Source organism: Pteropus medius, unplaced genomic scaffold, assembly GCF_902729225.1.
Source record: "Pteropus medius unplaced genomic scaffold, Ma_sr-lr_union100, whole genome shotgun sequence".
Classification (NCBI taxonomy): domain Eukaryota; kingdom Metazoa; phylum Chordata; class Mammalia; order Chiroptera; family Pteropodidae; genus Pteropus; species Pteropus medius.
This window is the reverse complement of record NW_024356248.1, coordinates 1-67,766: the sequence shown is the minus strand read 5'-3', so window position 1 is coordinate 67,766 and position 67,766 is coordinate 1. Positions and strand designations below refer to the sequence as shown.

The following is a 67,766-nucleotide window of genomic DNA, read 5'->3' as shown; positions in this document are numbered from 1 at the left end:
GCAGGGCTGTTTAGGACAGGACATTGTGGATGTCACTCATTCACAGGGTCAACAAGAGTTGGAGCTGAGGTGATATTGAGATCAAACTAGATGGCAGAATTGTTTAGGGGTGTGTTCAATCCTGTGACGTCGTCTGGCACATCAGACAGACTTGGAGCTTGCTTTAGTGAGCCACCCAGGGGGGTCGTACGGGCTGACTAGAGGTGGGACAGACACTGGCCACCACAGATAAGACAGTGGGAATGGGTGCCATCTCTGGTGACTGCCTTGTGCCTTATGATTCTGTTTCTTAAAATTGGCATTGAAAGTATTTTTTTTAATTTACATATAGTACAATTCACTGTTTTTGGTATATAGGTCTATGATTTTTAACATACACATAGATTAAAGGATAGGTTAGGATAGAGAAAAATTTCATCACTCTAAAAAATTCCCTCAAGTTGTGCCTTTGTAGTCAAACCTTTTTCCCACCTTAACTTTTTTAAAAAAAAAAAGTTTTACCTTTTCCAGAGGTCATGTAAACTGAGTCATACAGTATGTACCCTTTTGGAATTGGATTCTTTCCCTTAGCGTAATGCATTTATGTTTATCCGTGGTGCTGCATATACCAGTAGTTCATTCCTCTTTATTAGTGAATAGTGTTCTTTTACGGATAGACCACCACTTGTTTATCATTTTCCTATTAATGGATAGGAAAATGGGTTGTTTCCAATTGGAGACAATTTGAATAGCGCTTCTATGAGCATGCACATACTGTTTGTTGTGTGAACTTTGGTCTTCCTATTTCTCAAGTCGTACCTAGAAGTAAGCTTACTGAGTTATAGGGTAAGTGTATGTTTAACATTATAAGACACTACCAACCGGTTTTCTAGAGTGGCTGTACCATTTTGCATCCCCATTGGCAGCATATGAGAGTTCCACTTGCTCCGCATCCTCACCAGCACTTGGTATTTTCAGTTTTTAAACTTTTTGCCATTCTAATAGATGTTAACGGTATCTATTTGTAGATCTAATTTGCATCTCCCTAATGACTAATGATGTTGAGCATTTTTCATTTGCCCATGGGATTCTTGAGAATTAATAAACCTGTATACCCCAACTCTGAAACCAACTTACAATGCTAAAGATACTTATTTGGATTCACTCTCAGCCTGACTGGAACATTTTAACAGCAGCACTCCGCAGGTGACACCTGGATTCAAAGCACATATGCTAGATCTGTCAAACCAGCAAGCCGGCAGCAAGAGGCTCCTGGCTGCTAAGCGCTGTCTCCTCTGTTCCAGGTTTTATGTAGAGAAGAACATTTTGTGCCTTTGCTTCGGGATGTACTCCCTGTCGGAGTTGTTGTTTTGTTTCCTGGACCTCCTATTTAACATTCTCTCTTCTTTTTTTTCCTTCGGTAAATAAGTATTTATCGAAAGCCTACTGCATGGCAGTCTCTGTGCTAGGCGCTAGCATCACAAAGTTAAAGAAGGCATCTACTCACAAGAATTTCACACTCTAATGGGGAGATTAATATAAAGCAGATTTTTAAATACAGTGCAGTGAGGTCACTGATGCTTGGGAGACCTAGAAGATGATACTTAACCAGCCAGGAGTCAGGAGGGCTTCCTGGAGGAGAAAATACCTGAAATGAGCCTGAAGGATGGGTAGGCATTGGGCTAAGAGACACAGAAAGGGCATTCCAGGCAGAAGGGACAGCATGAGCACAAGCCTGGCAACAAGAAATAGCATGTTGTATGTGTGTCTATGAGAAGTTCAGTTTTACTCCAATATATGAATAAAGGTGTGGAGTGGAAAAGATGGGCTGATAAAGGAGAGAGGAACTAGATCGTAGCAAAACTTATGCCGAGGCACTTACCTTTATCCCAAAAGCAATAAGATGCTTTTAAAAGTTAGATTTTGGTTTTAGAAGAATGAAGAATGTTTCTGTTGCCTTCCTTTTCTGCTTGTTGAGTCTACCTGTCCCTTCAAAGTGTAGCTCAGAGGCCACCTCCTCTAGGAAGCCCTCTAAATCCTCCTAGCCAGAAAAACTGGCTCCTTCCTGGGGCTCTTTGTCCTACCTTGTACTTACTGGTCAGTCTGCCTGGAGGGTAAGAACTATAATTTATCTTACTCTGGGCTCCTCATGAGGCTCAACACGGGGTCTAGCACATAGAAGGTACTAATAAATGTCTGATTAATGTGAAAGAATTTATGAAAAAGGAGGTTTTCCTCTCCTGTCAGATTATAGCAGTGAGTCTCAAACTTGAGTGTGCATCAGAATTACCTAGACTGCTTATGGATCGTTGGGCTCAACTACCAAGTTTCTGATTCACAGATCTAGGGAAGAGAGGGAGCCTGAGAATTTGCATGTGGAACATGCACAGTAAGTTCCCAGGTGATGCTGCTGCTGCTAGTGGTGACCACGCTCAGAGAACCTTGGATGTGACTGTGGTTCCAATTCGGGTGCTTCTCGTGGCCAACCACCATGCTGGGCATTGTCCAGGGGCTGGCACTGCTGCAGTTTGTCACAACCATCTGACCACCTGGCCCTTCAAGGGATTTCCCTGGTGTTGACTCTTGTCTCACCGGCTTTGAGCTAGAGCTGGTAGTTCCCTTACTCTCTTCTGGTCTTTCTCCCCCAGGGACTCCCTAGGGCTTCTCAGAGGGATGCTGGCCACACAGAGTTATTAACTGGCTTCTTTCCCACTGAGTGGTTCCACCTAGGAGCCCCAGAGGGCTGGACAAATCCTGATCATGACCCGTGAAGAAGCCTAGGATGTAGAAGGAAGAGCAGGGAGTGCTGGGAAAACGGAGCCACCGACAGCTCTTAGGGCGACTTGCTGTCTCCTCAAGAGGGCCAGAATAGGGTCTCATCTCCTTTAAGAGCACTGCTCCCATCTCTCAGGCCTTGGGAAGGAGCCACTTAATCAACAGCTCCATTTCCTGCAGCACCTGGGGCTCCCCTTCCCCTGAGCCCCTACCTCCTCCCTTTGGGTTTCGTGGACCAATTTACCTGCCAGGCAACAGTCCTCAGCCCTCAGTTCAGGGAGGCTGGAGGCCAGAGACTGGCCTCGCAGGGCAGCAGGAAGAACAGACCCAGCTCAGAAAGGCAGCCCTGCAGGTGCAGGGAGCAGGAAAATCTCCTGAGGGTGGAGACTGTCATTCAGTTAGCCAATTGTCTCTCCGCCTTTGTCTGTTGGGTATCTGGGTCACGGTAAGTCTGTGAAACCTGGTGACTACCCACGTGTGAGCCTTGTAGAGTTCAGGGAGGCAATGGGGTGGGCTAGAGATGCTCAAAGAGGCTTCAGAATCCTTCTGGGCTCAGCTTAGACCTTGGAGGCCTTTGTGCATTTAGTAATGAGAGCTGATTCCTGCAGGTGGTGGCTGTCATAGCACAGAAGAGAACCCCAGGAAGGAGGTGAGAGAGACCCTAAAGAGATCCCTTCAGAAGAGCACTCTTTGGAAAGGTTTTGTGTTTGGACCTAGCTGGGAGACTGAGCCCCTCGAAGGCTCCAGAATCCACCGTGGAACCTATTCTAGACACTAAGGAGGGGTCGAAGCAGCACTCTGCATTTGTACCAAGGATCCCAACTGATTTTTGTCTTAATTTTTTTAAAAAGTATTGAGCTTTGGAGTTGATGACTATATTCACGTGCTGGGAGGGTGGTGTACCCCAACTTCATGGAGACAAGTTCCTGTGCTCAGGACTCTTCCTGACCTCTCCCTATGTATCTCTTCATCTGGCTGTTGATTTGTATCCTTTATAATAAATCGGTAGTGGTTCCATAGTGTGGCGGTTCACACGTCTACTTTACACGCAGAAGGTCCTGGGTTCACGCCCCCGTGGAGCCATAGTCCATGGTCTACGGCTATGCCACCCTGATGGGAGGAAATAAATGGAATAAACAGACACCAAATACGAGTGTGTACCAGGCACTCTACCAGGGGCTCCCCTGCAGCACCCCATCTAGCCGACACCCAGACTAGCCAGGTAAACTTTGTCACGAGTCTCGTCTGTATAGACGAGTAAACAGGCTCTGTTATGTTAAGTAATTTCTTCAAGGCCACACAGTAAGTGACAGAGTCAGAAATGAAACCTGGTATGTCTGACTCTAAGGCTAGTCCTCTCTCTTTCATGTCAGCTACCTCCCATGGTATGTGCCAGTTCCTGATAGAGACGTAGATTTTAACTAAGTCCCTGGCAGCTCCTTCTTCCCCACGCTGGGCTCTGGCCTGGGGTCCCTGCTGCTTGCTGGAGCACTGTTTGAACTGAAGGACTTTCAGAGCTCTGATGTAGTCACTGCCTATGACCGCATAGTTGTTTCCTCCTTCCCATCTCAGACTACCTTGGGTGTTGCTGTAGGTCTGAATCAGACCCCTTTGTGTTCTGGGGAGGAGGAGGCAGCCCTGCAGCTGGATGAGGCCTGGCCTACTCCATGCCCACAAGCATTCTCTCTCTGGTTCTTGGCCCTTCTGTATTCAATTTGTTCCGTCTCCCTGTCTTGTGAATCCTCCTCATCACCTATCCAGCTCCTTGTATTAATTATCTGTTGCTGTGTAATAATTTTCCCCAAAATTTCATGGCTTAAAATGGTAAACAAGTCAGAAATCTAGGAGTGGCTTAGCTGGGTAGTTTCGACCCGAGGTCTCTCACGAGGTTGCAGTCGAGGATGTAGGCTGGGGTGCAGTCACGTGAAGGCTGGATCGGACTGGAGAATCTGCTTCTGGAGCACAACAAACACGCCTGGCGAGTTGGTGCTGACTGTTGGCAGGAACCTTCAGCTTCTGGTTGCCTGCCCCTCTCCATAGGCCTCCTTGAATGAACTCACAATATGACAACCGGCTTCCCCCTTAAAAATAAACAGGCTATTTTAATTGTTTTAATTATTTTCTTGGACTTCATAATTTTCCTTCTGGAAGTCTAGCCTAAGAAAAGAATTCAAAATGTAAGTTTTGAATGAATCCACCATTTGTGCACAGAGATATTCATCACGAGCTTATTTATAGTGGTGAAAAATTGGAAGCACCCCGAGTATACAGCAAGGAATGGATGGTTAAGGAAAAGATGGCATACCCGGGAAATCAGCCTGTTACGCAGCTATTGAAATGATTGTTGTGTGGAGTAGTTAATGACACAGAGGGTTCCTATGATACTCTATTAAGAGAAAATTTCAGGATACAAAATCTATATACAATATGATCCTACCTATGTGAAGAAAATAATTAATAGGAAATATGCTAAAAGTGTTAACAGTGGAGTTTTCTAGGCTGTTAAATTTCTTTAAATTTTGACATAATTATAGATTGACAAATTGCAAAGGCCGTACAGAGAGGTCCTATACACATTATCCACTTTCTTTCAATGATTACATCTTATGTGAGTACAATATCGATACCAGAAAATCATCATTGCTGTTAAGTGTGTGTGTAGGTCTGTGTCATTTTAGTACATGTGTAGAGTTGTGTAACCACCACACACAAGAAACAGAATTATCCTATCACCTCAAGGATATGACCCTTTATTGTCACACACATTCCCTCCCACTGCCATCTCTAACTCTTTACAACCATTCATCTGTTTTCCATCTCTACAATTTTATCATTTTGAGAATGTTACATAAGTGGAATCATATAGTATGTGACCTTTTGAGATTGGTGCTTTTTTCACTCGGCATAATACCCTTGAGATCCATCCAAGTTATTACATAATCTATAGTTCATTCTTTTTTCTTGTTAAATAGTATTTAATGGTATGGATAATTTTTTCCACTGCTTTTCAAATTTCCTACTGAATATGATATATTTTAATTTTTAGAAAAAACACTGGTTGGGGGGGCAATGCAGAGAGAAGCAGTTCGTGCCTTCAAGGAACTTTCGTGTTGATTTATATAATAGAATTTTAGGCTTGGAGTGCCCTCAGCAGGCACCTAGATAAGTTCCTCATATTGCAGGAGTCCTCCTTGCAATATCCTGAAAGGTGGTTGTGCAGCCTCTGTGTGGATACCCTCAGTGACAGGGAACTTACTACCAAACAAAGCATCTTGTTAAATCGATACAAAATATGCCTTTCTTCCTGGGGCTCCGGTACAACTGAGAGAAGATCTTCTGCCATGTGTTATTTTTACCTTGCCTGGAGTCTCTTCCCTGTCCCCCTAACCAGATAATACAAGCCCAAGACAATGAGAAAAGCCTACATGAGCTTGGGCAAGCTGTAGGATATAGTAGATCTAGGACTTGCCTCTCTAGGGAGCTTTTGGCATCCACTGGCTCAGAAAAACAGGGGCTGCAGACATTTTCAAGTGGAATGAAATTCTGCATGAACACGCACAGAGAGATATCCACATTCCCCAAAGAAAAGCCTCCTTTCCGCATGGTAGTAATGCCCTTCAGAAGGCACTGAACCACTAACTTAAGAGGGAAAATCTTAGATTCTCGCCTTCTTCTGGTCCTCTGTATCAGACCTGAGATCTCTTCCTTTTCCTCCAGCCTTCCTCGAAGGCAGACTCTGATCTGTCCATGGTTCTGATTGTTAATGAATTGTACTTGGGAGCTCAGCTCGGCTTCTTTCATTCATTCCTTCGCAAAAGCTAATATTTTTTGAGCATTTACTGTGTGTCAGAGACTGTGATAGGTTCCTTACATTCACCCTCTTTATATTGAAGTATATCAGACATAACAGAAAAGAGCACGGATAATAAGAACACAACTCAGCGAATTGTCATATAGTGAATATATTTATGTAATCACTACAGAGATCAAGAAATCAAACATTATCAGAACACCAGAAGGTCCTTTGTGGCCCCTTCTAGGTGAGGTGCTGTCCTCCAATTGTAACCACAACCTTGACTTTTATTTATTTGTTTATTTATTTTAGAGTCAAAAGGAAAGTTCATTAGAAAAGGAGTAACATAACACTCCACAGACAGAGTGTGGTCTCCTCTCAGAGGCAGAGAGTGAGAAAGGCAGTGAGAAGGACCACAACCTTGACTTTTAACAGAGTAGATTAGTTGTTTTGTTTTGTTTTGTTTTGTTTTGCTTTTAAACTTTATATAAATGAATCATACAAATTGTCTCCTCTTTTGTGTCTGGTTTCTACAGCCCGATATTATGTTTGTGAAATGTATTCATATTGCTCCGGATGGTTGTCATTTGTTCATTCTCTTTGCCATGTAGCATTACCTTGTGTGACATATTCTACAATTTATTCATTTTACTATTGATGGGACATTTGGTTTGCTTCCAGTTTTCTACGTTTATAAATATTGCTGATATAAACATTCCTGTTCATGTCTTATGGTGAATATATGCCTTTCTATTAATATGTTATATATTATATATATACTATATACTGATATGTAAACACATACACACGTATACATAGGGTGGATTATGGATGGGTACATTTTTTCAATTCCTATTTTCAGAAGAGAAAACAGGCTTGAAAGTTGAGTCAGGAGATAGTGGAGCTGGGACGTGGACCCAATCCTGTCTGGCACTGGAGCTCAAACTCCCTAACCATCATGCTTTACCGCCTCCCAATGCATGGGCTGTTTAAAAGTACTCGTGATGTGCCAGACTGGCTGCTGCCATTGAGGGAAATAAGAAGGTACAGTCACAGAGGAAGGAAAATAATAGATGCTGTTGAAAAGCACACAAGTATGATGAGGAGGTCCGTTTTATCTTGAAAGATCCCTGGAGGCTTCCTGGAGGAAGAAGTATTTGAAGAGAAAAGATGGGGGCGAATTCTTGGTGTGCAGGAGTAATAGGGGAAGGAGCACCAGGCTGAGAGTTCTGGGGGTACAGGAAGAAGAAGCCTCATAGAGACACAGCTGCAAGGGGCCCTCATAGGTCATCTCGTCCAGTCCCCACTGTCCACCCACCTATATCTGCACTGCTGGTTTCCAAATTTATATACCCAGTCTTGACCATTTCCCTGATCTCCAAACTCTTTTTCATCTAGTTGGACAACAAATAGGTCTCTTAAATTTAACATGGCCAAAACAAGGTTCCTGATCTCCCCCTCCCCACCCACACACTCCAAACTGCTCTGTTCCCAATCTTTCTTGGTCTTCGGCACTGCCAACCACCAATTGCTCAGGCCCCAAATCAAGCATCATCTTTTCTTCCTCCCTTTCCCCACATCCAATCCGTGAGCACATCCCATCAGTTCTACCTGTAAAGCACACCTAGAATATGACCTCTTCTTATCGACTCCCTGTTTCCCCGCTAGTCATGGCCACCACCATCGCTCACCTGGATGACTGCAGCAACCTCCTGACTGCTCTTTCTGCTTCCATGCTCCTCCTGAGGCCACAGGAGAGGTGACTTCTTTGCCTCTTCCAGCTTCAGGTGGCTCCAGACATTGCTTGCCTTACCGCTGCCTAACTCCAATCTCTGCTTCTGTCTTCATATGGCCTCTCCTCTGTGTCTTCTCTTCCTATTATTGGTGACCTCTTTTGATGGGTGACTGGATTTAGAGCCCACCTGGATAATCCAGGCTGATCTCAGCTCGAGATCCTTAATTATATCTGCACAGATGCTTTTTCCGAAGAAGGTCCCATTCACAGGTTCTGTGTGGATCTATCTTTTAGGAAGCCACCATTCAACCCACTACGGAAGTGAATACCAGTGGGGGAAAAAAAGCTTAATGACTTGAAATTAAGTTTAAACTTTAGTCCTCCAGTGAGTGATTACTTTTTAAAGCGTGGCAGACATTTGGATTGCGCATACTGCCTATTTCAGCCCTGACTGTCTAGGCAAAGGTCACTCTGAGGAGGGAGCGTCTGCATTATGCTTGCTGCAAGGCTAGTTTGAGGCTGCGGAGTCTGTAGTCGGGAGCCTTGCTGCAGCCCCAAACCCGCCAGATCCTCTCTGCTCACTGCTGGGGGCATCCCCACTGCTGGAAAAGGGAAAAAATCGTTTCCTTCTGAAAAATGCCACCAGTCCTGAGAAAGCCAACTGCTAGTGCTGATGGCGAAAGGAAAGGGAAAAAAAAGACCCAAGAAAATGCCTCTAAGATGGATAGATGTCCCCTGACCCCGCCCTCCTGGTTTCTGTGTCCTGTGTAGTCCTCTCCCTTCAAGTATGGGCTGGATCTAGTGACTTGCCTCTACCGAATAAAATGTAGTAAAAGTGACAGGATGTCATTTCTGAAATTAGGCTACAAAAAGACTGGTTTCTGTATTGCTCACATTTTCTCGCTCCCTAGCTTACTCACTCTGCAGAAAGCCAACTGCCGTGTCCAGCTCCCCTGTGGAGAGGCCCACGTGACAAGGAACGAGCATCTCCAGCCTACAAGAACCTGAGGTCCTCAGTCCAACAGCCCTCAAGGAACAAAATCCTGCCAAAAACCTAGTGAGAAAGCTTGGAAGCGGACCTTCTGAGGCCAGCAGGTGGTCCTAGGAGTGAGCTCGGAAGCAGGTCCCCCCAGCTGAGCCCTCGGGTGCTGCAGCCCTGGCCAACACTTTGATTGGAGCTGAGAGATACCCTGAGCCTGAGACACCCAGCTGAGCCATGCCTAGATTCCTGCCCCATAGAAACAGGGGCAGGATAAATGTTTGTTGTTTAAGCCACTATGTTTTGGACTCATTTGTTATGTAGCAATGGAAACACTCAGATATAGATTGCTGGGATCTATTCGACCATGCGGAAGGCTCATGCTATAGTGGTGGCTATATTTACAAATTGGGGCTTCACAGATATTAGCATATGTCCCTTCTCAAGAATCTACGTCTCGTCCCATTTCTTTGGCTCTGTTTATACTTTTAAACAAGCAGAATATCAAACTATAGTGGACAGTTGTACATTCTAGTTTTTCTGTTTGATACGTTACAAGCAGTTTCTCACCTTATTAAATATTCTTCAAAGCATTCATCAGTAGTTGTCACATGAGTGTCACTGTGTTAATTTAGTCACTCCCCCTCTGGTTTGCTTTGAACTTAAGGTGGAGTTTTACCTTCTTGAGTGATGGCCCATCAGGGCGAGTAGGATGCAGGAGGCAGGATGGCCTGTGGCTAAGTGCTCCTGCTGTGCTATCAAGTCTACACCATTTTCTAGCTTGGGCTTGTTACTTAACACCCTGGGCCTCAGTTTCCTCTTCTGAATAGTGAGGATAATAACCATACCCACTTTACGGTGTTTAGAGGTCATTGAGTTAACTCAAGTAAAACACAGCACAGAGCTTGATGAATTTCAAGATATACAGACCATGCTATCTCATCCCGCTGTTGGGTCAGGTCTATGGTGCCTTAAATCAACTCTTAGTGCAGATTCCAACCGCCATCTAAGTGACATCTGAGCTTCCCTCCCCAAAGTCCGCTCTCCCTGAAGCTGCTGGTGACCCCAGCTGTACTGCCACCACAATCCTGTGACCAGCACACCTACTCGTGCTGTGTCCCCCTAGGCAGGTCCATGTCCTCTCTGGGCCTCTGTTTCCTTATCTGCAGTATGGGACGGGGGCGGACGGGGACGGTTAGATTAGAAGGCTCATGAGGGAGAGCCCGCCTCAAAGATTCTAGACTCTTCTGTCTTCTTTCAAAGGCCCTTTGGTTTCAACAGTACAGGGTACAAACAGCTTTAAACAACTAGCCGAAGCAAAAAGAATCGGAAAACACTTTAATTTATTTACCACAGCATGTGCGTGGAGACTTGCACTCGGCTCTTAGAGTACATCCAATACTGGCTCAGTGTCTGCTTACACGTGTGTGAAAAATCTAGGCATCTTTTCATCTTGGACCCTTTACAGTGCTTGTCCTGGGTCTGAATGACAGCCCCACACTTGGAGCAGACACTGTGGCTGAGCTCCTGCCTGGTCTCGGGCTCCTGCTCTTCCAGGCGCCATCAGACCAAAAAGTAAGGAGGGTCGCTGATCAGAGGGCCCAAGGGCAATCGGGACAGGAATAGGGGTACTGCATAGGGATTGGGGTGGCACTGGAGAAGACACTGCTGCCAGGTTCAGGTTTAGCTCTTGCTTTACCGTAACCTTGCACCTGGCTTTTCCCTCTTTCTTTCCTCTGGTCTTTCTGTGCACTAATGTGAATGGCCCTCAAGTCCCCCATGGCCGTAGGGGGAGGCAGGGTGCTATTTGGGAATAGCCCGGAGAGCTGACCCTGCAGAATCTCCCCAGGTCTTCATATGGCTATAGGCACCTCACCTATAGAAATCCCAGGGGAGACTGTTCCAGGCTTCTCCCCAGTTCCCACCCACAGGTTCAGTTCCTGGAACTGAAAACACTGCTAGGGAAAGAGTCGACTCGACTCCGGGGCTCCGGCTCAGCCTCTCCCTATCCAAGCTTGGACTCTGGACCTTCCTTAGTCAGGGTGAGGTTTCAGGAACTGCAGAGCTCTGTGGCTCTGGGAATCACAAAGCTGACGGGAGAATCTCTCCCCACGCCCAGCACTTACACCCCTCACATCAGCATTCAGTTTCTAGGACTTCAGCCCCTGAGATGCCGGGGCCAGGATCCTATCAAGAGAAGGAGGAGCAGATGGTGGCGTTTCTGGTTCCAAGAAAGGCTGTGTGACCTTGGACAAGCCCCTTGGCTTCTCTGAGCCTCTGTCTCTTTTTTCTGAAAAAGTGGAGTGATAATATGGTTTTTGCGGGATGATCATAAAGTTGAAATAAGACAATGGTGGTGACAGAGCCTGGTAGAGTGGTAGGCATACAGCGATGGCTTCTTTTCCCTGATGAAATACTGGGCCAGCTGGTCAGCCAAGAAGGGCAGCCTCTTGTGGCAATAGAGGAGATGCTTGTGTGATGAGGCTGCTTCCTGGGCCCAAGGAAGGGGCCAGCCCAGCTCCGGTGGGCTGGGTTAGAAGTCGAACAGAGAGCAGTGGGGAGGCCAGCGGTGGGTGGGAGCTGAGATCCACACCCAGCCCTTGCAGATCTGCCACTGAGAAAGCAGGTTTGTGCTCCCTGTCCTGCAGATCAGTCAGCTCCAGAGCAGCCGACAGACTGTGGGGTGAGGACGCCAGCTTCTCCCTGGTGGGGTGCTCCGACCCAAGGGGCTGTGGAGGGGAAGGTTGGGCTGAGGGGTTAGGGAGAAGGGCATTGAGCTTGGAGGACGGTCTCAGCCTCAGCAGTCTGGAGCCAGAGGGCAAGGCAGATTGGACAAGGCTGGGGGACAGTTGGGCAGGAAGTACAGTGGCTGCAGTAGGGCCAAGGGACAATGAGCACAGAGGGGACAGGAGAAGGCCAGTAGAGTCATGAGGCTGTGGATCTGAAGAGAGCTGCTGAGCTGAGGGCATGGAGACTGGGGTCTTAGACAGGCCTAGTTGTTCCTGGCAGCCATGTTGTCCGTGGGGCAAGGGTTCCAGGGGCTGCCCGGCCTGGCCCCAGCAGCCAGAGGGCAAAGGAGCCAAGCAGGAGGCATAGTCCATCAGGCAGAGGCGCTCATGCATGTGCAGAGTCTGACTCCACCAAGCCAGCTCAGCCCGCAGATCCTCGATCTCCTTCCGCAAGGCATGGTTGTGTTTCTCCAGCAACTCGTGCTGCTGGAGGAAGAAGCAGATGGGCAGGGAGGGGGGTGTCAGCCAGCACCAGAAGCTCAGCATGAGCCCTGTTCCCTCCCAACCCCACCCCACCCCTCAGGGTCCTCAATTTAGGGGAAAGATACCACCGCCGTGCGAATGTCCAAGCTGGGGGCCCTCGGCTACTTTCTTGCCAGCCACCTATGACCACTACCAAGTCTCCCCCATTCTCCTTCCTATTGGAGCTCAGATGCTCCTGCTCTCTACCCTCAATTCTCTGAGCTGGTGGTCGCTAGCGGCCTGCGATCTCCACCCACCTGGGAGCTCCACCAGCCTCCCAACGGGGTGCTCCCACCCCAAAGCACCCTGTTCTCTTGGAGGAACCTTTGGGAAACTGTGTCATTAACGGAACATTAAAGCCTTTTAAAGGCTCCCACACTCCCTGCGCGAGGTGACCCTAGTTCACACCTGCAGCGTTCTCTCTCCGACCTGTCCTGCTCCACCCACTTCCTGTCCCTCACATGGTCTCTTGAAACATTTCCTGTCTCTTCTGCCTGGACACTCTTCCAGCAACTCCCTCCCCTGGGCTAGTCTCGACATGGACTTCTCATGGCAACTTAGATGTCTTATTATCCTGGACACCTCTACGCTGCTTAGTGCCCTGCCAGACCTCCCCAGCACCCAGCACGTGCCCACTGAGGCACTGTCAGAGGAGCCCAGGTCCTGTTCTGCAGGTTGGCAACACAGGTATGCTCTTTTCAGTGTCCCTGGGTCAACATGTGTTAGATTGTCCTGCTGAACGCTGGGTTCTGGGAACTCACAGGGACAAAAATCAATGTGCAGTTCTAAACAACCGTTTATGATGACCACAGTAGTGGAAAATGCAGAAAGAACTCGATTTCCACAGTTCATGGGGCTGAATGACTTCCTTTGGTTCCCTCCTCCACCCCGCCCCTTGTGGACACTCTTTCAAAGAAGAAGCTGCAAGGGCGTTTCACATTAAAATGTTGGTTAGGCCATGGACTCGAAGTTCTAACAGACCTCAAAGCCACCAGCAACCCCAACCCAGGCTTGTGGAATGACATTTAAAACGTGTCATTAGGTCACCCTTCTCTTAAATTTTTCAAAGGCTTCAGTTCACCTCCAGAAATCGAGTCACTTGCTCACTCACTCATTCATTTGCCACCTTCAGGCTGTTTAAGCGCTGCCCACTCAGAGAGGGCCAACCTAGTTAGGTTTCCGCCAGCCCACTGGCCCCGCTCCTTTCCCTCTCCCCTGCTTTATTTTTCCCCATAGCACTAACACCATCTGACACCCCAAACACTTCACGGGTCATTTATTTGTCTGCCCAGCTACCCCATGAAAATATGAACCCCGGGGAGGGTGGCCTGGGCTTTTGTCTGCTGTGTTCACGACTGTATCTCCAAGAGTTAGAACTGTGCCTGTCCCACAGGAGACACCCAGCAGACATTTCTGAAAGAAATGAATAAACGCATGCGTGAAGCCACCCTGGCGCCAGTTCTCGCTCTCACAGTCCACAGGGTGCTGCTCTCTCACGACCGTGCCAACACCATTTCGTTTGCCTGCAATGCCTTTTCTTCATCCCTTTGGAAAACTCCTATTCATCCTTCAAGACCAGCTCAGACTTCACCTCTGGATCCCCTTGATGCCACTACCTGTTGTTGTCCCACTATTTTCCTAGGACATGTCGTGCTGACTCTATCATTCGCTCCACGGGGAATTACTGAGTCCCTTCTGTTTGTCAGGCACTATTGCCAGTGATGGAGAAACAGTGGGGACAGAATAGTTCCCTGCCCTCGTGTTGCTTACAGCCTGGCGAGGGGGACAAGCGATGAACAACATCTAAATATGTAGCAGGAGGTGAGTGCTAACAAGAAAGATGAAGCAGAGTAACGGGGAGAGAGGTCTCTTTAGATCAGAGGGTTTCGAAAGGCCCTTCTGAGGAGGTGACATTTAAACCAAACAGCCAGCAAGAAGTGAGGATCTGACTGGACTGCTGTCTCAAGGCAGAGGGGACAGCAAGGACAGAGCCCCTGAGGCCGGATGTGCCTGGCCAGAGAAGGACCAGGGAGAACGGGGTATGGGAAGTTAGGAGAAAAGGGTGGATAGGTGGGGGTGGGTGCTGCGGAGAGCGCAGAGCCTTCCGGCACGCAGGCCCACGGGGCTGGGAGTCAATCATCACCAGGATTACCATGTTTGCACTCTAGCTCTTAACTCCTCCCCCTGGGACTGAACTGATAGTGTCCTTTCTCTCTGCACAGTGGAAGGGAAGCTCCAAGGGTCAGGTTACCATTCAAGGTCAAGAGGCGAGTGCCCATGTAGCCCTCCCCTACCCCACTGGCCTCCTTCGACTTCTTTAGTCTCCACATGGGTCCTGCCAGTGGGCAGGCATTATTGTCCCATTTTTCAGGTGGGGACCGTGAAGCTCAGCAAAAGAAGTGACTCGCAGCTAATGAGTGCCACAGCTGGGACTCTAAAGCCAGCTCATCTTAACCCTGATCCAGAGTTTTTCAGTGTGGTCTTGGCCACCTACATCAGAACCCCGACAGGCAGGGTGGTTGGTCACAGTGCAGATCCCCGGGCCCCTGAGCGGGGACCTGGGGCAGGGGGAGGGGCAGAGGTCTGCATTTTCACAAGCACCTCAGCCGATTGCTGCGCCCGGGTCCTCCCAATTGACCTCCACTTCCTCTCTCCCTGGACGGGGAGCACCTAGAGAGCAGGGCAGGCTGTGGACGACGCACCTTTTGTCACTGGAACCCAGCGTGTATCTGGCACAGTCTGCACTCAACACCCAGGAATTTCCAAGTCTTAGCTCCCAAACTCAGCCACCAGGGAATACACGGCAGTGTGGGGGGAATCTCTCATAGGCAGATGGGAAAGAAGCCACTGGGCCAGTAAGTGCGGGCAGAGGCAGAAGGGCAGCGCTCCCACCTGGTGCAGGGCGTCTGCCTTGTCAGTGTGCTTCCGCCGGCTGCGCTGGGCGGAGGCCCGATTCTTCTCTTTCTTCTTCAGCTGCCTCTCATGCACCTTGGTGTCCTGCAGGACGAAAGCAGGGGGCTCAGGTCCTAGCGGGGGCTTGGGCCATGTGTCCTGGCCGTCTGCAAAGGCACGCCCTTCCCGAGTCAAGTCCCCGAAGGGCAAGTCATTCACTTCTCTGAACTCAGCACCTCACTCATTCGATGAAAGCATCACAGCACCTTCATCACAGGCCACAGAGCGGGCAGCCCAGGGCCAGCCCAGAGCCAGGAGTCAATAAGGGTCGGCTGCTGTCATTCCCATTGCGATTATTTCCATAGACAAGGTGTTGATTTCCCTAGCCATGAGCTCCATCTGTGAGGGCGGGGCCCGGATCCGACTTGGCTCCATGAGCCCATGCTTAATTCAGGCCCCAAGCTGATATTCGACTATGCAACAAATATTTATTGAGCACCTACTGTATGCCAGGCACTGAGCTAGGGGGACACAGCAGTGAACGAAAGAGGCAAAAATCCTTGCCTTCAAGTGGCTCACATCGTCGTGAGGCCGTAACCGAGAACAAATGCATGAAATCGGAGAGTGGACTCCAAGGTTGACGGCTGTGACCCTCCCTGTCCCCTGGGCCCCAGATTAGGGGACCATGATACTTAGACGGAATATTTAACCCAAACACCCAGAGCTCTGCAAGGTCAGGCAAGAGGGAATGTGGGCGGCCCCGCAGCCCAGCCTCCCCTCCCACAGATCTCTGGGAGGGGTGTTCTGAGTGTCTGGACCTCAGGTGTTCTGAGTGTCTGGACCTCAGGTGAGATCCTGGCCTCAGGTGAGAACACTATGCTCCTAAGTCCCCGGCGATAGCAGGCCCATTCCAGGTGCAGCAGGACCAAGGGACTGGAGCTTGGGGGAAATACCCCCAATGAGAGAAGGGGGTGGCCTCTGGTACCTGGGTCCTGGGAGAGGGGCAGAGCCTGCAAGGGGAAAGTGCTGGAGAATTTGGGGAGGGGAGAACAGGTGGGTTAGGAGAGGCCAAGTTCTAACCTGGAGGCTGGATCTGCAATGCGAGAGCTGGAAAGCCCTCATTCCAGTCCCTGAGAAAAATGAAGCCCAGGGCTGGGGGTGTGAGGGAGGGTGGGAGAGTAGAAACCATGGCCACACAGCCCATGTGTACAGAGCTGGGACGAGATGATCTGACCACATTCTCTCCCCGCCTGGGCACTGGGGACCCTCAGGCATATTTCCCTTCTCCTCCCATGTCCCCAGCTCCCTGTACTCACCGTCCCAGCCAGCAGCCCTTCACCCCCACTGAGGTGCATGGCTTGAGCAGTGGGGCAGAGGCTCGCACGTGGTTCAGGGTGTCCCTCGGCTGCTGTGACCTCCCAGTGCCCTCTGGAGACCCAAGGAAGTGGTGGCTCTTTAAATCCCCAGTGACCACCCCGCCCCCAGCAAGCCAAGTTTCAGTTTCTTCTAAAGCCACTGGCTGCTCAGAATCCCTGGCTTGGGTTGGCTCACGTGGCTGGAATTTCCTAACATGAGCTGGCCTTCCGGTTGGGCCCCTTCTCTGGAAGGAAGAGGGGAGACTGTGGCTGGAGGAGGGAAGACTAAAGGCCAGGTGTGGGGAGGGTGTTCCGGGGGCAGGAGGGCAGGTTGCCAGGGACAGAACCAAGAGAAAGTAGTGGGGGACCTAGGGCTCATAGGGGACATGGGAGAGACTCTGGGCTCTGGAATTGGAGGAGCCCATGTTCCCAGCTCACCTCTGACACTTTGGAGCTGTGCAGCTTTGAGAAGTTGATTGACCCTCTCTGAGCCTCAGTTGCCTCATCTGTAAAGGGTGTTGGGGGAAGGATACAAATATCCATTCACAGGCTTGATGTGGGAACCAAGCAATGACATAACCACCTCAAACCCTCTGAGACCAATGTTGAGGCAAATATAAGCAACGGGTCTTATACAGGAGAACAGATAAGTAAATTACTGTGATTTTATTCAACAGACCATGTAGCAATAGAATGATGTCTAGCAGCCAGAAGCACGGCTTCCAAGCTATGTGACTCGGGTACATAATTTCAGCTTTGTGTGTCACTGTTTCCAAATCTGCAAAGTGGGGATAACAATAATTCCATCAGGAAGATTAAATGAGTTAAGGCAGATATGGTCCCCAAAACCATGCCTGGTGCAGAGTGAAGGCTCGACAGATATTCACAATTATGGTATGACGGAAGATTCAAAGCTGCACTTATCCTCATGCCTATAAATCCATAATATCCAATTGTATGAAAGTATGAAGTGGCAACAAGATCTGAACAACATAATGTCTGCAAGGTAAAATGTGAATGCATAAAGATGTCCTAAAAGTATAAAAATATGCATAAGAATGAAAAACACATGCAGAGAGATGCGCTGAGGGGGACACACAAGAACTTCAGTTGTATGTGTGGTGTTTTGTTGCTTAAACTGTGGGAACACCGTTCTATGTGATAATAGTATTATCTATACTTTAGGGTATAGATAATGATACTTGAAATATTCCATTATAAAACTTCTATTAAAGACCTAGCGACTCGGAAGCCCCAGGCAAACCTGCATGGCTGCTGCATCTCTGAGAGAGACCGTGCTTGGAAGGGACATCTGTTTGGGGGATGGAGGAGCCACTGACCCCTGTCCAAGAACTGCACATACAACGCATTCCTGTGGTCTGGTGACCGGAGCATCTGGGCTGGTGCCTGAGTCCTGAGGGCTCAAGATTGATGGTGTGGGATCAAAAGAATGGCAAATACTGTGAGTTCAATCTTCTGGTGATGGCATCCTGGGGTACTGTGCTGAAGAGTTCGCAGCTGCCTCTGAGCTTATTAGAAAAGAACACTGTAATTGATTAGCAATGTCTGCCAACCTATGATTGATTACTGATGTCTGTCATGAGCAGGGCATATAGAGTAACAGTCTTATTATGTTCAGCATAGGATTGGGCATGAAACCAGTCTGGGCTTTAGTCAGAAGACTTGACTCTGGCATTTGGCACTCTGCTTACCAGGTGTATCGCCTGGAGCCTCAGTGCTCACATATGTATGCTGGGCCTGGCAGAAATCATACCTATTCACAAAGTTGTTTTGCAGATGGGAAAAAAAAGATGAGAAGAAAGCTGTTTGCATATTGTAAAGTACTATTCAGCTAGAACCCATCCCTGTTCCTGGGATCTGTGGGAATGCAGAATTAATGCAGGCTCATAATTTTAAATGCCTGGGTAGGGGGGATTGGACATGAGTGACAGCTGGGCCTGGCCCTCTTTGCTTGTGAGGGGCTGAAGTGGGGGCACTCCGTGCAGTGAGGCTGCCCCGATTTCTCGGAATTATTTTTGTTTCCCAGAAACCAGGAGGGCTGGGCATCCTGCCTGAGGCAGGCACCCAAGGGGCTCATTAAGCCAGTCCATGAACTCCACGGGGAAGGATCCAGGGAGTCATATGCATGATGTAATCAAGAAAAACCACCTGGGGGTGGGTGGCTAGGGCCTGAGTGTCCCCACTCCAGGCCCCAGGCCCACACCTAGACTCTAGTCTTCCCCTCCCCAGACCCCAGCTTCAGGTGGGAAATAGTCAGCAGGTGTGCCTGTGGCCGCTCCCAGGAGGCCACAACCCCAGAGGAGGGCCGAAGAAGGCAGCATTTATGGCTTGATATTCATGAGGCGTGGCGGGAAGGGACGGACACGGAGTGGCTAATGTTTAATCGTGAATGGCTGTGCAAGCTTTCTCCAAAGAGGTGGCCTCCCTCCCAGGCTGACAGAACAGGCTTCGAGGCCACCCAGTCCAACCTCTCACGTAGAAGGTAAAGAAACTAATGCCTGAGAGGCAAGGTCACCTGGCAGGAGCGGGCAGAGCCGGAGGGAGGACATGTCTCTCTTCCCCAAGCCTTCGGTCCTCCCCCACACCTAGTGTGGAAGGGCCTGGTTCAAAGCCTGCAGTCCCAGTGGGCAATGGACAGGGGCCTCCCAAAACCAGAGCTACAGAGTGAACTCCTGGCAGTGGGATCGCTACGTGTCTTACTCTCTAAAGTACCCCTGGTGCTTCAAACACCGCCTGCACATAATAAGCACTCAATTAATGAATACACGAATGAAAGTCCAGCAGGCAGCTTGCCATCGAGAACCCCAAAAGCTTCCTGGATGAGTAAAGAAACTTCTGCCTTACTCATTCCCATAGGACCTGCCCTGAGTTCCTGGGGGACTCTTCCTAACCAACCTCCTTGTTTTACCATTGAGGAAACTGAGGCATGGGGAGGGGCCAGTCCCATGGCTGGTTTGGGAGAAGCTAGGATGCATCGATGCCGTCCAATTCCTTCTCACACCTCCTGGGGCTGGCGAGGTGCTGGGGTTCTCCAGCTGCCCAGGGATGAGGACCTTCTTTCTAGGTCCCAACCCCCTCCCCGCCCCCCGCCATGAACACTCCTCATCTGAGGCCTGGTGTCCTCAGGGCACCTTGAAGGGGCTTCAGATGACAGATAGCAGCGAAAGAGGCCAGGTGGCTGCTGATGGGGCTGAGGCTATAGACTTCTCACTTGCAACTGTGAATGGGCCTGCGTGGGAACTAAGCCTCAGCTGGGATGAGTGAATTTATCACCCAGAGGGCTGTGGGATGCATGCAGGGCAGGGCAGGGCAGGAGGGTAACAGCAACAGGGGGTGCTTCCTGTTGGGGAGATCAAAGAGGGCTTTCCAGAGAAAGAATGTGTGGGCTCCATCCAGGGCCTGTAACTTGATCTTGGGCAAGTCACTTAACTAACGTCTTTATGCCTCATCTGATAATAAGGATTTGATGAAGTAATGTATGTTAAAGGGCTCAGAAAAGTGCCTGGCACACAGTAAGTCACAGGAGCATCTGTTAAACTTTTAACAAAGGCACTCAATTAATACCTGATACATTTTTTCTTCCTTTAACAATAGGCTTATACTTTATTTCATTATTATTATTACTTTTAAGGAAAAAAATGGTGTGAAAGAACAGGGATGAGGTTTTCTTTCCAATGAAGCACTTTTGTAGTGAAAAAAAGTTAATGATTGTGTCATGTGTAAGAAGCAGCACTTAATGTTTGATGTAAATTGCTCAAGCTTACAAAGGAATCTCAATAAGAGATGGGAAATTAGGGTTCTCTGGATTCTTAGTTTTATAAATGATCTAACTCAGGTTTGATTTACTGATAAGTCTAGAGTGTACCAGCTTCAGGCACAGCTGGACCATGATGTCCCAGCAACGTCATCGGGAGTCATGTCTCACCCCATCTGCTCTGCTCTGGGCTGGTTACATCCTCCGGTAGGGACCACTCATGGTAGTAAGATGGCCACCAGAAATTCCAGCTTGACTGCCCCAGCATGGGGCGCATCCTTCTACCCCTCATCACTTTTCAAATAGTTCCAACAAAGGTCCTGGGCCTGGCTCTCCTCGGCCTGACTTGAGTCGTGTGGCTAATTCCTGACATGGGTCACTGTCTAGGAGGTAAAGGCGAGATAAGTAAGGCTGAGTCCCAGCCCATGCCGGAGCCCAGGGGATAGGGTCAGCCCCGTCTTAACCATATGGACTAGGAGTGAGGAAGGGGCAACTCCCAAAGGGTATCAGGGTACTACTGGCAGGAGATGGGGAAACATACTCTGGCCGATGCCACCACCTAGACTCAGATTTCGGCTACGAGGAAGTTGCTGCTCAGAGGTACATCCTTTGGCCAAATCACATCGCCAGGTGGGACGAACTCGATGCCTCACGCGTCTCTGACACCAAGCCCAGCACTTTCCCTTTCCATTGCTTCGCAAGGACCCTTTGGCGGGAAGCAAAGGGCTTACTAAGGGGAGGATTCCCAGGACTCCCCAGGAAACAGGAAGGAAAGGACTGACTCACTTCAGCCCAGCACCTTGTGAGTGCTCATTAAAGCCGGAATCCGCAAATAGCCGGGCCTCCCAGGAACTGGGTGACTTCACTGGGTCTCTATGACACCATCGCCACCCAGTCTTCAGCGTGAGCTGACACACGTTCCCACCCCCAGTCCTGCCGGGCCCTCTACCTCCTCCAAAGCTTTGTGCTTTCGAGTCTCTGCTATTCCTTTAACACACACATCTTTCCAGGAAGCTGACTCGAACTTTTAGAAGGGAGCAGAAAGTATAAACAATAAACAGCTGGGCGCCAAAGAGTACGTGAACCTCCCAGAGCTCTGTGGGATGTGGCAGTGGTGACCTGGATTTTCTCAGGTGGTCCAAGTCCCAGATAGGCTTAGTTTCAAATCCCTGCTTTGCCACCTCTTGCTGAGTGACCTCGAACAAGACACTTGGTTTCTCTGGGCCTGTTTCCTTGTCTGTAAAATGGGGATAATGCCCTTACTTTGTCAGAGCTGTCATGGCAACTATCATGAAACCATACATGGAAAGCACTCACCCACAAGCTCCTTCTTGTCCAGCATCCCTGGCTGGGCCTCCCCTGTGATGTCGCATTCCTACTGTCCACTGCAAATGGTAGAGAAGCCCAGGTTAGGCACCCTGCTAAGATCCTGGACAGTGGAGAGAAAGGAATATCCCCCTGGCCTTTGAGGGGGCCCTCACACCCCTCAAACAATTCTCTCCTTTCTCTTTTGTGCTAGTTCCCATAAGAGCTCTGAGAGGCAGGAAGGCCGCATTCAGAGGCTGGGTGGGGAAGTGATCAGCAGGGTCACAGCAAGGACATGGAGGGCTGGGGTGGAGTTGGGGATAAAGCCCAACTCAGTGTGGCCAGCGACTCCAAGCAACGGACAAGGGTATGTTCGCCTTAGCCGACCCAGTCCAAGGGGTGCCAAGAGCAGAGGATTCTGGAGATTATCTGAGGTTCAGCAAGAGGAGGGGACTTGGTCAAGTGCAAGGAGGTGGCAGAGCCAGGCAGACGAGATACTTCTCGCTATCCAGCTAACGTCAGCGTGAGAAAAGATTGCTGAACCACGTTGAAACGCTGGTAAAGATAGGACCTCCCATGGGTCCTGGGCCAGAGTTCCTGAAGCCAGGGGGTTGCCCCATCCAGAAGAAGGCTAGGAAGGGGTCCCAGAAGAACTGCGCTCCCTAGAAACTCAGGTACTACCAGGTGCGCGGCCCCAGGCGGCCTATGCCCTCTCTGGGGCTCAGTTTCCTCATATGTAAAATGAAAGAAAGTATTGACTGAACTTTTGTGGCCCTTCTTGCTGTGGCTGGAGTCTGGGGCCACCCCGAGGCCTCTTGGCAGATGGATACCTCTGGGCTCAAGGGGTCTGTGCCATTTGAGAGAAAAGAGGGGGCTTTTCAGCAAACAAGGGGCTGAACGTTGAATGAGGGTGAGAGACCCAGGTTTCTCTTCAGGCCCTGCCACTTCCTTGCCTTCCACTCCAGGCCTCAGCTCGCCCACCCTGCAGACCCCTGCTGGGAGGGGTTGTCTACAAGATGCCCTTCTCCCTTTGGGCCTGGTCCGGGAGCTGGTATCTGTGGGATAGGAGAGGGCGGGGGCCGGGTCTGCCTTGGTCTGGGGGCAGAGAAGCCTGGTAGTTAAGAACAAGGCTGACGGGACCACTGCTTTCTGGCTGGGTGAACAGCTAGTAGGCAAAGCTTTGTGTTTTCGATCCTCTGCTTCTGTCTCTTTTATCAACAGATATTTACTGAGTATCTATTATGTGGCAGGCCCTGTTCTAGGTGCTTGGAGACACTTGTGTATATATATATATAAAAAGATCTACTATCAGAAGCAGAGGGTGAGATGAGGGAGAAATGGATGAAGGTGGCCAAAAGACACAGACTTCCAGTTTGAGAGAACAGAGGGGGCTTTTTAATTGTGTCTATTATGAGAAGATGGATGTTAGCAGAACCTATCGTGGTAACCATTTCCCAATATACATAAATCAAACCATCACGCTGTACATCTTAAACTTATATAGCGATGTACATCAATTATTTTGCAATAAAACTGAAAAGAAAAAAAAAAGCTCCAAATCCTTGCCCTCGCGGAGCTTCCATCCTAGTGGGGACAGAGTTGGGGGAGAATAAATATAACAAATTGAGGGACTTACACAGGCCTGAAGTGTCCCGGGGGGAATAGAAAGCAAAATTAAGGATTGGTGGAATGTGGGCAAGAGATTAGCATTTTCCAATTTAAATAGGGTAGTCATGGCTGAGCCTCATTGAGATAGTTGAACAATAATTTTTTTTGAGACATTGGACATTTGAGCAAAGCATTGAGGAGAGGGAGATGACAGGGTGGTATGGATTAGGGCCAGCGGGAAGGGGACCTGGAGAGAAGCAGGTGATCCAGGCAAAGAGCTGCGGGAGCAATTCATGTGGGTCCTCAAAGGCCACCGGAGACTTCAGGCTCTAACTCTGAAAGATAAAGGGAGTACGCGGCACACAGCAGAGCTGAGGGCATTGAGCAGAGGAGAGACAAGATCTGAGCATGGGTTCAAAAGGCCCCTCTGCCTTGGGGGTGGGGAACAGGGAAAGCGGTTGAGAGGCTGCTGCAGCATCTGGGTGAATGGAGCCCCTGGCTCATCTGTCAAGTGGAGATAAGAGGGTACCCAGCTCTCAGGTTGCTGAGTGAAGGCTCAGCAACTACTCTGCCCTCATTTCCCCAGCCTGGCCCTGTGGAAGCATCGCACAGCCTTGTTCTTGAGGACACCACAGGCGCAGGGGAGGTGAACGTGGACGTGGTTGTTGGAAGAGCTCAGATTTCCAAGTCTTTCCCCACTCCTCAGATTCTAGAAAGGCCTGAGGATGTCCCGTGCCTTTGGATGGATGGCAGGGAACAGTTCATTTTGTCATCTGAAAGTCGGAAAGGACACTTCATCTGCCTCCCACTCAAAGCAGCTGGCCTGAGACCTGTAAGGAAGATGCTTGAACACTCTGACTTGCCATCTGAGGCATTCGGCTGTGGCTTGCTCATTACACACACTCAGTGGGGACAGGGCTGCCTTTGGATTCTCAAGGCCCACAAGGAGATAATGGGTGGGAGTACAAGAGCAGGCGAGGGAGGAACCGTGGTCTATAGGCAGATGCCATCTCAGTGATTAGGTTGCACATTCGGACTTCCAGTTCTTTGTTTACTAATAATTAGGACAAAACCTATACTTGGGTATGCTGCCACCAAGTGCTGGTCAGGGCTTCTGGCATGAGCATGTATGTGATCCAAAAAATAAATTTGCATCATAGATGGGTTTCACCAGAGAAAATTAGGATTTCTCTTATCAAAACTGGAACTTATTTTAAACTTCATATGAACATTATAGTTTAAAAGAATCAAATAGAAAATTCTTTTAAAAAATATTTATGTACACAAATAAATAAATAAAATACTTAGGTATACTTCTTGCTAATGCTTAATGATCAGCAGTTATAACTTAAGCAAGGTCTTTCCTCCTGGCTTTTTTCGATGTTATTTTTCTTCTCTGATTAAAAAGGTGATACATGAAGTGTATGACTGGATCAAAAAGGCTATACCTCTTCAAATTAAGACTAGAAAGCCACATTTTCCTCCCCAGACGCTGGGTAAACACACCTCTTTACAAGCCATCTAGAATTCTATCCTCAAGTTACAATCCATTTATTTAGCCTTAAGAAACTCCCTTCAAAAGCAGGTTTGGGTATTTTAATTTCATGATTCTTTCTCGTGAATATGTATATTCACAGCTATATATAACTACAGCTCCATAGATCATTCGTGGTTTTCTTCCAAAGGTACTCCTTAAATATTTTATTTCCTTAAGAGCACCCTTTTGTCCTTTCCACCAGGCAAATGAAAATACTGCCAGTCAGGAGGCTTCTACACTTGTCCTGTAAAGCCTCTCCATCCTCCACCCCCTCAACCTCCATTTCTAGCTACTTGCAATTATTCAAAAGCGAAACAGTTACTTCCTAGTCTTTTACTGTTTCACAGAGTTTCTAGGCTGTTTTTTCAGTTGATATTCACTGTGATCCTACCATGTGGCCCCTAAAAGCCACAACAGCTTGGACAGGGCAAGGCTTAAAGCCTAATGTGTAAACGAGGATTTCGATGCTAGCAGTAAAGTAAAACAATCCAGAAGTTCTTAAGGTAATAATTTTCAGTTTCCCTCAAACCTGCTCCAGAGGCAAAGTTGAATTGCAGTAATTTTCAAACTTCTGTGACCATGACTCTTAGTGAGAAGTACACACAGCCATATAAATACCTGAAACAAACATTTCAACAAGCACTACGTACCTTTACTTCAAGGGCAAAGGCAGGAATGCTTTCTGTTCTGTTCATTCTATTTAATTTTTACCAGTGCTACTACCATATGAAATTAATGTCTTTGTAGTCAACACAAACACGGGCGATTTAATACAGTTCAACTTATTTGTGATGCTAATTTCGCAATCCCCTTAATGGGCTGCATCCTATAGTTTGAAAAGCATGGTTTAGTGGGTTATTGTATTTTTAAAACCAAAATAGTATTGAAGTTCACTTAATATGGCACGGACATCTCTACACACAAGCACCTTATAGCTCTACCTCACCCTTCTCAAAGGCTTCATGGAATCCACGTCACATATGAACCCCCGCTTAGTTAACTGACCCTCCATGAAGGCTCCTAAGATTTCTTGGGAACCCAGAAAAACGGTGCACTTTACTGTTGACAGACCTGAGTTCAAAATTGCTGCCCAAACTCCTTAAACTCTCTAGGCTCCACTGTAACATCCACAAAAAGGAAATAAACCTTTCAGGGTTGCTGGGAGGATGAAGTAAAAAACATGGAGTGCTTTATAAAAAATTACACAGAAGTTAGCCCTCATATCCAGCTGGTGCCCGACCTCTTTCTCAAGCGCCGGACAGAACCCTCTCTGTATTGCCCACTCACTTTTACCCTGTAGTAGGCTGGGGGAAGGGCTCAAAAGAAGACAATAAGGTTCGCTCTTCTGAGTTTACTGCCTACTCCCTGGCCTCAGTTTCCTCACTTTTTTCTGGACCCGCGTGCTAAGGTAAAGAACCAAACTATCGGATAAAGTCATTCATTCAACAACAAATATTTATTGAGCAGTTACTATATGCCAGTGTGCTAAGCACCGTGTGAGCCTCAACTTTCTCATAGGCAAAACGAAGAACTGTGCTTCTTAACAGAGAAATGATGGCCATCTTGGGTGGGATAATTCTTTGTGTGAGACTACTCTGTCCTCTAAATGACATTGGGGACAACGCAATGACGCCCTCGCACATTCCGAAACCGCTCCTAAAGGGCATTTTCGCCCTCGATGGAGAACCCCTTGCCCACTCTCTACGATTCCAAGTGCCAGGGAAAGGATAAGGCTCTGTCACCGGCAGGTTCAAGATGACGCCGAGGCCGGAGATGAGAAGGATCTACACCACGTTTTCGGGGAACAGAGCCTTACCCTGGCGCCGGGATGAGCTCGTCAACAAACTTGGGGCTCTCGGTTCTGACTTCTGAGTCTGAACTCTAACTCCCTATGCAGCCAAGACACAACCCAGGAACTTCAGGTTTCTATTCCCGGTTGAGCCTGAGGTCCTGGGGAGGAAGGAATGGCGGTGTCCTAGTCCCTCAAGACCTCGGGATGCGAAGGGTTAACGCAGGTGGCCGCTCAGAAGCCCCATCACCGCTAGAGGGACCCTCGCCGCGGCACCGCTGGGAGACTTCGCGATCACGTGGGAGCGAGGGCGGGACCAAGTGAGGGTCCGACCAATAGACTGTGCTGTCGGTGGGCATGATAGCCAATAGGAGCAGGGAGAGGGGTCCCGGGACTGGAAACGGCTGCCGGAGGGGGCTACGGGGATCATGGGCCTTTTGACCATCCTGAAGAAGATGAAGCAGAAAGAGCGGGAGCTGCGACTGCTCATGCTGTATCCTCTCGGACACCGGAGCCGCCAGGGTAGCGGGGACCCCGCCGGGCGGGCGGCACTAGGCGCCCCCTACCGGGCGCGGGGGTGCGCGGCGGGCTGGCCCATCCCAATTCCTTATTGTGCGTCACGCACGTGGGCGCTACCAATCACCTCTGGCGGGGGGCCGGGAGGAGGCCGTACTACGGGCTCAGGGCGGGGGGACTCCGTTCCCAAGGCCAAAGGTGTGGGCCTAATGGCTCAGCGGCCAGACCAGATGACCTCATGTAGAGGGGAAGTGGGACTCGAAGGTGGCCCAGACGCCACCACACGTTAGTCTGGCGTGAAGCGTGGGGCTGCAGTCCTCCCCGGCTCCGGCCTCCCCCGCTTCTCCTAGGGGCCAGGCCCCGCCCTGTAGGTCGGAATCCCCGCGGCATGCAGCCTCTGCTCTCGGCTCCGGGGAGAGGAGGGTGTGGACTCCGCGGGTACTTTTGCCCATGGGTCCAATTGTCCCGTCTTTTTATTTGCTGCCGCACGGCCCGTCATTGTCCCCGCGTCTGACGGCTTGTAGGCCCGAGGGCCCCGCTAACCTGCCGAGTTCCATTAGCAGGCATTTGCACTCGTTCGCCCTAGTCTATGCCAAGACGCCCTCTCCTCCGCCCCAGCTCCCCGGCAGGGAGGAGACATCCGTGTGTACAGATAGCTCAGACATAACATTCACATCATATGTTTTTTTAAAGTGCTTGAAAAAAATAAAATGAGAAAGGCGCAGAGAATCACTCATCCAATAAATATTTTTCGAGCGCCTAGTATGTGCTAGGCACTGTCCTAGGGGCTGGGGTAAAACAGAAACAACCCGTGCCTTCATGAGCATTTTGTAATTCTGGAGGGAGAAAGATGTTAAATAAGTAAAATACATGGTATGCGTGGAGAATGCAATTTAAATAAGGTGATCGAAGAACGTGGCATTGAGAAAGTAAGTTGAGTGATGACAGGGACATGAGGGATGGACCGTGTAGATATCTGGGGGAAATTGTTTAAGCAAAGAGAACAGCAAGTGCAAACGCCTAGAAAAATGAACTCGAGGTGTCTCTAAAGGAATTTCAAGGGGGACAGTGTGGAGGACAGTACTAGGTTAGGACCGAGAGGTGATGGCTTCACTGTAGGGCCTTTTGGTTCTTGGCTTTTCCTTTAAATGAGAAGTGCTGAGGGGGGATGTGATCGGAGGCCAGGCCACTGCAGTAACGCAGGTGAGAGAGGGTGGTGGCTCAGACAAGGATGCAGGCAGTCAGGAGATGGAAGTTGGGGCACATTTTGACAGTGGGGCCAGCGGGAATTGCTGCTGGATTGGACACCCTAGAGGGTGAAGTCAAGCAGGACTGCTAGGTTTCTGGCCCAAGTAATAGAATAATGAGGAGCCGCTTGCTGAGATGGAGAAGCTGGCAGGGAGCAAGGTCAGAGAAAAGATGGAAGCTCAGTTTTGGGCATGTGACATCCCTCAGCGACATCTCAGAAACGTCAGATAGGCAGCTGGATATAGGGACTGATGTCCATGGGAGCAGCTGGATGGGACATATAAATTTGGGAATCATCAGCATAAAGGGGGTGTTCGAAGCCATGATCCTGGATGAGACCATCGAGGGGGCGAGTGTGGGCAGACACTGCTGAGGCGTACTTAGATCGGGAGGTCACGGAGATGAGTGGCCAGGAGTGGAGGAGGAGAATCAGGCGAGGGTGTGTCCTGGAGCTGAGGGAGGCACAGGCCAGTCTGTCAGGTGCTGCTGGTGGAGCAGGAAGGTGAGGACTGAGGACTGCCTGGCCGTCAGAGTCTTTAGGGACAGACTCGGCAAGAGCAGTCGTGGGGAAGCAGAGGAAGCAAAAGACTCGTGGGTTCAAGAAAGAGCAGGAGGACAGAAATTGGAGAGGATGAGTATGGACACGGTTTTGAGGAAATTGGCTATAAAAGAAGGGAAATAGAGGAGTAAGTAAGGGGGAGAGGGATCAGGAGAGGATGTTTGCTCCTTGTAAAGTGGGCGAGAGGTCAGTTTGTCAGCTGAGGGGAATGATCCAGCGGAGAAGGAAACGTGGATGATGGAGTTGGGAGAGGGGGTAATCAGCCGATTATCAGGGGCTGAGGCTGGGCCTCAGGAGAGGTTCTGTTGCCCTCATGTCACTGGTTTGAGTCACTCGTCCAGGTCAGGCGAGCAGAAAGCCTGGGCCCCCGCTCCCAACTGCAGGCTCCTTAAGCGTTGGAAAAAGGAGGATGATTCTCTCTGGCTAGTGAACTCACCCATTCATTGCACACTCACTCAGCTGCAAAGGGTTTGGAACATTTCATAAACAGAAAGGCAAGGGTAGCTGCCTCCAGATACTTGCGCTTGCTTTTCTTCTGCCTAGAATGCTCTTCCCCGGGTGTTTCAAAGAGTTGACTCTTTGTAGTTTGGGCCTCAGCTTGAGACCCTCAGAGGGTCCTTCCCCGGTGCCCAAGCCGAAGGAAGCTCCTCCAATGACCCTCCGCAAAAGCCTGCTCCTTGTATTTCTAACACTCACCAGGATCTGACAGTACCGTGTTTCTCATCAGTTTGAACTCTTATCAGCTGTCTCTGCATTAGAGGGTAAACTGCGCAAGGGCGAGACTTTGACTCTGGGTCCCCTAGCAGCAGGAGATGGCCTGGCATTTAGTAGATATTCAGTAAATATCGTGGAGTGAATTAAGGAGTCTGGTCAGGAGGAGATATTTGTTTAATACTTCCTCATTTATCCTGGGCCAATGATGGGTCAGGCATGTGCTCAACTGATTTTGCTAGGTGGCGGGAAATGATTTGTCCCCTAAGAAAGGGGCACTGTGACAGTGTCACTGCCTTCCAGAGCACGGGGGTTTCTCCTTAACCTGGTGTGCCCCAGTGGCCTGGACAATGCTGGCAAAACAACCATCCTCAAGAAGTTCAATGGAGAGGACATCGACACCATCTCTCCAACACTGGGCTTCAACATAAAGACCCTGGAGCACCGGGGGTGAGCGGGGTCCCTACAGGTGGGCAGGCAGCCCAGAGCAGGGCTGGGAGGGTGGGGTCAGTCAGGCTGACCTGCCAGCCATCCCGTCCCTGCACAGATTCAAGCTGAACATATGGGATGTGGGCGGCCAGAAGTCCCTGCGCTCCTACTGGCGAAACTACTTTGAGAGCACGGATGGCCTCATCTGGGTGGTGGACAGCGCTGACCGCCAGCGCATGCGGGATTGCCAGCGCGAGCTCCAGAGCCTGTTGGTGGAGGAGGTGGGCAGGGGGCCTGGCTGGGGTGGGGGGAGGGCGGCTGGGCTTCCACCGGTGTCCAGGCCCCAGTGCTTTGTGCGCATGCATGATATGTGGACACCTTCCTCACAGATTCCCTGAGGGCTCTGTGACCGCAGAGGGACGCTTAGATCAGGGTCTCTTCCTTCCCTGAGCCCTTGCCACGTGCCCAGTACTCTTGGGGAGGCAGAGACGGCCCCTGGTTCAGGGAGGCCCATAGTGCCGCAGGGAGGACACTGTAGACCAAGACCCGGGCTCACATCTCTGTGATGTCACTGCGTCACCACCCTGAGCTCGTTTCCACACCTCACATCAAGCTTTAGAGAGGATGACCGCAGGCCAGTGTGTGAGCCTGGCTCAGGAGTCAGACCCTTCACTGTGTGACCTCAGGCAAGGCACTCGACCTCTCTGCACCTCCACTTCCTCATCGCTACAATGGGCATTATAATTAGGGTGATCTTATAATTTATTGTATGGGCTAAAACACTTTTCTTTAAATAAAATTTTAGATTTACAGAAAAGTTACAAAGATAGCGAGGAGAGACCCCATATACCCTCACCCTGCTTCACCACTGTCAGCATCTCACATAGTCACCGTACATTTGTCAAAACGAAGAAACTGACATTGGGAAGTTACTCTTAAAAGCTACAGGCTGTGTTTGGATTTCACCAGTTTTTCCACTAATACCCTTTTTCTGTTCCAGGATGTGACCCAGGTTCCCACAGTGCATTGAGAGTAAAATGAGGACACTTTTGAGAGAAAGAGGGGGTTGTTAATGATCATGCAGGGACAGCAGTTGTAAACGGGGCTGTCCTGGGCACACAGGGACATATGGTCACCTGGTATAACAGTAGCTACCTTCCGGGGTGTCAAGCAGCTCCAGTGCGATGGCTGTCAAATGCCCAGGCCTGGCCCTTTATAACTGCCCATTTGGAGCAACTTCTAGAACTAAATACACACACGGATATAACTAGAATCAGAGGCAGAGAGGCCTGTCAGGGCAGTGGGACAGTAAAGGGCTATATGCACTTAGAAAAGGGAAAGGCCACTTCCAGCGGACCCCATGGCCTCTGGGACAGTTGCATTCTTGGTGCACATCAGATCATCCAATGGAGCAGTCGAGAACTATAGTGGGCTAGGAGATGCCCACTGGGTGGTGACTGGACTAGAGCCAGGGCCCAGGCCCAGCCCAGGGCTCCCTCTGCCCAATGTGTGCCGGCCTCAGAGGCATTGTCCACAATGCCTACCCTGCTTGGGCCGCTCCCACCGCACGGGGCCTTGCCCTCATCTTCCAGGTTGCTGACTCCAGATGCTCTGGGGGATTAGGTGAGGGGCCAGGCTGCCCTCTGAGCCCAAATACCCCTCCATGTCTCTTCTCCAGCGCCTGGCCGGGGCCACCCTCCTCGTCTTTGCCAACAAGCAGGACCTTCCCGGAGCACTGTCCTCTAATGCCATCCGTGAGGTGAGTTCAGGCCTCAGCACAGGCTCGGGGAGAAAAAGAGGCACACATTTCCCTGTTAACTTATTTTAAAAGCATTTATTAGCCCCTGCTATTCGGGGCGCTGGAGAGTCAGCAGTCAGTGGCGCCTGTTAGCCTGGAGGAAGGCAGGCCTGCAAATAGATCATGCCACAGGGTGACAGCCATGTAGTCAAGGCTTTCTGTGTGCCAGGGTCTTTGCATGGATTCACTCATCCAATTCTCACAACGACCTCATGAGGGAGGAACTATTATCAGGCTTAAAGAGGTTAGGTAACTCGCCCGAGGTCACACAGCCAGTAAGTAGACAAGCCAGGATTTAAACACAGGCCTGTCTGACCCCACAGTCTGCATCTCTCTCTCTTTTTTTTTTTTTTTATGCCTATAGCACCCGGTCTTCCTAGGTGGTCACCCATCCAAGTACTAACCAGGCCTGACCCTGCTTATCTTCCAAGATCAGACGGGATTGGTCGTGTTTAGGGTGGCGTGGCCGTAGACAGAGTCTGCATCTTAACTGTTTTTCTAGCACTTTAGCACCAGAATGAGAAAGAGGGGTTAGAATCTTGGTTCTGCCACTTACTAGCTGTGTGACCTTAGGCAGTTTGCTTAACCTGTCTTGAGCTTTCCTTGGTAAAATGGCCAGCACAGTGTCTGGCTCATATGGCCTTGGGAGGAATGGATGAGAGGACATTTGTAGGGCACATAGCACAATGCCTGGATCCTAGCGATGCTCGGAAGCCTGTGTTGCTTTTATATCCTTATGGGATAGTGCCGGCATGGCAGTGTACGGCGAGCCTTGGCGCCTTGCGGGGCTGACACATCTTCACCAGAGGCCAGGGAAGGCTTTCCAGAGCAGGGCCTTGAGGAAGTATGGATTCCTTCTGGGCCAGGAGCGGGACGGAGCCTCTAGCCGGCAGGGTCACTGGGCCCCAGCAGCACTTTCCACCCTTTCAGGCCCTGGAGCTGGACTCCATCCACAGCCACCACTGGTGCATCCAGGGCTGTAGCGCCGTCACTGGGGAGAACCTGCTGCCCGGCATTGACTGGCTCCTGGATGACATTTCCAGCCGCATCTTCACGGCCGACTGAGCCGCTCCAGACGCCCCGACATCACAGTCTGGGTCGTCCCTTCTACCCCCTGGCCCTCACCAAGCACCATCCGTGGGAGGATGGGAATCAGCCAGCCCAACTAACACTCCCCAACCCCTCCGTAACCTGCTGCTGCCGCCCACTGCTGCTCCGTGGCCAGCCAGCTCCCATGACAGGAGGGCTGCCCTCCTGGCTGTCACCCTGGCTCCTGACCTGGCCCTGCAGCTGCCATACCAAGAGGTGAGGGTTGGGGCTGGGCGGGGGCTGTCTCTGCTGCTATGGAGGCTGTGGGCCTCGTCCTTTGCTCAGCTGTAAGAATAAACAGTTTCTTGCCCCTACTCCCAGCTGAATTATTTACTGATTCAACAACTTTAGAGACCGTCTACAGCCCACCGTCCGGAGGGAGAGAGAATTTCAGTGTTAACTCTGCTTTGTCAAAGGCATATGCAAAGAATATAGAAGCACAGGACCAGGCTGCAACTAATTCCATTTGGAAGAGTCTGGGCAGGCTTCCCAGAGGAGGTGACATTAAAACTGGGAATTCAGGATGAGTAGTTTTCCAGAGGAAGGGGGAAGACAGTTTACCAAAGCAACTGTTACCCTCAGAGGTATGAATTAGAAAAAAGGATGCACCCTCACATCAGGGCTCACAGATTCTTGAATGGAACACGGGCTGAATTTCAGCTCCCAATTTCCTGTCACAGCCAAGAACCCACATACAGTGGACAACATGCACACCTGTACAAGGCAGCATTGGTTCAAGCAGAAGAATGAAAAGCAAAGATTCTTGGGAAATGACTCAGGTGTAGGACTAGCTAACCAAGGGCACAGCCAGGAAGGGGCCTTCCCTGGAGGCTGGAACAGGGGCCAGGCTGGGAAGGGACGGGAACCAGGGTGGCCCCAGGGTGGCAGGACAGAGGGATATTTTTACAGGGCCCCATTCTGTGGTCTCAGCCTAATCTGCAGGGTTCTGTTCAAAGCACTCACTACTCGCTGTCACATTTAAGGCGAACCCTAAACAGTACGGACTCTCAGTATGTCCATTTATATGGGAACCGAGCCTCCAGGAGTTTACATGACTTACTCAAAGTTGGGGAGCTGGGGGTTGGACCCAGCACACTTAGCACTAGGCCCTCCTAACCGTTTTAGTTTTTGTCTCTGTTTGAAATTTAAACGCCAGTGAGAGGGGGCCTAATGTGTCTAATGAGGGAGGGGTAGTTTAACCAAGGGAAAGGTGAGGAAGAAACGCCATATTTGCTCTTAAACTGGCACTAGGATCCCTTGTAGACACCTGTGCAAAATCTGGGCTTTGTTAGGGTGGTAGAAGGGGCATGGATGTCGGGTGGACAACCTTAGAACATCAACTGTCCTTCAGTGTGGAAAACAAACTGCCTTCCCTGTCCTCTGTGCACGACACCATGGTTCTCACGCTCCCAAACCCTGTGCTGAGTGAACAACCCAGGCCCAGAGCCAAACTCTAGCTCTGCCACTCACTGAGTGATACTGAGCAACCTGTCTGTGCCTCGGTTTCCTCATCTGCAGAAAGATAAAGGCACCTACCTCCTAGGGTTGGGATGAGGAACAAATGGGTGGGTGTCTTTTGTGTCTTAAGCACTGCATAATGTTAGCTATAATTATCATTATATGAACCAGCAGGAGCTTGAGCAGATCCGACCAATGGGAACTCAGCCATCCACTGATCTAGTGAGTCACCCCAGTGTTCAAGTCCTGAGGGCCTTTTAGTAAGCAGCACCCTGGATTTAAAATGTGAATTATGCATGGTTAGAGACAAGAAAATAATAAGGTTATTATACTCATCACAAAGGCCTATGGATGGGGAGTTTGAGCTGTGGCGGAAAATCTGCATCACATGGTCAAGCAGACACAGGGCGAATGTGGGGAGCAGGCTCGCTGCAGCTGTGTGCTTGCAGCTTTCCCCTCTCCCCTGCCTTCTAGAAAGCTCTTCTGTTTGTTTCTCATAGTGATGGAACGGGCGGAGGTGGCATCTGGAGAAGGCCAAAGGCTAAACTGATCTACACAGGAAAAGGCTTGGAGGAGACAGGAAAAAAGAAGGTGGAAAGGGGAGAATTAGGAGCTGCCAGGCCTGGGAGTTAATGATTAACGAGGAGACTCAGTCCCGCCCAGAGAGCTTTAGAGAACAGGAGCCATGTCCCTCCCAAGGGGTCTTTAGAGGGTCCCTGGTGTGTGTAGTAGGCGAGGACACCACCCTTCCCAGCCTCCTCCAGAACACCTCATAGATGAGCTACCTCATATCTGAGCTTCCAAGGGTCTGATTTGGGCTTTTGCTTTGTGCTTCTTTCGGGAGACTGGCCATCCAGAGCCCGGACATCTGAGTTCCAGTAACAAGAGCAGCCGTGAATGCTTAAGCGCTCCACCCACACTGCCGCATTTAAGCTTCGCAGCCTGGTGGTGGTGGTACAGTCAGGGTCCTTGACGGCCTGCCCCAGACGCCGATTCTAACTGCCTTCAGCAGAAAGGACAGTTTCTTGGAATGATGGTAGGGACTCACGGCATCCGGATGGAGGTGGGACATCCAGGCTCGGAAAACAGTGCTTCAGAAGCTGGGCAGCCAAACCCACAGCCAACACTGTACTCCAGGAACAAGTAGGTCCCCTTGCCAGGCACTGTGCCCTTTGTCCCTCACTCAAGATTCAAGGACTCAGGAGCGAGTCCCCCACCCAGACCTGGGACCTGGAGCAAGGCAAGGAGCTGGCACCTTTGGATTCTGGGGTGGGAGGCTGGAGGCTACACATACTAGAGAACTTCCTCCAAAGATCTGGTACAACCGTACTAACAGGAAGAAGTGACAACAAAGGAAGAAACAAACATCCACGGCAGTAGATTCTATTACAAACATCCCCATTCTCGAGATGAGAAACTGAGGCTCCGGCATTTATGAGAGTCATACAGCTAGTAAAAAGTATGACTTCGAACCCATGACACCATCGTGCTTCTCCGAATTCTTTTTGCTCCCCTGCCCAACCTTTCCAGAAAACACACATTAGCGAATCCTACGGAGGGAGACGGAGAAATAATTTGGTTAAGTCTGGCACATATTGGCCACAATAAAAATTGGGTAAATGGATGAAGGGAATTGGTAAGCAGAGGAGAAGTCCTTTGGAGATCTGTGATGAGGGTTTGCCTCGGATGGGGTGGGCTTGAGCTCTTGGCAGAGAGGAGTGATCCAACCTCCCCAATCCGTACTCTCAAATCCCCTAGTTTACCATTTACCAACGACCGAGAACTTTTTAGACGCTCCCTTGGCCGCGCTCCAGGGCCGAGAACTGCACTGTCACTTGTGACCAGCTCCCTAGGCCCGAGGACCGAGGGCGCAGGCCCAGGCTAGGCGGCGGCTGGCTGCTGCTGACCGGGAGGGGCGGGGGCGACGTGGAGGAGGCTAAGGCCAGCGGTCGGCTCTGCTCCAGCTGAGTTGCCATGTCCCGCCAGGCGAAGGACGACTTCTTGCGGCACTACACAGTCTCCGACCCCCGGACCCACCCCAAGGGCTACACCGAGTACAAAGTGACCGCGCAGGTGAGGTAGGGCCCAGCGGGGACCTTACCCTTTTAACAAGAGGGATGCCGAGTTTTACCTTAAGGCAAGGCACTGGTAGAACATCCCTTTTCGGACGACAGAAATATATTTCCCCTTTAAGGGGAAGCCGTTGCGCGGACCGTCTTCCTTTCTAGCCATCAGGGGGCGGGGTTATGAGAGGGCGCTGTCCTCTTAAAAGGGCTTGGACTGCAGTTCCGATCCGGTGAGTTGGGTTACCCACCCCTAGGTGTGGTACGTGGGCGTGAGGCCGTAAATTTCTTTAAATTAACAAAAACTCTAGCTCATCCCAAATATTAGTTCTCCAATCTCTTAGAGTAAGCTTTGTTTTTTGGTTTGTTAGAGATTTACATAAAAGCTCTTTAAATAATTTATTTTTAGTTTTTCGAAAAGTACTCGTCCAATTTTTTAAAAAGCATACAGTTCAAAAGAACTTAAGGAGTAAGTCTCCATCTTCACAGTCATAGCAGGAAGTCAATAAATAAAAGACTAAAGTTGATAAATGAAGCAGTAACAACATCATAAGCACATTGTGTAAAGAGACCTGGAAGAAACCATGAAAAGAATTAAAAATAGAAACTACAATAATATCTGTAGAGTGAAATACAAAAACTGGTTCGGGGAAGGATTTTATTATCACTGTTAATTTTCTTGTACCTTTAGAATTTTGAACTAGGCAACTACTAAACCATTAAAGAGGAGCAAGAATATAAAGATACTGCCAAAGTGATTTAAGTGCAGATACAAGATGTTTAAAATGAGCTTTCTCAAAATCTTTTTTTTAATTTATTTTTCAATTACAGTTGACATACAATATAATAGTAGTTTCAGGTGTACAACATTGTGATTAGACATTTATATGCTTTACAAAGTGACCCCCTCATAAGTCTAGTACCCATCCGACACCATACGTAGTTAGTACGTTATTATCGACTACATTTCCTATCCTGTATACTTTACATCCCCATGACTGTTTTATAACCTGCAATTTATACTTCTTAATCCTGTTACCTTGTTCACCCAGCCCCCCAACCCTCTCCTATCTGGCAACTGTCAATTTTGTTCTCTGTATCTACAAGTTTGTTTCTGTTTCGTTTGTTTGTTTTGTTTTTTAGATTCCACATGTAAGTGAAATCATATGGTGTTTGTCTTTCTCTGTCTGATTTGTTTCACTTAACATAATACCCTCTAGGTCCATCCATGTTGTTGCATTTGGCAAGCTTTTGTTCTTTTTTATGACTGAGTAATATTCCATTGTATATATGTACATTCTCTTTATCCATTTGTCTATCGATAGACTCCCCAAATCTTTTATAATGTATTCCCCATGCCTGAAAAATACAAATTAAAAAGATAATTCTTTAGAATATGGACTTGGGGATGGGGTGGTTGTGGCAAGGGACTGTAACCTTTTCCTATAAATCTTTCCGTTGGCTTTTGAAACAAGTAACGTGCATTACTTTGATGCATTTTTATAACTTTTAAAGATAAATAATTTTCCCTCCTTTACCATTCCCATTTATCATCTTCATCGGAACCGTTGCTGGTCGTTTCTTATCTAGCCTTGCAGATAAGCTCTAAATTTAAAAGCAAATATGAGTATCCATGTTGTTATTACGCACAGTGGCATTGTGCATCTTGCTTTTTTCACTTGCTGGTATTCCTCAATTTTTTCATTGTTTCACCTTTAAAATTTTTTAAACTGAGACCTAATTTTCATAAAGTAACATGCTCAAATAGTAAGTGTTCAGCTCAGAAATTTTTACACATGTACACATCTGTGCAAACACCACTCAGATCAAGACATAGACATTTCCATCGCCCCAGAAAGTTTCTTTGCACCTTTCCAATCAATAATCCTCCCAGAGAGGTAACCACTGCCCCGGCTTCTGTCACCATAGATGAGTTTTGTTCTTGAATCTCATACAAATGGAATCACACAGCAAGTACTCTTTTGTGTCAATATAATGTTTTTGGAATTCATCCTTGTTGCATGTGTAAGTAGTTTGTTATTTTTCTTACTATGTAGTTATAGTCCATTCTAAGACTATACCTCCATTCCTTTATTCATTCTCCTATTATTGGATATTTGGGTTGTTTCTAAAATATTTTAGTTGTTAGGAGTGAAGTTGTGTGAACATTTGGGTACAAGCATTTTTGATGGATGTGTGTACTCATTTCTGCTTTGTATATACCTAGAAGTAGAATTGCTGGGTCATTTGATAAGCATATGTGTAGCTTTCCTAGAAATTGCCAATTTTCTAACATGGTTGTTCTGTTTTATTCTCCCATTTTTGCCGGTACTTGATATCATCAGCATCTTTAATTTTAGCCATTCTTGGTGGATGTGTAGTATCTCATTGGAGTCTTAATTTGCATTTCTCTGATGAATAATAATATTGAGTATATTTTCATAATCTTATTGGCCACTCAAATGTCTTCTTTTAGGGGAGGTGCCTGTTCTAGTATTTTGCCTACTTTTTCAAGTTGGGTAGGGTTGTTTGTCTTGTCTTTTTAGTATTGAGTTGTAGGAGTTCTTTGTATTAGTCTGGACATCAGTCCTTAGTCAAGTATATATTTCTCAATGGTTTTTAAATCTGATTGCTTTTACCCAAAAATAGTTTAAGCAAGTCTGTCGTGAAAAGCAAAGGCCAGGATTTCAGTCCTTACATCTCCTTACTTGGTGTGTGGGACCTTGTATAGTTCATGTCCCCAGTCCGAGTGTCCATTTCCTCATTTTTTAAAAGGGCTTGTTGAGGATGTCTGCCTCCATGGGATCGAGGATAAGGAACAGGAGATGTTTTGAAAACTGTCAAGTACTCCAAACTGTAGGGTGTTATTTTTTAATTATTATGAACAACATAGTGAAAAGGGAGTCTTCTTTCTACTTCAGACCCCAGTCTGCTCTTCTGGGGGTCACAACCCCCGTGTCTGTTTCTTCTGTGTCCAGGAGTGTTCATCCACAGTCCTAGGACACACCTTAATTTTTAGAGGACTTGGGGTTCTTTGGTTTCAAAAGGAATTACAGGGACTTGGCTCTTTGAAGGAACCGAGACAAAAGTTGGGCTGAGGATGGAGCGGTCCGGACGGGCCTTTAGGGATCCCCCCATTTGGCAGATGAAGAAACAGAGGTGCATGGTAGAAAAACTGCTCTGAGTTACGCTCAAAGCCTTAAAGCCAGGACACCTTGGTCCCAGTGGCCAGTGGTCACTGCCCCTTTGAGAGGAACCTGGGGCATCCTGGGATTTTATAGGGCGATGAGGTGTCAGATGTCAGTCGCTGGTCTCACCTGGTTTTTGCCTTTCTTCCTCAGTTCATCTCAAAGAGGGACCCAGAGGATGTCAAGGAGGTGAGGCTCCTGGGATGAAGGGGGGCCAATTCCCCAGTTCCAGATCTGGGAAACAGTAAAGGAACAGCTGCTTACTGTAAGGCCAGCCCCTTTTCCTCCCTGGCCCTGGGAGGAGGGGTTGCTGCGGCCCTCATCCTCACAGACCCCGGGGCGGGCAGGGGTGGGGAAGGCGCCTCCCACCAGTGCTGGTCTGGTCAAGCCCCTGTCCTTCTCAGGTGGTGGTCTGGAAGCGGTACAGCGACTTCCGCAAGCTTCATGGAGACCTGGCCTACACCCACCGCAATCTCTTCCGCCGCCTGGAGGAGTTCCCCGCGTTCCCCCGGGCCCAGGTGTTCGGTGAGCAGCAATCAAGGAATTTAGGCCAAAGATGGTGGAAGAGTCAGGCACAGGGGACCTCTGCTGGTGGCGGCTAGATAGGCAGGGCCTGAAACCCTGCACAGACTGTTCAGAGAGCTGGAAGGGCCCGGAGAGATGGCCTCACTTAACAGATGGGGACACCGGGGCTCAGAGCAGCCTCGCCCTGATTGCGCGTCAGGTACTTTAACATTCTTGTCCTCAGTAACCCCATTTTCAAAATGAGGCAACCGAGGCTCAGGGAGATGAAGGGGCTGGGTCTCTAAGTGGCAGAACCAGAACTCCTGCCCACAGCCGTGTTTCCTGTAGACCTACGCTGTCTAAAAACAGCAGCCATGAGCCAGCGTGGCTGGGAGCACTAGAGACATGGTGAGTCTGAGCTATGACGCGCTGTACGGGTCACATATACGTGGGAAAAAGAATGTCAACTATCTCAGCAGTGTATGTGTATTGATTACATGTTCAAAGGGGAATACGTTGGATGTATTGGGTTAAGAAGACCATTATTAAAATTAACCTGTTTCTTTTTACTTTTTTTAAATGTGGCTACTAGAAAATTATAAGTTACACATGCGGCTCGGATTATATTTCTGTTGGAAAGGGCCGATCTGTACTTGGGTCTCTAGATTTCACCTGTTGTAGCAAGGTGACGGGATGCTGCCGGCAGGTTATGCCAGGCAGTGGGGAGTGCAGCAGGCTACTCTGTTAGATAACCCTGCATGATACATAGACCAGAGCAGTGAAACTATGAAAAACAGCGATACTTGCTGTGTGACCTTGGGCAAGTCACTTCCCCTCTCTGAGCATTACTTTCTTCCCCATTACATTAAAGCCATCTGAAATTATTTTCTAATTGGTTACCTGCCTCCCCCTGTCTAGGATGTGATATCTATGAGGGCAGAGAGCTTGCTTCTCTCTCACTGACCTTCTGAAACTACCACATAGTAAGTGCTCAATAAACATCCAGAAAATGGATGAACAGAGGGATTGGTCCCTCCTCACAAGCACCTCCACCTCGAGAGGAGTTAAGGAAGATGGCTGATGGAATGGAATAGGGGGCAGCTGGCTGCTCAGATCCCCTCCAGGCAGAACCAGGAATAGTGGCCTGGGGGCCAGAGGCCCCTGCGGGTCATCGCTTCTCTCCCTGCCTCTTGTCCTGGCGGCTGCAGGCCGGTTCGAAGCCTCAGTGATCGAGGAACGGCGAAAGGGGGCAGAAGACTTGCTTCGCTTCACCGTGCACATCCCCGCGCTCAACAACAGCCCCCAGCTCAAGGAGTTCTTCCGAGTATGTGTCCCTGTTGGCCTCCTCCCCAGTGCCTGGGAAACCTTCCACCCACCAGGCTGCACCCTGTGACCCCCTCCCCCGGCTGGTCTTTCTCTCCTGCAGGGTGGGGAGGTGACACGGCCCTCTGAGGTATCCAGGGACCTGCACATCCTGCCACCCCCTCTGATCCCCACACCACCCCCAGAGGAGCCCCGGCCGCCACCTGATGAGTCCTGGTTGCCCCAGCCACTCCCCGTGGAGAAGAGGGGCCTCGAGGAGTCGGAGGTGCCAGGTACATGGAGGTTGCAGAGGGAGCCAGGGCTGGAGGGTCCTGTGTGGGGAGGGGCACACTCCTTCTTCAGTGATCTTAGTGAAAAGCCTGGAGCGTGCCCCAGCTCCTCTACCACCAACCTGCTGGGAGCTCTGCTCGGATCGTCTAGGCTGTAGTTTCTTAATCAGTAAAATGGGCACAAACCCTAAAAATGGGCTTGTCTAGCCCATGGTTGCTGCAAGGATTCAGTGAGAGGTAACTCCGTTGTGAAAACTGGGAAGCGATAAGGGCAGGCATGAATGTCCTCAATGATCTATTCTTCAGCGGACCCCCCGCCATCCAGCCCTGCCCAGGAAGCCCTGGATCTCCTCTTCAACGGTGGGAGCACCGAGGAGGCGTCTGGTTCCCCTGCCCGAGGCCCCCTTACCGAGGCGGAGCTGGCCCTCTTCGACCCCTTCTCCAGGGAAGGTAACGAGCTGGTACAAGCAGGGGGCAGGCAGAGCCACCAACTAACCGTGGTACTTGTGTAAATCTGAGAAAGGCGCCCACTGTGGGCAAATGGCAGCCTCGATGAGAATTAGAAGCAGATGCCATAGTCCAGAGCCGGGGTCCACGGCGTACAGCGTGGCAAGCTGGATGCCCCTGTATAGTGAACGGCCATGGAGGAAGGAAATCAGCGACTTCCCAAGGTGGGGTCTTCTCCCTGAGAAAGCTCTGGAACCTGCAGAGGTCACACTGCTCCGTGAAGGGTTGAGTTCCTCTGTTGGAAGCCCAAGATGGGGCTTTTCTGGCTGGCTCGGGGTCTGGCTGCAGATCCTGGAGGCAGGAGAGGCCTGTTGGTCAAAAGGGGTGAGGTCTGGGCTCAGAGCAGCTGCTGGCATGTGAGGGCACTAGAGACAGAAGGCCACCACAGAGGGCCAGGTCCTGAGCTCCTGGCTCGGAGATCAGGAGACCTGACAGTCCCAGGCTTTGAGACACTGGAACTTTTCCTTGTGAAATTCTCTGAGTTTATGCTGTTCCCGCAGCTGGGGTGTTGAAGTGGCTGATCCGCTTTGGGATCATCACGAATCAGTTTCGTTTTGGATTCCTCAGCGATCTTTTAAAACCCATTTTGTTGGCTTTCCTTTCTCACCTTCAGTGACCTCCTGACAGACCCTTAGCTCTCTGATCAGTTCCAGGCATTTGAGTTCTCTCATCCTCGGGTCTGATCTAGATCAGAACCTGTCTCCCATCTAGTTTTCAGCCTCATGTACCCATCTGACTTAGGACTGACTGGTGGCCTGGCCCCTGGCCATGGTAACAGGAGTGTGAGGAGGGTTCTTTTTTCCTTCTAGTTCTGCTCCTTACCCTCCTTCCTCTGGCCCCTTCAGAGTTGGAGATCGGGGGGAGGGAGGGATTGGGCGGCGGGGAAGGCAGGGCCACATGGTTTCACTGGGACTAATGTACCCAGCCTCCAAGAGGCAAGCATCCAAATACTCTGCCTTGCCCCAGCCAAATCCTCTGGGGTGCCTGGTGGCCAGATGCGTGGACAGGAACCTGTCAAGACTCTTGAAAGGCAGCTCCCATGAGACATTGCCTCGGCCCATGGGAAAATGCTTAAATCCTTGCCCCACCAAACCCTGGAAGCACCATTTGCTCAGGGGCTACCTCATCTCCTGTACTGTTGCAGCCACTTCCAGCAAGCCTGTCACCATCACAATTCTCCAGGCAAGGAGCTGGCAGTTTCTCTCTCTCCATCACATACACCAAATTCCTAAACTCTAGTATTGGGGCACCCTAAGAATTCTTCTGCCTACACATCAGCAACCCAGGGAGAGCTGCGGGCCAGCTAGGAAGGAGATGTTATCTTCACTTCCTGCAGGAGGCCCATGGTCTCCTCCAGGAGACCCTTGGGTGGGGTTGGAGAGGTGCCCACCCTTTCCTCACTAGGCCAGTCGTGTGCCAAGGTGCTTCGTACTCCTACATCTTCCCGTCAAACACCTTTTCCTCACTGATTCACGAGCTCTCTGGTCTTCTTTTACGTAAGCTGCAGAGCGGATGTTTGACGACCTCTCCGTCAGTCCTGGGGGACAGAATGAGCCCTTCTTTCTGGAATGTGAGGGTGTCTGCCACCCACTGTTTTCACATGTGGGGCCTCAGTGGAAATTCTAAGACCTCAAAAAAAGCCCTAAGATTCTCTGAATCCATTCTAAGATTCCAAGGCTTGGAATGTTTCTACACTTGGCGTGGTGTAGTTGGTCAGGTAAACTTTGTGGAAAGAATTCTTGGATTGATAGATCAACTGTAGTCAGGAAGGAAGTGGGACAAGGGACCCAGAGCCCACAAACTAAAGTTAATGTGTAGCTAAAGAAAGAATTTGGAAGGGGGGCTGTTTTTACAAAAGCACGTAAACACCAATCAAATAGAATATGGCTAGTCTGCTGTGCGCAGTGGCTTCTGGATTGCTTCTGCACTGCTCCCATCCACCTGGGACGAGTTAGTACCCTGATGGGCAAGAGAGTTTTGGGAATGGGCGGCAGGCCCTGGTAAAGGGAGGGCCAGTCTGGCCTGAGTCCTCCATATCTGATTGCAGAAGGTGCAGGCCCCAGTCCTACCCACATAGGTGAGCTGGCAGCAATGGAGGCAGAGTCCGAGAGGCCAGACCAGGAACCCTGGGAACCAGGAGGGCAGGAGGAGGAAGAGGACAAGGAAGGAGGTTCCACCCCTGCCTACCTGAGCCAAGCCACAGAGCTCATCACCCAGGCCCTACGAGACGAGAAGGCAGGCGCCTACCCTGCGGCTCTGCAGGGCTACCGGGATGGCGTTCACATCCTGCTTCAGGGAGTTCCCGGTGAGTAGGACTGGAAGGAGGAGGGTGAGGCCTGGGGTCCTGGACGATCCAGGGAAAAGAGGGAAAAGCGAAGAACAAGTAAGTTAAGGATCAGAGTTGTTCCTCATTGACCAGCTGTTTAAACTTGAGCAGTTTTTCTACCTCTCGTGGCCTCAGTTTCCTTGTTGGCAAAATGGGAGAATAGATCTGATTCCCAGGGAAGGGGAAAGACACACATTGATACTCTGTGAACTGTAAGGGACTAGACCAGGGATTCTTAACCCAGTTACCTCAGCTGAGCCATTCTCTCTCTATAGGTGACCCATCACCTGCCCGCCAGGAGGGTGTGAAGAAGAAGGCGGCTGCATATCTAAAGCGAGCAGAGGAAATCCTGCACCTACACCTGTCCCAACTCCCACCCTGAGAGAGAGTGAACCCCTCCCCAGGACTCAAGCTCCAGCACTGCCAGCCACCCCTCTCTCCTCTCCCTGGGGCCTAGCCCTATCTCCTGGTCTTACAACAACAGGGGCCATTTCTGTATGTAACTGGACCAAGAGTGAGAAAAATAATGATTTCTCATCACCCTGACTATACTTGCCAGCATGGAATCAGATAGAGCCTGTCTGGCTCTATCTCGATGTGTGAGCACCAGTTCCGGTCACTGAACTATCTGTTTACCCATCTAGAACTAGGGTCTGTAAACTACAGCCTGCAGCCAGATCTGGCTAACTATCCTTTTTTTGTAAGGCCCATGAGCTAGAATGGTTTTTACATTTTTTAATAGTTGAAAAAAATAAAGATTATTATTCTGTAACAGGAGATAATGACATGAAATTTAAGTATCTAAAAAATAAAAATTGTATTGGAACACAACCAGGCTCATTCGTTTAGTATTGTCTGTGGCCGCTTTCCCCCTTTACCAGCAGGATTGAGTATGTAGTTGTGACCGAAAGTCCCAAAACATTTACTATCTGTCCCTTTACACAGTTTGCTGACCCCGATCTAGAAAATGGGGAGAATAGCCTCCAGGAAAACAGAGTGAAGAAAGAAAGACATGCCCATTAAACTCGTTTATTGTTTGAAAGGGATGATGGAGAGGAACCCAAAGCAGGGGTATCCATTTTTTTGCGGGGTGGATGCCAAAAGCCAAATAGCGACGCATCAATGGGCTGGACCCTGGGAGGCGTGGCTTCGCTCCTCCCCCGCCCCCTTACAAAGCGATTCGTTTCGAAGGAGACTACAAACCGGTGCATCATGGGAGTACCTTAGACTGTGCGGCGCATTACGTGGGGCGTTAGCGGGGCTTGAGCGCACGGAACAGGTAGCGGCGCTGAACTACAACGCAGTGCATCACGGGAGTCCTGCTGGAGACTGTGAGAGGCAACAGGATTCGGTGAGAGGCAAGAGGATTCGATGAGAGGACGGCGGTGGTTGGACCTGCGGCGGGGACGCCTAGACCCGGGCGAGGAGGCGGGCTCAGCCGGGGTCGGCCCCGCCCGGTCTTCTCCGAGCCTCGGAGGGCCTGGGCGTGCCCTCCCGCAGAATCCGGCGAGTGGTCGAAGTCCCTGGGATGCTGATCGCCCTTCCTCTCCCGCCAGCCCACTCATGCCCGGCTGCGAGCTGCCGGTGGGCAGGTGCCCGGACATGTGCCCAGCCGCCGAGCGCGCCCGGCGCGAAAAGGAGCGCCGTCTGCACCGTTTCGAGGTGGCGCCGGGGTGCCGCGGGGACCTGCCCCGCGCGGATCCGCAGCGCGCTGTGAAGGAGTACAGCCGGCCCGCCGCCGGCAAGGCTCGGCCCCCACCGAGCCAGCTGCGTCCGCCGTCCGTGCTGCTGGCCACCGTGCGCTACCTGGCGGGCGAAGTGGCCGAACGCGAGGACGCATCCCGCGCGGAGGTGGCCAGTTTCGTGGCAGATCGGTTGCGCGCCGTGCGTCTGGACCTGGCCCTGCAGCGCGCGGATGACTCCGAGACTGCGGTGGTGCTGGAGGCAGCGCTGGCTGTGCTGCTGGCGGTGGTGGCGAGGCTCGGGCCCGACGCAGCGCACGAGCCAGCGGACCCGGTGCTGTTGCAGGCCCAGGTGCAGGAGGGCTTCGGTTCGCTGCGGCGCTGCTACGCACGGGGCTCCGGGCCGCACCCCCGCCAGGCCGCCTTCCAGGGCCTCTTTCTGCTCTATAACCTAGGTGAGTCAGAGTCCTAGCAGCAGGGCAGAACGCGGGGATTGGGGGACCCTCTAAGTGGACAGCAGAGGCCGGGGAAGGAAGGAGAAGCTTTAAAATTTCACCATTAGCCCTCTCCCCGTCCCTGCCTCCTAAATGTGTATGGAGACAATGCACGGATCCATCGAGCCTTTTCTCCTAATCAAAGAGGAGGGGACGAGGTTGGAATGGAAAAGTTGGCCCAGATAGTGATTTTCACACTTTTTTAAATCTCCAGTCAGTTTTGCAAAGCATCAAAGAAGACGTATGTCCACAAATATATATCTGAGACAGAAGTTTCAAGAATTTAGGTCCTTTCTATGGATGGGTGGTGCAGTCTAATAAGTTCTATTCTATTTAAATGTAACAAAATACTGTTGACTTCACAACCCCCTAATGGTTCAGAAGCTTCACTTTACAAAAGTGGCCGAAGGTTCCAGTGCCCATGATTCTTTTGGAAGGGAAGCAGAGGCAGAATCGCCTCGAAGATACTACATATGGCTTTACCAGGCGGACAGGGAAAGGTGTGGCCGAGCCGGCGCCCTGATCTGTGGAGCAGCTAGGGCAATGGAGAAAGGACTGGGTTCCAAGTCAGAGAACTTGGATTTTGTTGGGTCAAGTTCTACATATGAACTGTAGCACAATCTCAGGCAAGTCGTTAAATTATCTGGGCCTGTTTCCTACATCCGTAAACACTGCCTCACTATTACAAAGTGCCAGATTTGCAGGGGCCCTGAGAACCCTGGCCCCTCATTCAAATGTGGTTCAGGAAAGGGGGAGGGAAGGTGGGCGTGGCCAGAGTGGGAGGTAGGCGAGACTGAGGTCTGGAGATGGGCCAGGTGCAGGGCTGGAGGGAGTGGTAGAGATGAGTTGGGGGAGGCTTGAGGGGATGGGATAGAAGGACTGATCCGTTCTCAGCTTCCCGCCCTCACAGGCTCAGTGGAGGCCCTTCATGAGGTTTTGCAGCTGCCCACTGCCTTGCGTTCCTGCCCGGCCCTGCGCACAGCCCTGGCCGTGGATGCGGCCTTCCGTGAAGGCAATGCCGCCCGCCTCTTCCGCCTGATTCGGACCCTGCCGTACCTACAGAGTTGCGCTGTACAGTGCCATGTGGGCCATGCCCGCCGCAGGGCCCTGGCCCGCCTCTCTCGTGCCCTGAGCACCCCCAAGGGCCAGACCTTACCCCTGAACTTCATGGTGCATTTATTAGCCCTGGATGGGCCCGAGGAGGCACGGGACCTGTGCCAGGCCCACGGACTGCCTTTGGATGGACAGGAAAGAGTTGTGTTCCTGAGGGGTCTCTACACCGAGGAGGGGCTGCCACCCGCCGGGACCTGCAAAGCGTTGGTGGGAAGCAAACTTGTAGGGCGCACCCTGGAGGAGGTGGTCATGGCAGAGGAGGAAGATGAAGGTGGGGACAGATGGAAGTCCCGGGTATGAGCAGGGGCCCAGCAGGCTCCCAGAGCCCAGGACTGGGACTGAGCGCTCCGCTTTCTTTTTTAATGATTCCCACACAATAAAAGGACCTTGTTTTGTAGAAACAATAGCTAGGCTTGATTTATTTGGGGCAGGGCAGGGAGTAGTTGAGACGCGCTAGGGGTATGGGGGGAGAGAACCCAGAGTGTGCAAGGCCCTATCCTCCCTGGGCCTCAGTTTACCCAGTGGTCCTTGAGGGGTGGCCTCGGTGGTCTCTTAGTTGGTATCTAAGGTTACTATTAAGCATCCCATCCTCACCCACCCACTACCAAGAGCTATTGGCTTTGCCATTCCCACCATCCCTGCCTCCTGTTCTCCACCCTCTGCCAGCCGAGAGACAGGATAAGGGAGCTTTTCATCTAGTGCTTGTCACTCCTTTCAGGCGTCCACAACTGGTGGGACCCTGAGCAGTTGCCTCAGAAGCTTGAGAGGGTCCCGTGGTTGTGCCTTCTGGCATCAGGGAAGACTGAGACGCACCCAAGGAGAACAAGTGGGAGAGGGTTAGATGAAGGGTGGTAGTGGAGGGCTGGAGTCAGAGGTCATCCACAGGCCTCAGGGTGGCTGCTGCACCCTCCAGTGCTGCCACCACAATACTGAGCTGCCTCTGCACCTCGGCCCAGGCTGCAGATCCGAGGCTTGTGTTCATGGCTCTGGAGCAGGCATTGGCTAGGCCCGGGAACGTGGCTACAGAGCTGGTGCGGGGTGCCCAGAGCACATGGCTAACAGGGAAATCGGAGAATCAGGGTCATTTAGGGGCCAGGAACGAGGGAAGCTTCAGCCTGCTACGAGCTCAGCTCCTGCAGCTAGGAACTAAGGCACCTCCCCACTGCCTCTGACAGCTGGTGCCCCTACAGCAGTGGTGATAGCAGAAGATGTAGATTCTGGACTGATTTCTCCTCTCCTTTGAGCCTGATTCTCCTAAAGGCCACTGAAATGCTGATATTCACCTTCCTTAGGTGGATGCCCATTACCCAACCTCACCCCACAGAACCTCCCAAGAGCTTTGGGACAGGATCACCTGTAGTAGCGTTCCTCTGGGAAGGCTCGAGGGTTCAGGAAGGTTCGTTCCAAGAGCATCAGCTGGTCATTGAGCATCCGAACCTGCAGGGGGCTGGAGTGGCAGGATCTGCTGGTTACTCTGGAGCAGGCAGCCCAGCTACCAGCCTGCATCTTACCCTGAATGCCACCCTCCCAGGCACCTGCTCGCTGCCCTTGCTCACTTGGGGTTGGCCTTCTGCAGTGCTGATATGTTTTGGCCTAAGGCTATGGATGCCTCCTCAAACTTCTCCACTGCAGTCACCAGGGGCCCTGCAAGGTACAGCCGGTATCTTAGGCCTGTGAGTGCAGGGCTCCCCATGCCTCAACGTCAGGGTGGGTCCGTACCCAGGCTGATGCTGTGCTGCTCCAGCAGGGCCCCGAGGTCTTGCTGGGCAGCCTGCAGGAAGCTTCGGAGGGTCTCACTGTAGTCACTGACGTTCAGAGGCAGGAAGAGGCTGTCACTGAGCCGGAGAAGCACATTCCCTGCTGTCTGGGCTACGGCCCGGTGGCTGCCGAAGCCTGCAGGGAAGGTGACAAGGCCAGGGCTCAGTCTTCAGCCCATCCTCCTCCAGCCTCAAGATACCCCTTCCCCCTCTCCTCACCTGGGTCCACAAACTTGTCCACGTAACTAAAGGTGTCGAAGGCTGTGTGGTAGGTGGGGTAGATCCGGGCTGAGGTCTTACTCTGGGGGAACAAGGCCCAGAAGTGACAGGCTTGGGGTGCAAAGTGGAAGGAAGTGTACCTATAGTGAGCTACAGTGTAGGGACATTATCTCAAATCATTGCCACATCCATGCGGTAGGTTCTAACTTTACAGAGAAGGAAACGGGCTCAAATGGTTAAGTAACCTGCCTGACATCACGTAGCTAATAAGCAATAGAGCTGGGTCAGCGGCCACTTTTCCATTTCACATGAAGGAGAAGAGCCTGGGGCTTTGGAGTCAGACTAGAAGATTGAAATCCCAGCTCTATCATCCAGGAGATTTGTGGCCATGAAGGGGAGAGAGGGCATTTTGGAGCATCAAAGGAAGACAGGCAGGGCGCTCTGCACCCCTTATTTCTCTCACACCAAATCTTTGAATCATCCTTGTTTTATTCTGTTACTTAAACCATCTTGCGGTCAATATTTTTTTCACATTTAAAAATCTCTGAAATTGGGATGCTTCTTAAAGTCAATATCATCCTACAACTAGTTGGCAGTGTTTTCCCCTCCTGAATAGTGCTCATCAGAATGGTGTATCTTAAACTTGATAAAATAACATAGATGAGCATAGATAGATTCTCAGAGAGGTTAAGAAATTTGGCAGAGGTAGCTCAGCCAGTGGGTGAAGGTGTCCAATTCAGGCTGCACTAGAGCATCCTGCAGTAGAGGAGTGGGCAGGCTGGTGGAGCAAAGTACCCACCTGGAGGACGGAGGGGTGCCCGCTCTCCTGGTCATAGGTGTAGGCGATGTCCATGGAGGAGATGCCCAGGAAGTGAATGAAGGGTGCATAGTCGCTGCCAGCACCCAGAGAGCCCAGCCTGTGGGAAGGAAGATGGTGGATCTAGAGGCTACCGGGCCCTCCAACTTGCCCACTCAGGTCCCAGCCCTGGCCCCTGGCTCACCTGGGGACCAGGCCGTACACGGGACTGCTACGGTTGAAATACCGGATCCAGTTGTCGTAGATGCTGAGTCTGCTGGGGTCTGGTGCGGGGATCTGCCGGAAGGGGAATCTAGTCTCGGGGCTTGCCCTCCTCAGACCCAACAGCAAACGGGTCCACGCCCACCCCGCTCCCCTCCACCTGTTTAGCTGCGGAGAAGACGACACTCTGGACTGGGGGCGTCCCCTGCACCCTCAGGGTGGCGTTGGCTGTGGGAGGATCAGAGAAAGACTCTATCCCGGGCCTAGCCCTTCATTTCTCTCTCCTCCCCAGTCAGACCAGTTGCTCCCCCCCCCCCCGCCGCCCCGCCCGCCCCGCCCCCCCGCCATACCACACTGAGATGTCCACGTTGATATAGGCCACGGTGCGCTCCTGCAACTTGCTGAAGAACTCCTGTGGTGGGAGGGGCGACGTCAGCCTGGCGCTGCCCGGCCCTGGGGATCCCCTCTCCCGCCTACCCTGTGGGGCTCACTCACCTCTGTGAATTCTGTGGAGCCAATGAGCCCAAACTCCTCTGCCCCCCAGCTCGCAAACACAACCGATCTGCGGGGGCGCCAAGTGCCTGGGGAGGGGGATAAAGGCTTAGCAGGCAAGTCCCCCGGATCCTGGGGTGGCTTAGAGGAAAGACTGGAGGAATAGAGAGGAGGGGAGGGCTGAGAGGGGCGGGGCAGCCCGTGACAAGAAGTAGGTCCTGACATCTCTCCAGCCGAGCCTTCCCCGAAGGTCCGTTTTCCTTTCCCCAGCCTCCCTCTTCTGCTGTGGCCCACCCCACCCCAGCATTGCCCCCAGCACCAACCTCCTGGGTCGGGTGGTCCCCTTCCTTGGGGCTCCTTCATCCTCTGCTCTATAGGTATCTTTAAGAAGACCTGACCCTCCCCCCTCAACTCTGCTTTATACATCCTAGGCAAAACTCACCCATAACCTTTTCTTCGTGACAATACATTAATGCTTGCCTTAGGACTTTATCCATATTGAGCCAATCCTCACGACAATGCCTTGAGGGAGAGACTACTATTGTCTTCATTCCACAGTTGAGAAAACCGAGCCACAGAGAAGTTAAAAGGACGACACAGTTGACATGCAGCAGAACTCGAGTTCAAATCTGGCTGCAGAGTCCAGGGGCTTTACCAGCGCCCCACACTGCCTCTCATAGCCTCCTGCAGCCTCACTTCCATCTCCAGTCTCTATGCCACAGTCCCCGGTCACCTCCCAGAAGCCTAGTGGTCCAGCTTGCTTGCCCCTTGACCTCCTCCAGACGCCCCTTCACCCTCCACAGTGCCACGTGCTCCTGGGTGTGCTCTCATCTCTGGCTGCAACTCAGTCTCCTGTGACCAGTCCTCATCTTTTTGTTATAAATGAAAACTTTTTTAAGTATAAAATGATTACATGCTTGTAATTACAAAATCCCATGCTTTTTCCTGCCGAAAATGAATAACCTGAATCAAATGGAGGGACATTCAACAAGATAACATCAGGATCATGAAAGACGAAGAACAGCTAAGGAACTATGACGAATACACGTGCCACCGCCACACATGCAACGGGTGATCCGGTTGGCTCTTGGACCAGAAAATCCTTTTGCTCTAAAGGTCGTTATAGGAACACTTGGCAAAATTGTTAATTTCCTGATTTTGTCATAGTACTGTGGTTGTAAAAGAAAATGTCCCTATTCTTAGGAATATTACAGTGATGTGTTTATGGGTAAAGGTGCAGCATTTCTGCAACTTTCAAACATTCCTTTCAAAATATAAATAGAGAGCAATCAAAATAACATTAATATTAATGTTAATGTTAACATTAACATTGTAGGAGGTTTCTTTGTACTGTTTTTGCACCTCTTTCGTAAGTTTGAAATTATTTCAAAATAAAACACTTAACAACGACAATAATAGAGTCCAGCTCTTCCGATTCTAGTTCTTTCATTCATCCACTTATCCACTCACTCACTCACTCACTCAGTTAAGTACTTAGCAAATACTTAGTGCATGCCCCGCACTAGGCTCCAGGCAATGACAGACACCCACCCAGCCCTCCTGGGGCCTCCCTCTCCTGAGCAAGACAGACCACGAGGAAGTGAGGTGAAGAGGCCTGGGACAACGCTAACAGGTTGACATGTGAGAGGATACCTGGTGGCAGATAGAGAGCTTAGCACAGACCAGGAAAGGCAGGTGCGTGGGGGAGGGGTGTTTCTGGCAGAGAGAACAGCAAATGTAGAGAGGCCTTGAGTGAGGGATGCTTGGTGTGTGTTGAGAGGGGGACAACTGGAAAGTGGGGGTGTGAGAATAGGTGGGGGGTCAATTGTATGATGATGAACAGGAAGTAGACTTTTGGGGGTGATCACTTTGTAGCGTATACAAGATGTCGAAATGAAATGTTGTACACTTGAAACTCACATATAAATATTTTAAAAACCTTCCAACATTGAGAATCAAGGGTTTCCCAACCTGCCAGTGCTTGGGAGGTAGCTACTCACATAAAAAGTATTATCATAAGTGCTTAAATTCATAAAGCAAAATACTGGGGGGAAATGATTTGATGGGCAATTTTGATGGTACGTATATTTTACCAAAATAAGAGCTGAAAAAAAAATCTTTATGTAAAGAATCAAATTCCCATTCTTCTCCCCAGATCTGCCCTCTAGCCCCGTTCGTCTTCTCCCTCACCTGCGTTACCAACAGACCCCATGTCTTGACACTGTCTCCTTCCCCTTGGCCTCTGCTCTGGTCCAAGCCCTCATCTCTCCTGGCTCTGAGGATGACAAGGCCTCTGATTGGCCCCTGCCCCTCATACCCTTCCCTACTGCCGCAGAGGAAGCTGCTTAAAATTTAGACTCCATCATGTCACTCTCTTGATTGAAATCCCTCACCAGCTTCCCACTACCCTTGGATCACACTCCAAACTGGCCCTGTGGCTTTTCCACCTAGTCTGGCCCCTCTTTGTCATATGTTGTGCCCTCCACCTGGATCCCCCGCTGTCCCTGAACTGCCCTTTGATTTGCACCTGGAAAGCCCCTTAGATATGTTTCTTTACAGCACAAATGACGGTTGTCATCACATGCAGCTACTCCGGGATGTTCACTGTGGGATCTCCAGCGCTTAGTAGTGGCCTGGCACATAGTAGGCACCAAGATATATTGTGTTAATAACTGTCTCTCAGCCTTGCTTCAACTGAGTGAAGCTCCTGGAGGGCACAGCCTGGCCACTGCCTTGCTCACAGAAGCATCTGGGCCTCACTCCATCTGAGAGGCAGGGCGGGCTCTCAGAAGCTATTGTACGAATTAATAAGTGGTCCAGGGCTGGTGTCCACGCATGTCTGCCTGCTCGGCCCTCAGGCTTGGCACAAGTGGGCACAGGAGCATGAGAGGGAGCAGGCGGGACAGGACGCACAGGAGGAAGGAGTGGGCTTGGAGGAGACCTCCAGTCAGGAGAGTCCCTGCACCGGGGCTGGGTTAGGGGAGGCCTTACCCTTCTTCAGCAGGGTCCCCAGGACGCGGGAGATCTCCAGGAGGACAGCAGTGCCACTGCTGGGGTCCACGGCCCCGTGTACCCAGCTGTCCCGGTGGTTTCCATACATCACATAGCGGTCTGGAGGGAGTTGAGTGGGAAGCCAGAGAAGAGGACGGGGTCAGCCAGGCCTGGCGGGGCGGAGCTCAGAGCGGGGCGGGTCCCGGGGCGCAGGGAGCCGGGAGGGGGCGCTCACCAGGCTCCACAGCCCCGCGGATGATTCCCAGGACGTTGGAGGAGTTCCGTAGTTCCAGGCTGTTGTGGACACTCAAGTTCACCTGGCTGAGGGAGGAAACGGGGCGGCAAGAGTGTTGACCCTGCCCATTCCCCCAACCCTCCACCTCCTAATCCCCGACCCGGTGCAGGAGAAACTGAGGCCCAAAGAGGAACAGACATGCCGAGGTCACTCGCCCAGAAGTACCAGGAGAGGCAGCAAGGCTAGAGTCCAGCACTTCCGATTCCAGTTCTCCTTTCATTCATCCACTCATCCACTTATCCACTCACTCACTCACTCGCTCACTCAGTTAAGTACTTAGCAAATACTTAGTGCATGCCCCGCACTAGGCTCCAGGCAATGACAGACACCCACCCAGCTCTCCTGGGGCCTCCCTCTCCTGAGCAAGACAGACCACGAGGAAGCGAGCAACTTCAGGAGGTGAAGAAGCCTGGGACAACGCTAACAGGTTGACATGTGAGGGGATACCTGGTGGCAGGTAGAGAGGTTAGCACAGACCAGGAAAGGCAGGTGCGTGGGGGAGGGGTGTTTCCGGCAGAGAGAACAGCAGGTGCAGAGAGGCCTTGACTGGGGGATGAGCTGGTGTGTTCGAGAGAGGGGACAACTGGAAAGTGGGGGTGTGAGATAAGGTGGGGGGACCCCACAGGAACTTGTTGGCCATGCGGCTGTTTCAGAGAAGAAAGGGCAAGGTCAGGCCTTGAAATTGGCAGAGCTGGGGAAGCACAACAAGGGAAGAGGAGAGGAGAGTTGAGGGAGGAGGGGGCCCCATCTCACCTGCTTGCGAAGGCACCATCCGGCTGGAAGCCGGGCCCCAACTTGTAGTCACAGCCCAGTGCTCCTTGCCAGGCAGCCGGGGCTGAGGTTCCTTGGAGGTTACTGGGGAGGAGGGGGAGACCCTTCAGAGCAAATATGAGCGGCCACTGGAGGATGGGCAGGAGACCCCAGGGCACAAGCTCACCAGAGAAGGACTTTGGCATCCTCAAAGCCAATGGGCTGAGTGGGAATTGGGGGAAATCCGGAGGCAGTAGCAGGGTCCAGGCGGAAGGAGGAAGGGTTGGCTGGAAGATAGGGAGTCAGGGGGTCCCCAAAATACTCGTAGTAGGAGCCTCTCTCTACCCCCGAGGGAGGCAGGTACCAAGAGTACGGGAAGGTCTCATTGGGCAAGCTGTGCCCATCGTTGATGTCTGCGGGATCTGTGTACACCAGCACCCCAGCCACCTGGTACTTGGCAGCGTTCACAGCCTGCAGGAGAGGAAGGAGGAGGGCGAGGAGGATATTTTTAGGGGAGGGAGAGAAAGGCGCACACCCTATTTTGCTTGCACGTTCCCTCGCTGTGGCAGAGTTGAATCAAGGTTACCACGGGCTGGAGATGGGGAAAGAACTAGCACTTAATGGGAACAGAGTTTCATTCGAAATGACAAAAGAGGCCTGGAAATGGATGATGGTGATGGTTGCCCACTTTGTGAATGTTCCCTGCAGTGTACACTTAAAGATGGTTAAAATGATAAATTATTATTATTTATGCCTACAGCACCTGGTCTTCCTAGGTGGTCTCCCATCCAGGTACTAACCAGGCCCGATCCTGTTTAGCTTCTGAGATCAGACGGGATCAGACACATTTGGGGTGGCATGGCCGTAGACCAAAATGGTAAATTTTGTTACAAATATTTTACCACAATAAAAACAAAATAGTACCGTTAAAAAAAAGAAAGAAAGAAAGCAGAACAGGGACAGAGTTTATTCAACAATTGAGGGCGATCTCTAGGAAGAATTAAGGTGAAAAAAACACATCTCAGAGCAGTGGGTCTGGTATCCTACTTCTATGTAAAAAGAGAAAGATCGAGAAAAAAGAATATATATTCTTATGCTCTTCTTCCAAAAGAAACCCTGGATAGATATTCCATAAACTAAAAAAAAATAAAAATAAAAAAGCGGTGACCTCTCTGGAGGATGGCATTACAGGAGAACTTTTTCACTTTATACAGTTTCTTTTTTTAAACTAGAAATTCTATAATCCGTATAATTCCACCAGGCCTATTCTCCTTTCTCTTTTTGATTCTGTTTTCTTTCTTCTTTTCCTTTTTCTTTTTCTTTTTTCTTTCAGCTCTTATCCTAAACACTTTATGAACTGTGATAAAATGCACATAACGTAACATTTACGATCTCGACCATTTTAAAGTGTACGTATGGTACGGTGGCATTAAATGCAGTCGCATTATTGTCTAGCATCCCGGCCACCCATCTCCGTAACTCCTTTCGTCTTGCAAATCTGAAACTTTATACCCACTAAACACTAACTCTCTCTCACTCTATAGCTTTTTATACGAAAAAAAAGCATTTTAAAACCACAGACATGTTATACTTCATCAAAATTTTTAATTGAAAATAAGCAGGTTGCGAGGAGGGTGACAGGAGAAGTTGAATAATCAGAAAAACTATTTCACAGGAGGACTTAGACTCTCAGAATATCAAAGCTGAAAATTTTGCCCAATTCGTTTATTTCCTAAGGCTCAGAGAGGTTAGGGGAGGCATCGAAGGTCACACAGCACATCAGTGGTACAGCACAAATACAGCTCGGCCCCACCATTCAACACTGCTCCTTCCCTGTCCCCTCACTTCCTCCTGCCCACGGCTGGGCCTGTCTCCCCACCCAGCCCCTGCTTTGGGGGCTGCTGCTCACCTTGGCCCCGCGTCCTATACCCCCGTAGCGGGTCAGGGCGATGGTGCCTTTGAGTTCGATGCCCTGAGTCTGTAGCTCCTCAAAGTCTTCTTCCATGCCCCAGTTGGCATAGACGAGGAGGCCCTAGTCCCAAGAGCACGTGATCCTTAGAGCCAGGCCCAGGAAAGGCAGAGTGGGGAAGGAGAGGAAAGGCCAGATAAAGGGTTTAGATTCTGTCTCCCCCACTCACCAAGAGCTCGTAAGCTCCCCAAGGACAGAGTCACACCTGGTTTCCCCTGTGTCCAGGTACCCTGTATCAGGCCCGGCCTTGAGCAGAGGCCATTAGCGTTTGTTGAATGACTAGATGATGGGTGAAAGGAGTAGCAATGGAAGTGAGTAAATTCCGGGGGTGAGGGGCTGAACCCCAGTTGAGGCACTTTTTCTCAACTGCCCCTGGGTCAGAATGGGAGCAGCTGGAGCGGGAGCCAGGGGGATCTGGGCCATGGCAGTGCAGAGGGGTATTCCAGGCCCACCTGTGGGGTTCCGGAAGGGGCATAGGCAGCATAGGGTGACACCACATCGGGCCCTGCCTGCTCCTCAGTCAGGTTCTCTTCGCTCTGGCGACAGGAGAAGAGGATGTCCCCAGTGGGAGCCACTGTGGAGGGGGAGGGCAGAGTCAGGGCTGGGCCCCACATTTCCCTCACCCCACAGGCATCTCTAAGCCAGAGCAAGGCCTCACCAACGGCCACGCGGTTAGGCTGCTCCTGGCTGGGGAAGGACAGCAGCACTTCATACGTGGAGGTCCCAGCCGAGTCCAGGCCTGACTCTGGGTCTCGCCAGCGCTGCAGCAGCAGCTGCACTAGCGCCTCATCCCGGGGGCTGGAGGCCAGGTGTGGCTCCCTGGAGAGTTCTCTGCAGTGTGGGCAGAGGCAGGGGCAGGCCCAGCGTCATGGAGGGCCTCTGGGAAACAGAAGGGACACATAGACAGGCCTCTCACCTAAGAGTCTCGCGGATCCTACTGGCATCCAGCTGTCCCATAACGGTCTCAAGGATCTCCAGGTCCAGGTCCTGGGAGACACTGGGGGCTAGCGGGTCAGCCCCTTTGGGAATGGCAAAGTGTCCCAGGATGATCCCCAGCCCCAAGAGGGCAGCGACCCCCACAACTCCCCCAAGCACCTTCACCCACTTCATCCTGTGGAGTCTTGGCCAACTGGGGTGTGTTTCCTTATAAATGAGTGTCAGATCTAGATAACCATTACCCTATGGGTGGCCCTGCCCTTTGGCCCCCTGCTATCAGGGGGAGTAAGGGAGTGTCCTTCAGGGAGGGCCAGGAGCTGTTTAAATCACCTCAATTTCTATGTCATTCACCCAGAAGAGACCTCCAGGGGTACTGAGTCCACACAGGGACACTGAGGTCCAGGGAGGGACCAGGTTACATCCAGGGTGTCCCAATACAACAGAAGCCAAGCCAGGTCTGAAACTCAGAGCCCCCGCGTCCAGAGCAGGGCTGTGCCTACTGCCTACCACCCCAGTCTCCGTCTCCTCCGTGTCGTTCGATCGCCAGCACATGCAATACTGGCTCCTTGAGCAGGTTTTGAGTTCAGATCCCACCCTTCCTAGACATCAGCTGTGTGGCCTTAGACAATTCACTTAGCTTTTCTGAGCTTGTTTTCTTAGCGGTAAAATGGGGATAATAGAACCTATTTCACGAAACTGTGGTGCTGTTTTCATTAAACAAGACCACATCTATAGAAATATCTAGCCCAGTGTCTGGCACATAGTGGGAGCTCAGTACATTTTAGCCAGTTCTGTTTCACCTGACCCCCTAAAATGCGAAGCCTGGAGCTAAAAGAAGAGGAGGACCCAGAAGAATTCTCTGTATCTAGCCTGCTGGGGTCCCAGCTTATGGGAGGAAGTAGAACTCTAGAAAGGAAGGCTGTCGTAGAGGACAGAAAGAAAGCCCACACTTCCTTGGCAAGGTGACTTCCTCTTCCATCCCCTGACCCTGTCTGGAATCTAGTTACCTGTCCATCCATCCATCTACCTATTTGTCCACCACTCGCCCTCATATTCACCCATTCACCATCCATCCGTCCATGTATTCATTTATCCACCCATCCATGCACCAACCCATTTATCCACCCACTCTCCTATCTACCCATCCACTCCCCCTCCCAATCCATCCATTTACTCACTGTCACTTATACCTGCAAGCATCATTCATTCCTTAAGCTCTATGCTAGATCCATGCCAGGCTCTAGGGAAGCAAAGGTGCCCAGGAACTCAAATCCAGCAGGCAGACAGACAGGTTTGCGCTCAACCATGTGGTAAGTGCCCCTGTAGAGGGAGGACCGGCGTGTTCCTAATGGGGAGGATGAGAGATTCTGTCTAGGAGGGACCATTGGAGGGGATCTTCCAAGGATGAAAAGGCCATTTGTGCAGATGCCCCAGCACGTGCAAATGCCGGGCGGGAGAGGGAGAGGAGACACCAAGTATTCGGCACAAGTACTGAGCCTCTTCCAGACCTCACAGAGAGCCAGGCAGAGCTGGGAAGGTCCCTGAGGCTCAAGCTGTGATTCCTCCCACCCCTACGTCTATCCTGCCTTGGCACCCAGCCAGGCTGCAGCTTATTGATTAATCCAAAGATGCCTGAAGAGCTGAGGGAGTCCGGTCTTGGTGGACTTACCGAGTGTGTGTGATTTCACAGCCCCCTCTCCGAGCAGCAACCTTTCTGCTCACAGCCCCACCTGCCCCCTGCCCTACCACGCCCATCTTCCCTGCTGCTGCTGGTCAGAAGGGTTAGCGTGTTAACATGGAGGACCAGAGGCGGGTGGGAGGTGGCGGGGCGGAGGGGGCGGGTTGTAATCAGTGACTTCAGGGACATGCACCAGGAAGCCATCGTTCTTGGGGTGATGATTATCAGCACCTAAGATATTGACCTTGGATCTTATCAGAAGCCCGTCTGTATGGGGAGCACACACTTTCTTTATGAAGACACAGGACCAGTCACCACCAGGCAGGCAGTGGAATGTCAAGGTCAGCTGATAAGCTTAGGAACAGACATGGTGATGACACCATGAGGCAGCAGCTTTATGGTCTCACTTCACCTGCTCCTGGAAGGATTTAGTGCCTTGAACATGTGAAGTTACAGACACGACATCTGGGCAAGAGTATGTGACATGTGAGTGGGGGACTCTGCCTGAGTGTAACACCTGAGTGTGTGACACCCAAGAAGTCCAGCTCAGGCTACTGGAGTCAGCTGGCATCTACACTGCTGTAGGCACCAGACATTAACTTGATCAGTTTTCTTTCCCCCATCTTGGCTGGGTGGGTGGGTGGCCCCTCCCTGGACATTTTGGATTGTGGGTGTTGATGGAAATCACTTAAGGTAGCTAATACCCGTGACTTCCCTTCATCTTCCCATGATCAAGCTGACTCCGAGTTCTTCCGTCTCTCCAAGACCACCAATCCGTCGGTGCCAGCTCCTTTCCACACCCCCTCACCTCCCACGTGGCTCACCTGCCTCCTTGCCCAGGCTCAGTCTCTTGCAAACCTTCTCGCCCCTCCTAATGCTCTGTGCTTTGGTCGCATTCACTGGGTAAAACTCCGACCTGGTTATATCCAACCCTGCACCCACTCTGCACCTGCACCCTGACCCTGAACGTGCCTGCAGAGTCACACGACCTCGCTGATCTTGCTTTGAATTCATGATCCGAAACCTCAAGCAGGGCTTCAGCGCTGCCCGGCAATCTCATTATCTTTCCCCGGTCCACTCGCCCCCCTTCGCTCCTAGATGGCCACGCCACACCCTCTCCTCTCTTTTCAAGCCTCCAACACAGTCTCCTACATCTTCACTCGTAGCCAATGACTGCGCTTCCAACTTCACTGCGAAAATCAGAGGGAACTTCATCGCTAGAGCTACTCACCCCGGCGCATCTCCTCCGCCCTCTCTCCTGCCACCGCGGATAAACGGCCTGCACCCCCTGTCTATGGCCAGCCTCTGCCCGGAGCACCAGAGCCCACCCCGCCACTACCCAGCGATGTGGCCCCGGCAGAAGGATCATTGCCTTCAGTGGGTCATCGCCATCCCTCTAAAGCACCCATCTATGGCATTTAACACCATCTTTTCCAAATCCCTCAATTCCGCCTGCTCCTCCAGTAACCATCTCAATTTTCTGTCCCCTTTTATGGTGAAACTCCTGAAGGGTCATCCACGTTTGTCCCCGATTCCTCTCTTTCATTCTCTCTTGAAGTCACGCCAGTTGGGGCTTTACCCACCACTCCGCTAAAACCGCTCTTGAAAAGTCAACTCTGCTCCAAGTTGCTGAACCTACTGGTCACTTCCGTCCTCTCATCTTACTTGGCCTGGCAGCCGCCTTGGTCACAGCCCATCGCCCTGTCCTCTTCAAGCACTTTTGGTCACTTGGCTTGGACCCCACCCCACCCTGTTTCCCTTGCTGCTTGTGGCTGCTTCTTTCCAGTCTCTTTGCTGAGTCCTCTTCAATTCCTGGCCTCTGAGTGTCAGAGTGGCCCAGGGCTCAGGCCGCGAATCGCTTCTCTATCTCCACTCATTTCCTAGACGATCTCATCCAAGTTCACGGCTTTAAATTCCGTGGTGGCTGGACTCCAAAATGGCCTCAAAGGATCCTTTAGAAATCACAGAGTGTGGCTTCTAAAGACACACTGGCTCTCTCTTGGGTCACTCGTCAGATGCCAGCTCGTGAGGCCACTCAGTCAACTCTATGGACAGCCCACAGGGGACCTGAGACCTCTTTACCAGCCATGGGAGTGAGCCGCTTTGGAAGTGGGTCCTTCGGCCCCAGCCAAGCCTTCAGAAGGTTGCAGCCCCAGCTGACATCTTGACTACAATCTCATGAGAGACCCTGAGCCAGACCACCCAACCGACCATTCAAATTTGTAACCCACAGAAACTGTGGAAAATAATAAATGTTGACGGCTTTAAGATGCTAAGTTTTGAAGTCATTTGTTACACAGCAATACAAAACTAACACAAATGATCAGATGCAAATTAAAAACCTGCAAACTTATGCCTCCAATCTGAACCTATCCTCTGAACTATGGTCCTGTATTTCCGGCTGCCGACTTTACAGCCACACTTGGTAATCCAGAGTCAGCTCAGACTGAATGTGCCCAAAACTTAGTTCCTGACCCGTCTCTTTAAATCTCTTCCTTCCACAGGCTCCACTTGGGTTAGTGGTAGCTCCATCTTCTAGTCGCTCAGGCCCAAAATCTCGGAGTTAGATTTTACTCCTCTGTCTCACACTCTACCTTGAATCTATCATGAGTCTCGATGGCGGCGCCTTCAAGAGAAATCTGCAGTCTATCCTGGTCCCAAACTCCATCATCTCTCCCTTGGAGAAGAGCCTCTTAACTGGTCTCTCTGATTCCGTTCTCGTCAACTTTAGTCCACGCTCGGCACAGCAGCCGATCTGTATAAAACATGAGTTGGGCCGCGTCATGACTGCGCTCACAGCCGCCACAGATCCCATTTCACTCGGAGTAACAAACCACTACAGTAGCCACAGAACCCCTCTGGTGTCCGGCCTCCCCTCGTCCGCCTCTCCTAGCTCACCGCTCCGCGTCCTGGAAGCTGTTCCTCCCGCTCTCCGCAGGGCTTCTTGCTCAGGCCCTCCATATCTTTGCTCCAATGTCGCTTCTTCTGCCATTCTGTCTAAATTGCATTCCTTCACCTCCCTTCCTTCATCTGCTTCATTTTTCTCCATTCTATCTATCACCATCTGACTTTTAATTATGTCTTGTCTCTCTTCCTATAGTGTTAAGTTCTACCAAGGCAGGCGTCTTTGTTTTATTCACTGCTGAATCTTGAGAGCCCAGAACAGTGCCTGGAACATAGGAGGCACTCGACAAAGATTTACAGAATGGATGAAAAACTGACCTGAACCGGCACAGCTCCTCAATGCTGGGTGTTCGTCCTCCAGCTGTCTGGTGTTTAAGGAGTGTCCGGGGCAACCACAGGGTTACAAAAGAACCCCTGGGAAACAGAACCCCATCTGAAGAAGCCCAAACGGGAACACTGAGCCACTCCTGGGTGGGGGCCTGTGTAACACAGGTGCCATCATGAGATGGGGGTGTGGGATCTCACAGACCTCCCCAGTAGGAGGCTTCTCAAAGATGATGTCATGGGATGGAGGGTGATGCTGCTTGGCTGCTGGATCGGGCCACCCTCTCAGGCAGAAATAGCAGGACCTTTAGGCTGAGAGGAGGGGAGCCTGCTAGGAGCACAGGTGCCCCAGCCTGTTCCCACTGGGCCTCTCAGAGGCACAGGTAGGTCCACTGGAGGTCCGCTATAATCGCTGACTCTCACGGAATGCTAGCAACTCGCCAAGCCCACAGCAAAGCTCACCAGTTCTCCCAATAGTCTCTGATCAAGTGTGTCCAGTTACTCGGTCAAGATGACACAAACTGGCCTGGGGACCCAGGAGGCTGGTTTGCCAACCCAGCCCCAGTGTCTGGATGACAGAGAGGCCCAGATGATCTGGGCCCAGCTTGTAACTGACACAATAACCTGCTTTGACTAGCAGTTCTAGGGGAAGGGGTGTGTGTGTGTGTGTGTGTGTGTGTGTGTGTGTGTGTGTGTGTGTGTGTGTTGAAAGACCTGGCAATGCCTGGAGCCCAGGCAGTTTTGCTGGGGGACCTCCCCTCGAAAGGGCCTTGCTGACTGGGCTGCAGTCCTGTTGGAACGAGGTGTCAGCAGGAGTAGCTGTTGGGGACTGAGCTCGGGGAAGTGCAGTGCTGCAGCCCTGGGCTGTGGGGCCACAGCGAGGAGGCATTTAGGGCATCTGTCAGCAATTTCTGTGGTTTAGAGACAACTGGGGACGGGGCTCTGCAACAGACTCCATTCCCTGCAGCCGAGCAGTATGGATGGAGCCACACGTGCCAGCTGTCCTGGGCTGAGATGCTGGAGGCTTTTAGAGGAAGCAGGTTCAAATGGCACCGTGCCGATGACTATGCCTTGTTGCTAGAAGTCTTTAAATGGTTGAATGATTTAGCCATTTAGCTTTTGGTCCAGCTATCCCCTTCAATCTCAATATTAGATGGTTCCCTTCAGGAAGATGGAGAGGCGGGCCGCTAAGTCAGAGCTCAGCTCAGCTCAGACCTTCATTAATCAAGTCTGTCACCGGTTACTGGCCGGGGCACTGTGATCCCAGTGGAATCTGGTGTAAATCAGACCAGGTCTGAGGGGAGCCACAAACCTGAATTTCCTTCCTCCTGGCTAGGGGCCTCCTGCAGTGGCTATAAGACAGAAATGGTCACAGTCCTTTCATGTTATTATAGGGGATTTCTGCCCAGTAAATAATATCATGCTTAGGGTTATGAGGCTTTGAAAAAAAAAAAATCACTCTATAAGATATTGCCCGATTTTTTATCTAATTTAACAATCTTATTTCGGATTCCTTCTTTTTTCCTCCTTGACTACATACATGTATCGGTTCTTAACATTCTCATTTAAACTGGCTTTGTCATCTTGCTAGCTCATTCAACGCCCTCATTAATGAGATTAGAAACAAAAACAAACTGAAGCATGTTCCTTGTCTAGTTGTATGAGAATTATTTCTAAGTTTTTGAATATTCTACCTATTCCCTCTCTCTCTCTCTCTCTCTCTCTCTCTCTCTCTCTCTCTCTCTCCCCCCCACCCCCTCAATCTCTCTCTCCACCCTACCCGCTCCTGTTGTGGTGGCTGAAAACTGACTACTTGAAATTTATTACTTGCAGGAAATTACTGTTTGGCTATCACCATGGGAACAAAAGGCTTTTAATTATGGGAACATAACATTCTAATAACAAGCTTTCTGCTTCTGTACCCCCGCTTGCACACCCGACCTGTGGGTCGACAGGTAGTGAATAGAAGAAAAATGGACCTTTGTGTTTAAGACAGAATGAGGAATGGGGTTTAGGGCTTAAAAACCTTGTACTTCTACTTTCCGCTGCTGCTTAATTTGGGGTCTGCGTGCCCCTGGCAGACCTAGCTGGCTGAATAAAGAGCGTGTTTCCTATAACTCACTGATTTCTGGTGGTCCGTGTGTCTTTCGGGGGCTGGCGGCTACAACGCTGTTCCACCAGAAATCAAAGGACACACAGAAAGACTCCCTGGAGCTGGACAGATGCCAAGGGCAGCAAGGCTTGTGGATACAAGCCCTGAGGACCTACAGTGGCCAGGGCACAGTGACCACGGCTGGGAGTTCAGGCAGCCAGTCCTGAGGAGGGTAAGGGGGTGCTCAGGCCCATGAGTGATAGGGGAGATTGGCTACAGCCCACTACTGGGAGAGCCACCTTGGTGAAGGGATGAGGTCTCAAGGGAGGCCCCAGGAAGCCCTGGCTGGAGGGTGGGGGGCGGGGGTTCAAACTCCAGATGCATCCTCAGACTGAAGGCTGTTGGGCCTTTGGAGAGCTCTCACTGCCCCCAGCCGTGACTTGATTTACAGGGTAAGAGACTAATACAAGGTCACAAGGTGGGAAGTGGCTCTTCCAGCCCCTCCCTCGTGTACCTGGCCTTTGGAGTTAGACCAGCTGCATGGTCCTCCGTCCTCTGGGAAGGGCTGTGGCCCCAGCACTTATCATCACAGGGATATTGACCTTGAGGCTCACACCAACCAGACCTGGAACCTCCTCTGGAGTGGAGGAAGCTCAAAACCAGAGAAAGTCAGAACGGAAGGAGGAGGGGGGACATCAGCAGGTCGTCCGGGGACCAAGCGCAGTTTGGAGCTGGTGGCCTCCTGCTCCACCCTGGCTCCCAGGGCCCACAGACACGCGCGTGAGCCTCGGCTCAGCTGCGGAGAAGTTTATTGCTGGGACCTGGACAGGATCTGTTGGAGTGGCGTCCTGAGGAGGTGTCTGGTTTGCAGCCAAGGCTGACATTGGTTCTCTGGTCATGGGGACATCAGGCAGCTGGATGAGCGGTGCTGCCTTCTGGAAGCTGAGTTGTCGCAGGCACCGGAGGCTTGAGTGAGTGTGCCCCCCCTCACCACTCGCCACAGGGCTGCCTGAGCACCTGGATCAGAGCCCCTTCCTGGATGTCCTGGGCTCCCTCCTGGACAGGCTTCCCTTCCTCCTGGATGGCCTGCACTTCCTTCTTCAGTTTTCTATATAACAGGTTAGGCTGGAACAAAGGGTTGCAGGGGTAGGTAGCTGACCTGGGCAGGATTGCCTGAGGCCCCCCAGGACAGAAATGGGAAAGGGGCAGGGAGGCAGGGAGGAGGCCCGGCAAAGGAAGGAAGTCCTGGGCTGAGGGTCTCACCAAGTTTTCCAGCTTCTGCCCCAGGGCCAGATTATCTGCTTGAATAGTGTTCAGTGACTCCCGAAGCCTACGGTTGAAAAAGATGCCCCTCAGCCCTTACACGGCCATGTGACCTGGTGCAGCCATCTGAGACCAGGGTTTCACCCAGAGCCCAGTCTTGTTGTTGAGGGGGACCAAAGTTTTGCCACCCCAAAATGGGCTTACTGGGATATTGATTTTAAGCTCCTTATTAAAGAAACAAAAGACTCAGAAAGAAACTTTGACCCTCCCCTTACCTGCCTAAAGGAATTCCGATAGAAAAACCTGATTAAAGGAAGGAGCATCGCTTTAGAGTCATGATATATATGAACTAAGTGTGGCCGCAGGGAGAAGTCTAGCAAAGCCTTCCTGTTAGATCTCCTTCTGGGCGCCATTGTTTCTGGGTGGCCCAGGGAGAATTCATTACCATGTGTTTGTTCTTCCTCATCGCCCTATGAATTGCCTACACTTCCTTTGAAGTCCCAGACCCCTAACCCGTTCTCTTTTGTCCAAAATGGCACAAAAACCTCAAGTGGCTAGTGTGGCTTTGGCTTTGGGTCTCCTACCTTATGGCATTCCCACATGTACAGCCGTAATAAATTTTGGACATTTTCTCTTGTTAATCTGTCTCATGTTGATTTGATTATTAGCTCAGCTAGAAACACTTAGAAGGTGGGAAGAAAGTTATTTTTTTGTTCCCCCACATTGTCCTTGAAAAGCCACAGGCGTAGCGAACTGATCTCACCATGCGACTCACAGCAGGAGGCCAGACAGAGACAAAGCCTGCTTTTCCTCTTGAGCCAGAGAAGGACATCCTCACACAGGCTGGGCTAGAAAGTCCCTTTGGTCCCCTTTGGAAAGGGGCAGCCCAACCCCGTGGGCTGCGGTGGGACCCTGACAGGATTCCAGGTGGCTTTGAAGAGGAATTTCTCTCTTAATTGGCCAACATTTCTAATCAGCTCTTTTCTTCTTCTGTAAACACACTTGTTGCAAGGCCAGAGATCTCAGGG

At 50.9% G+C, this 67,766-nt stretch overlaps 5 protein-coding genes, 1 long non-coding RNA gene and 2 pseudogenes across 10 annotated transcripts; 4 read left to right on the top strand and 4 right to left on the bottom strand.

Annotated features, from left to right (window-relative positions):
• Positions 1-10,584: 10,584 nt before the first annotated feature.
• On the bottom strand, positions 10,585-16,903 carry BATF2 (basic leucine zipper ATF-like transcription factor 2). Of its 3 annotated transcripts, none has more exons than XM_039860154.1 (3): positions 16,721-16,903; positions 15,405-15,509; positions 10,585-12,473 (listed from the first exon to the last, which is right to left on the bottom strand). In XM_039860154.1, the coding sequence occupies exons 1-3, from the start codon at positions 16,757-16,759 to the stop codon at positions 11,691-11,693; spliced, it is 927 nt and encodes a 308-aa protein (XP_039716088.1). In that variant the 5' UTR covers positions 16,760-16,903; the 3' UTR covers positions 10,585-11,690. The 3 variants fall into 3 exon arrangements, with proteins under 3 accessions (XP_039716088.1, XP_039716086.1, XP_039716089.1); XM_039860152.1 differs by having other exon boundaries at positions 10,585-12,476; positions 16,721-16,902; XM_039860155.1 differs by lacking the exons at positions 15,405-15,509; positions 16,721-16,903 and adding an exon at positions 15,215-15,398 and having other exon boundaries at positions 10,585-12,476.
• A 40-nt stretch (positions 16,904-16,943) lies between these two features.
• LOC120600679 (uncharacterized) lies at positions 16,944-20,088 on the top strand. The gene is made up of 3 exons (XR_005652259.1): positions 16,944-17,055; positions 17,437-17,765; positions 17,995-20,088. It is a non-coding gene; the product is annotated as an uncharacterized LOC120600679 (long non-coding RNA).
• Positions 20,089-27,107: 7,019 nt separating this feature from the next.
• Positions 27,108-33,437, top strand: ARL2 (ARF like GTPase 2). Of its 2 annotated transcripts, XM_039860031.1 has the most exons (6): positions 27,108-27,266; positions 30,147-30,257; positions 30,355-30,517; positions 31,915-31,995; positions 32,780-32,878; positions 32,965-33,437. In XM_039860031.1, the coding sequence occupies exons 1-6, from the start codon at positions 27,202-27,204 to the stop codon at positions 33,097-33,099; spliced, it is 654 nt and encodes a 217-aa protein (XP_039715965.1). In that variant the 5' UTR covers positions 27,108-27,201; the 3' UTR covers positions 33,100-33,437. The 2 variants fall into 2 exon arrangements, with proteins under 2 accessions (XP_039715965.1, XP_039715966.1); XM_039860032.1 differs by lacking the exon at positions 32,780-32,878.
• Positions 32,390-32,508, bottom strand: LOC120600913 (uncharacterized; annotated as a pseudogene).
• Positions 33,438-36,428: 2,991 nt separating the features above from the next.
• SNX15 (sorting nexin 15) lies at positions 36,429-45,592 on the top strand. Of its 2 annotated transcripts, XM_039860028.1 has the most exons (8): positions 36,429-36,654; positions 39,986-40,021; positions 40,237-40,357; positions 41,545-41,660; positions 41,763-41,931; positions 42,235-42,378; positions 44,483-44,740; positions 45,037-45,592. In XM_039860028.1, the coding sequence occupies exons 1-8, from the start codon at positions 36,556-36,558 to the stop codon at positions 45,141-45,143; spliced, it is 1,050 nt and encodes a 349-aa protein (XP_039715962.1). In that variant the 5' UTR covers positions 36,429-36,555; the 3' UTR covers positions 45,144-45,592. The 2 variants fall into 2 exon arrangements, with proteins under 2 accessions (XP_039715962.1, XP_039715963.1); XM_039860029.1 differs by lacking the exons at positions 36,429-36,654; positions 41,545-41,660 and adding an exon at positions 36,790-36,877.
• A 402-nt stretch (positions 45,593-45,994) lies between these two features.
• On the top strand, positions 45,995-48,456 carry SAC3D1 (SAC3 domain containing 1). Its single transcript, XM_039860027.1, has 2 exons — positions 45,995-46,898; positions 47,848-48,456. Exons 1-2 carry the CDS (start codon positions 46,133-46,135, stop codon positions 48,348-48,350), a joined length of 1,269 nt encoding a protein of 422 aa, XP_039715961.1. The 5' UTR covers positions 45,995-46,132; the 3' UTR covers positions 48,351-48,456.
• Positions 48,441-58,651, bottom strand: NAALADL1 (N-acetylated alpha-linked acidic dipeptidase like 1). Its single transcript, XM_039860033.1, has 18 exons — positions 58,458-58,651; positions 58,200-58,372; positions 57,994-58,115; positions 57,482-57,604; positions 55,760-56,043; positions 55,576-55,677; positions 54,763-54,848; positions 54,528-54,647; positions 51,540-51,625; positions 51,390-51,456; positions 51,205-51,272; positions 51,028-51,119; positions 50,826-50,943; positions 50,027-50,108; positions 49,770-49,943; positions 49,607-49,694; positions 49,405-49,497; positions 48,441-49,105 (listed from the first exon to the last, which is right to left on the bottom strand). The coding sequence occupies exons 1-18, from the start codon at positions 58,649-58,651 to the stop codon at positions 48,919-48,921; spliced, it is 2,259 nt and encodes a 752-aa protein (XP_039715967.1). The 3' UTR covers positions 48,441-48,918.
• LOC120600907 (uncharacterized) lies at positions 56,324-56,442 on the bottom strand (annotated as a pseudogene).
• Positions 58,652-67,766: the final 9,115 nt, after the last annotated feature.

Bases quoted from the DNA above. Each gene is read 5' to 3' on its own strand.
- SAC3D1 (XM_039860027.1), top strand. From the start codon at position 46,133: ATGAGAGGACGGCGGTGGTTGGACCTGCGGCGGGGACGCCTAGACCCG. The intron at 46,899-47,847 runs GTGAGTCAGAGT...CCGCCCTCACAG, and splicing joins CTTTCTGCTCTATAACCTAG to GCTCAGTGGAGGCCCTTCAT.
- ARL2 (XM_039860031.1), top strand. From the start codon at position 27,202: ATGGGCCTTTTGACCATCCTGAAGAAGATGAAGCAGAAAGAGCGGGAG. The intron at 27,267-30,146 runs GTATCCTCTCGG...GGTGTGCCCCAG, and splicing joins GAGCTGCGACTGCTCATGCT to TGGCCTGGACAATGCTGGCA. The intron at 31,996-32,779 runs GTGAGTTCAGGC...CTTATGGGATAG, and splicing joins CCTCTAATGCCATCCGTGAG to TGCCGGCATGGCAGTGTACG.
- SNX15 (XM_039860028.1), top strand. From the start codon at position 36,556: ATGTCCCGCCAGGCGAAGGACGACTTCTTGCGGCACTACACAGTCTCC. The intron at 40,022-40,236 runs GTGAGGCTCCTG...TGTCCTTCTCAG, and splicing joins ACCCAGAGGATGTCAAGGAG to GTGGTGGTCTGGAAGCGGTA. The intron at 44,741-45,036 runs GTGAGTAGGACT...CTCTCTCTATAG, and splicing joins CCTGCTTCAGGGAGTTCCCG to GTGACCCATCACCTGCCCGC.
- BATF2 (XM_039860152.1), bottom strand. From the start codon at position 16,759: ATGCACCTCAGTGGGGGTGAAGGGCTGCTGGCTGGGACG. The intron at 15,510-16,720 runs GTGAGTACAGGG...TTCGTCCTGCAG, and splicing joins AAGGGCTGCTGGCTGGGACG to GACACCAAGGTGCATGAGAG. The intron at 12,477-15,404 runs GTGGGAGCGCTG...TTCTTCCTCCAG, and splicing joins AGGCAGACGCCCTGCACCAG to CAGCACGAGTTGCTGGAGAA.
- NAALADL1 (XM_039860033.1), bottom strand. From the start codon at position 58,651: ATGAAGTGGGTGAAGGTGCTTGGGGGAGTTGTGGGGGTCGCTGCCCTC. The intron at 51,120-51,204 runs GTGGAGGGGAGC...CCCTTCCGGCAG, and splicing joins TCTTCTCCGCAGCTAAACAG to ATCCCCGCACCAGACCCCAG. The intron at 49,498-49,606 runs GTGAGCAAGGGC...CTGCCACTCCAG, and splicing joins CTGCAGAAGGCCAACCCCAA to CCCCCTGCAGGTTCGGATGC.